This window comes from Schistocerca serialis, chromosome 4 (genome assembly GCF_023864345.2).
Source record: "Schistocerca serialis cubense isolate TAMUIC-IGC-003099 chromosome 4, iqSchSeri2.2, whole genome shotgun sequence".
NCBI classification, from domain to species: Eukaryota; Metazoa; Arthropoda; class Insecta; order Orthoptera; family Acrididae; genus Schistocerca; species Schistocerca serialis.
Window position 1 is genome coordinate 256,883,981 of NC_064641.1, and position 72,089 is coordinate 256,956,069.

General features: G+C 43.9%; 1 protein-coding gene across 1 annotated transcript; it reads right to left on the minus strand.

The window, feature by feature from the left end:
- Positions 1-13,695: 13,695 nt before the first annotated feature.
- On the minus strand, positions 13,696-47,162 carry LOC126474033 (protein hairy). The gene is made up of 4 exons (XM_050101440.1): positions 46,608-47,162; positions 29,744-29,839; positions 18,975-19,280; positions 13,696-17,085 (listed from the first exon to the last, which is right to left on the minus strand). Exons 1-4 carry the CDS (start codon positions 46,785-46,787, stop codon positions 16,315-16,317), a joined length of 1,353 nt encoding a protein of 450 aa, XP_049957397.1. The 5' UTR covers positions 46,788-47,162; the 3' UTR covers positions 13,696-16,314.
- Between the last annotated feature and the right edge of the window lie 24,927 nt (positions 47,163-72,089).

A 72,089-nucleotide genomic window follows, 5' to 3' on the forward strand; every position in this document is an offset into this window, starting at 1 on the left:
CGTTCAGCTGTTCTGAGCGCTTTTACAACCACAATTTCCTGATTGCATCACGGTAAACATTACATGTAGATGTTATTTCTCTTTCCTTGGTGTATAGCCTTTAATAAAAGGGTAATGAGCAGTAGTAAGATTAAGTAAGGCTATGCAGAGGGTATTAGGAAATGAGACGATGATAGTCGTAGGCGTGGTTTCCCATGTGGACAGCAAAATAACTGCTGCGGCAGAAGTAAGAAGGCTATGAAATGTTGTCTGCAAATAGAAATAATAGCTTTATTGAAAAAGAAAACCTGCTACATCTGAAAATTAATTCAAATATCAAGGCGTCTACTCATAAGTATTTCTCTCTTTTCCTGCTGTTATTTGATGATGTAGGTAACAGTCGGTAAGCATGAACAGGGGTAATATATGGGCTTTAACCATGATACGAGTCACAGACGTGGGAATATTACTCAATGGGTTAACAATTAGGTTTTCTGCTCTTTTTAGACATATAGGCATACAGCCATATCTGTCATTCGGATTGCATTGTATCCCCATTAGATCGTGAAGAATTCCTGTTAAGAAAATGGAATCTTGTTGCCACTAACGTAGTCAAAGACTCACAACGTCTTACGCCTTATTTGGCAACTGTGTTGGTATGAGAATGATTTGCGGCTGCGAGACTGTGTTTTATGTGCTATAGCCGTTTAATATTTTCTTGTCATCTCGATAAAATATTGTGAAAAATTACCACAGAAGGAGTAGTTTTGAGTTAGGAAACGTATTTCAGTTCGAAATGGTCGCTTCAGGCAAGAGGTGGCCGTACTCTCACGTTTCACGTAGCGAGCTGCATACGTCAGCTACGATTATGGTATGGGCAGCAAACAAGGCACTGCTGCAGTAAAGTCCTCAATTTATATAACCATAGCCGTTTTTTTCATTAGTTCCAGTTTATCTGCAAAAGCTTTACCTTATCAATTCCTTCCGCTACTGCTCTTCTTAAAGTTCTAATGCCTAAGGGACCACACTGCTAGGGTTATCAGTCCCTAGACGTAGAAACTACTTACACTAACTAACGTATTCTAAGGATAACACACACATCCATGCCCGTGGAAGGACTAGAACCTCCTGCGGAAGCGGCCGCGAAATCTGTGACACAGCGCCTCAGCCCGCGCGGCCACCCCGCGCTGCAACTGCGATTCTAAAGATCACAACTAAGAGACTATTCTTAACCCTCGGTTTCACATGTGTTCTGGAAACCTCGGTGTCAAACAAGAAGGTAACATTTACTGAAGCAATAAACGAGGTTATTATTGATGTATTAACTATGGCAGCTATAAAGATAAACACGTATGAAAATCCATATCAACGCATTTTCCCATGTTTCCTTTCTTCTTCAGTAGTCTCACTTTACATTTTTCTGTGTGAATCCACCAAATGAGTTCCATAATAACACCTGATATTCTAGTCATGTATAACAAATTTCACTGAAGCTGATCAGTATAAGTACACAATTCATTCGTAGATTTCAGTGGTGTAATGTGCTATAGGGTTGGATTCTGGCAGCTCAGATCCACTAGGGCTGACACAAACAGGCTGTAGATAGCAGTGAAGCCTTTCTGATCTGTCCAATGTTTCCTTCATATTGCTACTGTCTTTCGTACTTGGCAGACCTTTTGAAAATGTTTAGCACGCCTGTGGTCATTCACTCTCTTTCAGCACTGGTGCCTTGGGACAATGCTTAATTCCCATAAAATTGTCTTTTTATATTGACGAGTAATCTGGATAGTCGTCACGTTCATGTGCCATCTACATCGCAAATTTAATATTAACATCCTAGGAACTAACCTGCAATACGTTTTTATTTCATAATCGGAACTATCTGCATTAACCATCATCAGAACAATATCAGGGAACAGATGCAGCAGTGACCCGGTAGCTACTTGGGGACCTGCTTGGGTCGTGTTCTAAAGAAAGGGTAGTTGCTGGTTCACATTATATTACACTAAAATAAGTACCGAATTTACTTTTACCTCTGCAAACATCCAGAACTAAATTCAGTAACAAAATGCTAAGAAGATATTTGCATTGTGCCAACTCATTGATCAACCTATTTTCATAGATTTTTATTTTCACAGCCATTCTAGTTTTGCATTGCAATAAAGTTCACTCATTATTTGCTTGTTCTTGTTACGATTATTATTGTCATTCTCTCATTCGCAAGAGTTTTCACATCCCTATTTGGTATCGATGCACATCAAGAGTGGCTGCGAAAGAAGGGAATACTGAATGTTACGTCATGGAAAATAAACCATTTACTTCGGCAACTCGTGATCAAAGCTACAGGAGAAGTGGGATACATAAAGTTGACAATGGGAGGACTGATATGCTGGCACAACTCTGCAACTACTCCTGTTGATTTAACACAGTGTTACCAGATAAACTGGTACTGCGGGATCGAAAATGTAGTACAGACTTTGCCACAGTAGCAGAGAGCTGCTAATTTCGGACCGTGACCGTGAATTACCCTTGGGTCAGCTGCTGTTTAGAGTGTTGCAACTGTAAATGAAAGGCTTTGTTTGATAGTCTTGTGCTGATTCTGTCTGAATAAATTATGCCAGTGGATAAAAAACGGTTTAGTTTTGTGACCTAACCCTCGATGGGGGGGGAAGCACAGCGGTCTGCTTCATGAATTCCAAGAAAAATAGAAAAAAAAACGAAAAACTATGCAGGAAGTCAGAGACATGCATTTGGAATCTATTCATCGTTTAGGAGCCAAACAAGAGGTTAACATTACGGAAACTATGATCAGGAAACTTAGTATATAATAGACTACACCGATTTCATGGAGGAAACTTATGAAGACGCAGACTTCCTCGTTATAGTTATGTGCGGCGTAAGAAAGCTGAGAATTGGCAGCGTCGTAGTAAGTATTTGTCAACACTGCGATAGTGCATTTATTTCCGGGTGTAGCCCGGCATTACCTCGCTAAAATCACTTGGCATTCGTTTTTCACATCGAAGACTCATACGATATAATCCACTGTAAGATGAGACAGAAAGTATATTTAATTTCTGGACTCTAAGAACGACGTTCTTCACATAAATAACACCGGTTTGTGTGTTTAATGTTTTGAGGATCAGGCAATATCGCATTGACTATAGTCCGTCTGTTGCCGCGAGTGTGTCGTTAGCTCAGCGGTTCCCTTTTGCATTGGGATGCTAGTGCTATATGAGATGGCAGTTCCAATCTCGGAGAAAGTCACTGAATGCAACGTTTTGTTTTCCATTTTAATTAATGGAGTTGCCAACTGCTGGTAAAAATTCCTTATACGAAATCGGAAGAATGCCTTCACGCATAAATCTTCGTGCAATTTCGACTTAGTAAATTGTGTTAATATCACGGATGTCTGCTTTGCAAATGCCAAGGGCTTCACTGTAAACTAGTTTCTCAAAAGATTCAAACCGACCGTCGACGTTGCGAATTTGAGCTTTGTTCGTCATATAGGTCTAACATGTCAGGAGGCTGTTTATGAAGTGAACATGTTGATTAATATAGTTCCTCTCCTCTAAATTTTTACAATAGCATTTAACTGTATAGGTTTTCTGACATCGGCGTTAGCAATTCCTTTCCGTTCTCTGAAACCTCAAAAACGATATTTTTTTTTGTGGTTTAAATCTGATGACTTTAACTATCACTTCCGATCAACGTTAAATACTTCCTGAATCCACACATCTAACTCCGAATGTTCAGTGTTCCTCCACTGCTACAGAGCATGCATTGCAAGGTATTCACACAGTTTATCGCATAGACTTATCATAAGGAATGAAACAAAAGCTGTAATACACTTTACACCACAGACGCTCACTCTGCCTTGACGAAAACATCCGAATATTGGCCAAAAGTTGCACAAATAATTGACTTTGAAAGAAAAATAAACGAAGTATGAAGCATTTATAAATTCATCGAATGTAGTGAGGTGGTTTAATTTCGTCCCAATCTATAAAATTAATTTCGGGCCATAGTCAGCTCTTGCCGATTAATGTAATACACTAATCTCCGTTGCATTCGAGCGTGAATGGAAATCGTAGAAATTTTCTGTGGAGCAACATTTAATAATAATAAAGCGTTTTAAATTATCAAAAGCGATGAGTGGTAGCAGGCGCTTTCGATAAAGAACGGGGGAGTGCAGCGCCGCTGCTGTCGCCACGGACGCTGCCGGTAGCTAGCAAGTGGATCCCGGAGCTTGCCGCATACGGCGTCCAGAGGAGGACAGTCTGCGAGAAATCTGCCGTAAAATGGTTACTGGATAAAATTTTTTTATTGGTGTGTCAGAAAGTGAAATAGATTGAATCTGTGCTACCCTTAAACTCACGTCTTCAGCATTCCGACAGAAGAGGCTATAAAATTCTTTTTCGTCAGCTGGTCTCGATTCACAGACGTTATACCCAGAACCAACGCATGCTACCGCTAGACCACGGGCATAAACAGTCTACGATTTCTCTAACATGGGACAAGACTTCCTCCAGGAAGTGCCGCAGTCTACAGCGTTGCCAGATTGTGCAGATAGCCGGACTTGGAGAATTAGCGAGTTGGTCAGTTTTCTTGTCCCATGTCGCGGTCGCCGCGAACTTAAGCTCTACAGCGGCAGACCGCCGCTCAAGTTTTATGTCAAAGAGTGTACATGTGCGTCAGTGAAAAAGACCAATAAAAAGGTGTTAGCATGTGGACGTAATGTGCTGTTGCACTCTCTTCTGTACCCAAGGTCCAACACCGTTCCCTTTGGATCCCTACGTAATTCAGTGCTCTCCTATACACACGATCTAACAGTGGAGGAGTGGTTCTCAAGCGTCAACTTTAGGTTACAATATCTCCGGATGTAATTAACATTTTACAATGCAACAAACGGCACTGATTACGTATTTGTTTATATGTTCAGATGTGCTAACAAAAGTAACGGGGTTCCATTAAAAAAAACTTAGGTTTGTGTTAAAAAAAAATACTTCCGTGCGTTTTTTATGGTTTGTATTAACCAATTACACCAGCCCCTCTCCTCACGTTCGGTCTGTGGAATCGGTTCGTCAGTATTTGATGTGGTTTACGAAATATATCCAGCGGTAATATTAGATGACTCGCCCTGTATAGCGACCAGGTTTCGCAACCATAGAGCAGGGTATCAGTTCGATATAACATCAGTTTAATGCACAGCGTCAGATGTGATGTGTGAGACGTCAAAAAGCAACATGTCCAGCATGTATTCCGTTCTCCACGTCCTTTTCTGATAAGTAATTAATTTATAATGTCCTTCCTAGGTAGTGGAAGTGATTTAGTTGTCCCACAGGTGCTCCGGAAACAGAAATACTGGAATCTGGGTAGGCAGTTCTAGGAGCTGGATGCGCGTAAATGTTTTGGAGATGTTGACGGTTAGGACAAACCGTTCATGTGCGCTACTCAACTTACAGCTCTACAGATGTAAGAACTCGAGAACAATGTCGTTTCCTCTAGTACCTTCCGCCGCGGAAGTCGAACACGCGCCAGAACAAATGGACGTGGTCAGCCCATAGAGGGCTCCGCCTCCGCGGCGGCTATTCCGCGCAGCGGCTCTCGCGCAGCGAGGGCGCCACCGCTACGCCACGTGCAGACAGCGGCCAATAGCCGCTCCCTCCGGTTTCGTCTATAGGGACCCGCTCTGCCCTAATCCATCCAAACCTACGCCCTTCCTATCAACTACATCCGTCTAATGGCCTCCTTCCTCTCCCATCGCCACTCCTATGTTACCATCCATAATGCCAATTCCCACACCTTCTACCCCTCTGCAGGTGTGCCCCAGGGCTCTGTCCTCTCCTCTACCTCCTGTACACGGCAGATATGCCCCAACCCCTCCAGTACACCTCTTGCAATATGCTGATGACACCGCATTCCTTGCCCTCACTCCTAGCCTCCAACGGTCCCAACGCCTTCTCCAGAATCACCTTGACCTTTTTGCTGCATGGTGTAACCAGTGGCTCCTGAAAATCAATCCTTCCAAGACCCAGGCAATCATCGTAGGTCGTACCACTTGTTCCTTCTGGCTCCTGGATTTCTCCCTTACTGTCTGCACCTGTCCTGTCCGCCTCACCCCCAACCTCACCTACCTTGGCCTCACCATTGACCGTCACCTCACTTGGATCCCTCATCTCTGCTCCATCCAATCCAAAGCCCACAACCACCTCCGACTCCTCAAACTCCTCTCTGGCCGGACATGGGGGTTGCACCCCTCTACCATCCTCCACACCTACAAATCCTTAATCCATCCCATCCTCTGTTATGCCAGTCCTGCCTGGATATCTGCCCCCCCCCCCAAATTCTATAAGTCCCTCCAGATCCTTGAGCGTCATGCACTCTGCCTCGCCTTCCGTATACACCTCCCGTTTCCCATGCGGATCCTCTATGATCTTATTCCTTTCCCCCATCTGCTCCTATTCCTCGAACATATCCGCATCCTCTACACCTCACGCCGCCTTGAACCCCCTCACCTCCTGGATGCTCCTCTCCATTCCCGACCCCTGCCATGTCTTCACTGTTGTGTCTCCCCTACCCCCCATCTCTACATTCTACATCTCCTTTCCCAAGGTGGCATCCATCAACTCCCCCTCCCAGATGCTGCCCTCTCTCCCTCCATTTATCCCTCCTATCAACTCTGATCCTCACTCCCCCTCCTTTCCTCCATCCTTTTCCCGGCTCCCTCTCTCCCCCCTTCCATCCTCTTTCTTCCCCACCTCCCCTCTCTTTGCCCCCTTCTCTCCCCCAAGTCCTTTTACATTTCCCTCCTCTGCCTCCTCTCATTCCCTCTCGCGTCTGCCCTTCTCCCCCTTTATTAGTCCTCTCCCTCCTTGGTTCCCCCCCCCCTTTTTCGTTTTTTTCCTTCCTCCCTCCTTGTTCTTCCCCCTCCTCCAGGTCCCCCCCCCCCATCTGCCTTTGGCCACGGAGTGTCATCTTTGTGCCGCCACTTTCGTGCAGTGTTCTACATTGAGTGTTCTACAGTGAGTGTTTTCCAGTGGGTGTTCAAAAAAATGGCTCTGAGCACTATGAGACTTAACATCTATGGTCATCAGTCCCCTAGAACTTAGAACTACTTAAACCTAACTAACCTAAGGAGATCACACAACACCCAGTGATCACGAGGCAGAGAAAATCCCTGACCCCACCGGGAATCGAACCCGGGAACCCGGGCGTGGGAAGCGAGAACGCTACCGCACGACCACGAGCTGCGGACAGTGGGTGTTCCGTGTTGTGTTTTTTGGGAAGTGTTGCGAACGGCCATCATACTGTCGCTGAGTGTGCCTTTTATCTCTTGCGAACAGAAACCAGACTGTCACCGTGTTTTTTAATTGTGTGTGTGCTATGTTACTTATCTGATTCCTGTGTCTTTCATTAACGTTGCCAACCCCTTTTGCTTTCCGTTTTAACTTTCCGCATTTTCCGCCATTTTACACTTGACGTCACCGTTTTCTCGACTGTTATTCTTGTTTCTTTTCTTCTCCCGTTTTTTAAAATAAAGGTCTGTAGGGTGTAGAGCAGCGTACTAAGCTGCTGCCAGCTCGCCCCCTTGGGGGGGTGGGGGGGGGGGGGAATTGAAAAAAAAAAACTCGTCCAGTCAGTCAGATACTCGCTCAGGATTTCGTTTCTATCTCGGCGGTACTGCGTTCTGGTCGTTGCTCGTTGTTGACATTTGCCTGGCTCTGGTTCCGAGTGGATTTACGTTTGGTGTTGTGGTTTCCAAAGCCTCCGTTGTTTATCTCTTCCTTGTTGTGTCGCTCATAGTCGGTCGTGGTCGGTTGTCGTCAGTTGTCGTTGGTCTGTCGTCCGACTCGTCTTGTGTTTACCCGGTGGCGCGTGCTCCACCGCCGGCGGCTTCCCCGCCTGGCGGCACCGATCCGCAGCCCAAGGCGTTCCCGCAGTTGGTTTTGGTTACTACATTTGCACATTGCAGTTCAATTATTTGAGACTTGTGATAGTTTCAGAATGGAGTCTGGACTGATTAAATAGCCTCCCGTAAATCCGTGTTTAAGTTCTGTACCTGTATTGTTTACAGGCGATTTTCCATAAAGCATGGTTGCGAGGCACAGGGACACAATATAGGTAATAGGGAATTCGCAGATGTTTCATTCTGATACAGCATTTGCCTAGAATTGTCATCATGGAGAGTTTTAATCAGTCCAACAAAGTGTTCAGAGCACCTGCAGCTCTTTCAGACCTTCCACGCAGCTCCTCTGGGCGCCATACCAAACGCCTTATCTAGAAAACAGAACACCGATAGTTTAGGCTTATGTTGTTCTCTGTACATCCGATTCTGTCGAGCACAGAAGATTATATCTGTATTTCTAGAGGAGGGTAGAAATCCGCTTTAAGATTCGGTAAGCACAAGCCTCGGAAAGAATCGGGAGGCGATTCAACAAAATTCCAGCGAAAATTTTTCCAGACACAGAGGGCAAGGATATGCCACAGTAGTTACCACAGACAGCCTTTTCTAAAAGACGGTGATAGCTGTGGAGTACCCTACATGTTTCCCACATCAGAACGGGGAGAAGAGTCTGGTTTTCAGACGCAAGCCACCGGTGTGAATGATCTCCAAGGAAATGTTGTCAGGTCCGGATGCCGGATGCTGTTCTCGGTTTCGTGTTGCCATCCAAGTTTGTGCTAGGTGTTATGGGACATGTTTGAGGACATCTTCAACAGCGGTAGTACTACGGCTCGAGAGTGAACTGAAGTGCTCTTTCCAGTAACTCAAAATGTCCTGACTGTCAGTGAGGATAGTCGTACTGTCGGGGGGGGGCTTCAAGTGTTCCTGACAAGGAACGACAAATCCATATATCTCTTTTATTCCAATGTAAAAATGCTCCGCAAGTCGCTGTCATTTGAAAGTTTTCGCAACCCTTCGCTTTTTGTTGCCACTAGTTCTTTTTATTTCAATTGGACTTTTTTGTTTGAGCTCTTGAAAACGTATTTTCATCTCAGCATAGGATGTATCTTAAGCAATATGTAGTAAACATCTCGCTTGACACTTATGACGTTCTTAATAATTTCGTTACTGTCATCAACCTGTGAGCTTTTCTTTACTCATTATTACCAAATTAAGACGTGCACGGTAGTCAGAAACTGTCTGAAAAGCTTACAAGGATGTTTCAAGGGAGGTTGTGCTAAAAAATAGTTGTTGCGCCGTTTCTGATTTATTCAGCATTGAAGTTAACCAACTAGGGAGTTTTGCGCGCAAATTCAAGTACTTTTACGATCTAAAACGCGGTAACGCACAGACATCAATGGATTCGTGAGTTACCACTTATTGAAATGATCGTTATCTGTTGAAATGTACCTTTTTCGAAAGTGATAAAGTAGGTGAGCGAAAGCGACGTTTCTCCGACTTTAGAAAACCAAACGAACATCACGTTTGGCGATACCGCCCCTGGCAAACTGCTTGAATTTGCTCGCGCGACGAACTGATTGGGTTACTTTAGTGCTAAAAAACTCTGAAAAGTTGCTACATATTGAATGTTTTGGTTAACAATTATTTTTCAGCCCTACCTCCCCAGCAACAGGCTTACAAGCTTTACAGACTGGTTCTGACCATTTTGCATATTGAAATAAGCCAAAATTTTGCCTCCGGATTTTGTGTGTGCGCCTGAGGCGAGAGAGAGACAGATAGTACTTACGTTATGCTCTCTGTACAGGAGTACTTTTGTGCTAGTTTAATTTGAAGGCAACACCTTTGAAACTATAACCTTCGCAGATCACCAAAATGATGGCGACCGTCAGAATAGTTTCTTGATTTGTAGACGGACGCTAGGAGTGTAGGGATACATTCATGCCATGTACTTGTACAGACATCCCTCGGAACTCGCTGGAAGGACACATAGTTTTTTGAAGGAATGAACATTAGAGAGGCACTAGCAAATAGACCAGCAATCTGCTGGCTCCCAGCTGGGGGCGATTTTTTAAAAAGTACTCAGCGGGATCCCCGAGCCTCCCTTTTGTCGGTGTCCTAGAATATCCTTACATGCAGAGCACTGGTCCACTACAGAGAATTTCAGGAACGAGCGCCAGCCACCGTCGGTGCAACACGGCCTGCAGACTAGGTAACAATACATCGTGCTCCACTGTCGCTTCTAATTGCCAGCACTTCCCCCTCTCTCTCGTCTCAACCTTGTAGGTGCTTTACAGATTACAGTTACGTAACTTTGGTTTTAAGTGATACTAGATAAACTGTGAGATTGATACTGAATACCTCTTCTTGATATTGAACACTCTTGCCTCCCGATTTCAGTAATTAACATTCGTTTTGTATTACCTCGTAAGCCTGAAACGCAAAATAAATCTCAATTATGAAGTCGTATTTGGGTTCATCCCAGTGTTATTATCTTGGTACTGCTCTCCTTGTTTACATACACTCCAAGACAAAATTAAAAAGAAAAAAAAGACGCACAACGAAGGAGTTATGAAAACTGGTCACAAATTGATATTTATATTAATATCGTCGGAAAAATTGTTAACTTTGGCGGCCGATGGATGAATGTGTGACGCAGCAACGCAGTTTCACCGCGCAGCTGACAAGGATAGTAAACGGGAGATATGTCGATATCATAGCATAAAGTCTTCGCGAATTTCGTTCCGTGTACTCCGTTGGACAACAACTATGCCTCGCAGACAGGCACTCAATGTCTGCATTTGAGAGAGGACGCGTAATTTGGTTCAAAGAAGCCGGTTGGAGTAATAAGCGAATCGCTAAACATTTTAATGGAGGCAGTGCCACTGTTCGACGATGTTGGCGGGAGTGAGTGAACCATGCTCGAACACAGCGTCAAGAAGGAAACGATGGACTAAGAGCGACGGCAGAATGTGAGGACCGACCAATCGTCAGATAGCCACTCAGAGCCCGAATTCATCATTATCATCGGCTGGGCGTGCAACTGGTGCTTCAGTAACCACAAAAACCACCGGCTCACAAGAAGGGGGCTGAGCTCACGGCACCCTGACCTCTGTACACCAACAAGCCTGTTTGCAGCGGTGTCGGGCACATTTGGCCTGGAATTTCCATTGACTGGAGTAGAATTGTCTTCACTGATGAGTCTCGCTCCGAAACTGAGTCCTGTCGACCAGCGAAGACGTGTCTGGAGATGCCCCAGGCAACAGTGGGTCTGACACCTGACTATGGCCCGCCATAAGGCCCGACAACAAGGAGGGAAGGTCTGGAGTGCCATTTCACTTCATAGCAAGACCACTTTGTTTTTCAACCGCGGCACTCTCACAAACCACAAGTAGGTCTACGATATTCTTCTTCCTGTTTTGTGGCCTTTCAAGACATTCCATCTTGGGCTTACATTTCAGCTAGATAACGATCGCCTGCACGCGGCGAGAGTTTCTACTGATTTTCTTCACGCCTCCCAAACCCTACCTTGGCCAGCATGGTCTCTCCCCAATTGAGAACGTTTGAAGCATTATAAACAGGGCCCTGCAACCAGCTCGCGATTTTGCCTATCTAACACACCAGTTGAACACAATCTGGCACGCCGGCCGCGGTGGTCTCGCGGTTCTAGGCGCGCAGTCCGGAACCGCGCGACTGCTACGGTCGCAGGTTCGAATCCTGCCTCGGGCATGGATGTGTGTAATGTCCTTAGGTTAGTTAGGTTTAAGTAGTTCTAAGTTCTAGGGGACTGATGACCACAGCTGTTAAGTCCCATAGTGCTCAGAGCCATTTTGAACAATCTGGCACGATATTCCTCAGGACATCCAACAACTCTGTCAGTGGCTTGGCCTAATAACTGCTTGCATCAGTGCCAGACGTGGAGCAACGCTTTGTTGACTTGCTCAAGTTGTTACTGTTGGCGAGACATGGGTTATCCACTTAACACCAGAAATTAAATCACTATGAAGAAGTCAGGATCTAGCATGAAAAAAAGTGGATGCACATTTTCACAAGGACAAATTGTGGTCAGTATATTGTGAGATGCACAACAGTTTATTTTTATCAATTGCCTTGCAAAGGGGCAAACAATAGATATTTGTGACTTTCAGACGAACCATTGACTGCAGAAATAATAAAAAAAGTCTTATATTTCATCAATACAGCCGCCCTGCTACAAAGAAATGGCAACACAAAAAGTGAGACTGAAGTAAAACTTGTTGGAGCCCTTGACATTGTTCGCCAAATTTAGCACCCTCTGACTTCCAAATGTGTCCACATGTCAATAAATTTGAGTCCAGTGAAAATTCACAAATGGATATGTTTCAGATCTATTAGTCTCTCTCTGCTGCATTGTAATTTATCAATATGAAGACAGTGCACGAGAAATTTAGCTTTGCCCAACATACAATACACTGACTCCGAACCTTACATTGCCAGTTTGACACTTCATGTAATTATATCTGATAATATTGTATTACCTAAAGTCAACAATTGTCCCAAACAATCCTACTGGACAGTAAGTATTTATGTGATGGACCAGAACAACATGACATGACACTCACTTGACCATGCTGTCCCCTGTGGTTTCCAACTCCACTCAGGGTCTCCTCATTACTGTGAGAGAAATGTTTTTTTGAAGTAGAGCGGGTCTTAAATCAGATGACTAGACCAAACTAAGTTGTACTTCAGAAATATAAGAGATACAATATGGTTTTCAGTATTGTCTATCATGTGGTTCCTTTGTATAAGCTACACCACTTGTCAATATATGACATTATTCTTAATTTTTTTCATTGCATCACAGTTTAGTTTACAGCAGAAAGATAATAAAACAGTTAAGCACTGCTAGGAAGGAATGTGCCACTTGTGTTCCAAGTTTATTACTATTTGGAATCTTCAGCGATCCACAATAATGCAGGAAATTTAAATACTGTGCTACTATAGTGAAAATCTGAAACAATCTATTCAAATTACGAGTGAAAAGATCCACTAAAGCTATCATGTTCCTTCCAACATTGAAGATAATCAAGGAGGTACCCACCTGCATGTCTCAGTTCATTTTCCTTTAATTTGTAGATCTTCACAGAGTATACATTCCTCATTGATTTTGATAATTAATTCTTAATGATTTAAATGTACAGTTTTCGATAATCTATGTGGCACATTGATAATTTTCCAATTGCTTTCTTTTTGCAGAATCATTCTTTTTAGTAGCCAAGTAATTCCAAACAATAACAAGCATTTCTGTTGTGTACTAGAGTTGAGCACCATTCCTGATAGGAAATTTTGCACCAGAGAAATGGAATGAAGTCTGCAAGGAAACAAATCTACTATTGGTAATGTAGTCACCACATTATTACTGCCTTCGTGACAATCTGTGAAACTAAGCTAAGAATGTTACTGCAGAACCCCATGCCAAAACTCATGAACTCATTGAAATGTAAATTACACTGAAAGACTAATACCTTATTTGAGACACATGTTCCCTGCATGTGTATGGAAAATACATTTTCTGTGTTTGTTGTTAAATGTTCTGAAACAATAATTCAAAAAACAGGAGACATGAAAGCCAAAAGGAACACATTGGCAAAACTGTAAAACATGACCAGATTATTTAATTATACATCACAATATTGGAAATGAAGCACTCTTAAGAGAAGACATATGTCAAAAACTCGTACTTGGTGGGAAAATGATACCAATATATATCATTTTTTTAATATGAAACTTTTACATTGAAGGATGTGTGTGAATAAATAATTAAAAGTGAAGCAGGTTCATAGTAATTTGCATTTATTTCCATAAATTTAAACATGAATATATGCATAAATAGTTTATCTTGCTATAGATTAACAAACTTTATACAACGTATGTGGAAGACCTTTGTGATTTTGTTGTATAAGGCACATGATGCAAAACATATATACTAACTATTCTACATACAAAATTATATACAACATTATCTACATAAAATTTGTGCAAAGGAATATTTACAGCAATGGAAGAAACAGGAATATTCAGTCAACTTTCTTCCTTTAATAGTTTAACAAGAGTAGAAAAATATTTACTTTATAAAATCTAACACAGACATATATACAACATTGAATCTATTTTATATATATGCCATCAATGTGCTCTCACATTTAATACTGAGCAAAAGGCCAACATGGATAATATTTGTTACAAGATGGCAGTCATCATTTTGAGCACACTTCCTCTCTTATAAGATAACTTTATTATAAAATATAAGTATCTGTTCATATGGCAGTTCAATACATATTTCAGTTTTTAGGAGAAGTGAAGAAGAAGTTGCAACAATGGAATTATTGGATATTTCTGTAAGTAATGACTGGAGTTATCACAAGGATGAAATATATTCACATCAAAGTTTGGCAGGAATAGTTTGATCATTGCAGTGTTAACAAAATTGTAGCTGTTTGTAAGCTGAAGAAATTAGGTTTTGGTCACATCTGTTTGTTTACTTCCTGAAAGTCATATTACAACTATATATAGCCTGGGCTCAGCCTTCTCCTCTTTTATGTGAATCTTAAGCATAGCATATTATTCTCAAAATTTATGAGAATTATATAAATTCAGGCTAATTTGGGTCTTCGCCTGTCATATTACTTTGACAATTTAGATTCCATTTGAGCAAAATTCCAGCACTTCGCTCCCACTAACAAAATAATTTGGAATTAGGACTCCCACAAGAGGTTTGTACCCACACACTAAAACTGAAAAGAGAGGCTAGTACTGGCAACAATGAAGTTGTAAACAGACAACAAATTAATGGTGTAATATCACTTATGGAGATCCAGAGCATGTAAATGTTAGGAATGCAATTTAATGGACGGTTCTGTGGTTCAAGAGGCAATGATGTTTCTTACAACATCAATTTATCACTTCTTGAACCTCCAATAAACATTTGTTATAAATTTATTTTACTCCACAAGGAAGTAACTTCACAACACTTCTGCATTTGTGAGAAATAACATTGTCAAAAAGGTAAAAAAATATCAACTTTACAACACTAAATTAACACAGTTCATGGGTTGTAATATTTGTTTATAATATTTCAGGTGCTATACCAAGAACAATTGCAGATAGCTAGTTTCAGTTTTAAGATATCAAAAAATAGTGTCAGGAACTGTAACCTAATTAAGGCACCTTTTTCATAATGCGGTGCTCACAACACACACAGGTTCAAATAGTAAAACGACTTTAGGAAGGGAGATACGTAAGTAAACACTTTGGTCACTGTCTGTTAAATGATACTGCCATTCTCCATGGAGAAAAAGAGACTCATAGAAGTCTGATCAAATATGCTGTGACAACCTCTCAAGAATTTGTGGAATACATCTCATAAAAACCAAATGTCAAACAAGTTTAGTCATTTACCAGGAAATTGGTTTCTGAGTGTGTTAAGGCATAACTTCTGATTCAGAAGTTCCATAAGGCCCTTAAATCACTACCGCGAAGTTTCAGAATAAAATATAATGTCCTTTGTCCATATTTTCTTTATAGACCCATCATCAGAAAACATCAGTACTGAGGAGCAGAATGAATATCACAAGAAATAAAGTAACACAGCTGCCATAAATATGTGTAACAGATATCATGTTAGCTGAACAGATCAAGTATGGCATAAAGAATTATCAAAGTGAATCAACCAAAATATCTTTACAAATCTCATAATTTAATTGAAATCCATAATTATGAAAACAGAACAAGGATAGTTTCAGGGACTGCTACTTCATTTGTGAATGGGAATGGGTATTCACAGTCCCTGACTCATTTTGACACAGTTTTTTTTCCAAAAATTTCCTTTCACATGTACAGTACTATACCTCATTGCGTTTCTCTTAAACCAAGTTTTGATACAAGTAATAAATGCACAATTCCTCACATGAACTGCCATTAAATGTCATTGTTGCTTTTTATTAAATAAGAACAGATTTGCAACAAGGTGTTTCTATGAATTGGTGTCACACAGAGCAGTAGAATAGTGTATAAAGTAACCTAAAAATCAGTCTGGACATTCTGGACATCGTTACTTTTCTTTCAGACACCAAAATCTCTTACGCAGGCCATACTGTAAAAAAAAGAAGAAGTGACAGATGACTGAATACTGGCTAAACAGTTCAGGGCCAACATACTGTTTGATGTATTGCACACCTCGAAAGAAACCACCAAAAACACATTTCATATATAAGAAACAAACTGCCACTCAAGTAAATTATATCACACACGATGTATCTCATGATAACAAAAATGTTTATTCAGATTGACAATTTTTCAGTATGAACTTCCATCGTGAATTCTTTAGTGATGGTCTATCCAGAATTGCGTATTTGTAACACCAGTTGTTTAATTTACACAGTTGAATAATTTCTACATCACCATGGTCTCCAGGGTTTCTCTTCCTCAACAGGCTGTGCCGTCTTCCGGACAACTAATGAGAGAGGTTTCTGCATCGGTGGGCTATAAGGCCTTGGCTGGTAATAAAGGTTAGCTGGTGATGTAGCCACATCCCGGCACAGAACGACAGGTGAGGTGGGTGCAGATGGCGTGGAAGGTACTGGCGATGAGACCATGGGAGGGGCAGCAACAACTACCGTCGGTGCAGGGGGACTGACTAACGGAGGTGCAGGAGGGCTACTATTGACTGCCAGCCTCTCAAAGGCCACCGGTGACACTGATGCAGATGAAGATCCCGAGGCACTTCCAGACGGAGAAGAGGATGCTGATGAGACAGAAGACATGCTCGATGTGGAAGAGGCTGCAGAAGCAGTGGAGGCAGTGCGTGTGGGTATTGGCACCAGTGTAGGCAGTACGGTGGGGGTGGATTGCTGTTGAGCCTGCTGCTGCTGCTGTTGTTGTTGTGACGGCTGCTGCTGCTGCTGCGGTTGAGGTAGTTGCGAGCGAGGCAGTACTAGTGCGATGTCTCCATTGGGCAGCCTGGTGGGCAGGAGCTGCAACCCACCGGCACTCACTGCACCCGCTGTCGTCAGCAGCAGTGGGCCAGTTGCATGCTCCCCAGAGGTGCCCACGGCAGGTACAATGTGGACCTGCACTGCCGTGGCTGTCGCTGTTGTCGGTGCTGCAGTCACAGGCATAGCTGTTACCTGCTGTGTGGGTGCTCCCGTCACTCCAGCAGTGTTTGGAGGCTGTAAACATAAAACACAACCTTAAGCACAATGAGGAATGGGGGTACACAGGCTGTAAAAGTGTTACAGAAATGAAATGCTTCGCAGCTGAGGAAAATCCTTCTAGGTGTGTACGCATGCATGTTGTCTAGCCAAAAATGGTGAATGGATTACTATTTCAGGAATTCTACAACAAATTACTACTTATATAGCCTCTGATTCACATGATGTAGTCACTCTCTGCCCTCTATTTATTATGTTGAATGGCTACTTGGTTACTCTTGTAGTAGTTGCAGGAAAGAATTGTGGTGAATAAATCTAAACCTCTTTACTGATGAGCCTTTGATTCTTACCTACCACTGAATCAGCACAGGCGTTATTGTCATTAGAGGATGTGATATGAACATAGTGGTACATGGAGGTGGAACAGTACACTGCTAGTGGTCATCTCTTGTAGTCAAAACATTAGTCTCTGTAGCAATACATAACGAGTTGGTAATATCGAGAACAACTTTACTGAATTGCATTTTCTTCATATACATGGTTTCTTTCATTAATAGACACTCATAGCAATGGCCATGATGCATAAATATTATCTTTATAGAATGATTGAAATAAAATGACTAAGTCTAATACTAGAAAATCTTAGATGTTATGTTCTAACTTCAGTGCAGAAAAGATATTGCATTAATGCCATCAAAGGCCAGCGTTTATTTTCCTTAAGATAGACAGCTTCACTACAAATCAGCAGTCTGTGGTGCAGGTCTACATGTGAATATGATGAGGTACAGTGTATCGACATTTTTGTTGTAAGGTAACACTGATTGCTGATACTCTTCACTTGATGCGGTACAATTTCATTCACCTTTAAAAACAAAATCACATATATAGATGGACTTGATTGGTCTTTGTTGTGTTTTGAGAGATATGTTTCACTAAAATAGCCATAAACTGGCTGACAGCCTACGAAATGGCAAGGTTTACATGGTGAGCAGTCAAAGTGTTAATGCATTTATCAAATGAGATACTGTTTTTCTAAGGGATGATGAAGTTCTTTATTGGCATAAAAAAGAACTTGACGAGTTCAGTGGTACATCGCTATTAATGCTGGCATTGATATATTTTGCTGAAGTATCAGAGAAATATGCTAAAATGGAAGGGAAGTAGTCCAGAATCGACTTATGTGGTGTAAGCAGTACCAACTGGGCTGTAGTGCCTGGCCCTAGATCACAAGACGTGTATGTATGATCCACTACGTCCAAGACACCTTTAAACTGATTGAAAAGGCAGCCTGATACTACTACCTCACAACACGCCTGTCACGAAGAGCAGGCTACGTATCTGGGGCTGAGAAACCGTGTTTTGCCTGTATCTCCACTGGTATGGGTGCTAGAAAGTTCTAACATGCACAGTCGTGATACTCGTGAAGTGTGGTGTTTGTGAGACGGAATTGGTTGAAATCTATCAAGTGGTTTGGGATGAGATACTGGACACACAGTAACATTCTGGTATTGGAACTTGCAAATGAGTGTATTAAAGAAAGGCTGTTAGAATGGAAAATTCATGAACTATGCAGATATAAGCTACCTTATGTGCAGCCCCTCGGGATTAGCCGAGCGGTCTAAGGTGCTGCAGTCACGGACTGTGCGGCCGGTACCGGCGGAGGTTCGAGTCCTCCCTCGGGCACGGGTGTGTGTGTTCGTCCTTAGGATAGTTTAGGTTAAGTAGTGTGTAAGCTTAGGGACTGATGACCTTAGCAGTTAAGTTTCGTAAGATTTCACCCACATTTGACCATAAAGTGCACACCTACCAGATTGACCTGAATATGAGGCTAGCGAAATGATTCATTGTTGCCATCCAGAAGGCGAGGCGAAGCCTCCAGAAGATGAGGCGAAGAGAGCAGTGTTTACCTGCTGCTGCTGCTGCTGGTCGTGGACGGAGGCGGCCTGCGCGGCTGCGGTGGCGGCCTGGGCGGCCATGGCGCTGCCGTTGAGGCAGCTGGCGAGGTGCGACAGCAGGCGGCGCCGCACGTTCGCCTCCAGGCCTGGGAAGCGGCCCACCTCCCCGGCGCACTCGCTGAAGCCGGCGCGGAACTTGTTCACCACCGAGGGGTCCGTCGCCGCCGCCATCGCCGACTGCTGCCGCTGCAGCGACTCCAGGTGCTTCACCGTCATCTCCAGGATGTCCGCCTTCTCCAGCTTCGAGTGGCGCGCCGGCTGTACACAACAAAGCGAAGGTCCCCTTATAGCCAACGACTACTCTCTACATCATACATTAGGTTACCGTGACACTGCCTCTTATTTATGTTCAACTCAAAAAATTTGTTTTTATTCACAGTTGTCTTCTATATCTACGTTAATACTCCGCAAGCCACCCAATGGTGTGTGGTGGAGGGCACTTTACGTGCCACTGCCATTACCTCCCTTTCCTGTTCCAGTCGCGTATAGTTCGCGGGAAGAACGACTGCCGGAAAGCCTCCGTGCGCACTCGAATCTCTCTAATTTTACATTCCTGATCTCCTAGGGAGGTATAAGTAGGGGGAAGCAATATGTTCGATACCTCATCCAGAAACGCACCGCCGGCCGGAGTAGCCGTGCGGTTCTAGGCGCTACAGTCTGGAGCCGAGCGACCGCTACGGTCGCAGGTTCGAATCCTGCCTCGGGCATGGATATGTGTGATGTCCTTAGGTTAGTTAGGTTTATTTATTTCTAAGTTCTAGGCGACTGATGACCTCAGAAGTTAAGTCGCATAGTGCTCAGAGCCATTTCAACCAACCAGAAACACACCGTCTCGAAACCTGGACAGCAAGCTACACCGCGATGCAGATCGTCTCTCTTGCAGAGTCTGCCACTTGAGTTTGTTAAACACCTCCGTAGCGCTATCACGCTTACCAAATAACCCTGTGACGAAACGCGCCGCTCTTCTTTGGATCTTCTCCAACTCCTATGTCAACCCGACCTGGTACGGATCCCACACTGATGAGCAATACTCAAGTACAGGTCGAACGAGTGTTTTGTAAGCCACCACCTTTGTTGATGGACTACATTTTCTGAGGACTCTCCGAATGAATCTCAACCTGGCACCCGCCTTACCAACAATTAATGTTATATGATCATTCCACTTCAAATGGTTCCGTACGCATACTCCCAGATATTTTACAGAAGTAACTGCTACCAGTTTTTGTTCCGCTATCATATAATCATACAATAAAGGTATTCGCAATACATTACATTTGTCTATGTTAAGGGTCAGTTGCCACTCCCTGCTCCAAGTGCCTATTCGCTGCAGATCTTCCTGCATTTCGCTGCAATTTTCTAATGCTGCAACTTCTCTGTGTACCACAGCATCATCCGCGAAAAGCCGCATGGAACTTCCGACACTATCTACTAGGTCATTTATATATATTGTGAAAAGCAATGGTCTTGATCGCATTTGCTGGATTTCGGACAGTTTTTGGTTTCGACTCTTATGAGTCATCATCAGAACCCACCAGCGTTGAGCACAGGTGATCTTCATGTGCGCTAGATGACTCCTTGAAATGCTGTTTTCGTAACAACGCACCAGCTCCGATTATCAATCGCAAGATTCGAAACCGGTGAACCGTGCTATGTCCACCACATGCATTAAGGACAATACTGAATAAACAAGTAAAACCAGATTAAGTGCTCCAGTCTGACAGTGTCAGGTTGTAACACTACTATCTGAAAAGCAAAGCAGTAATACTTGTTCTCTGCAAAGGAAGACCTTGTATATAGGAAAATATAAAAAAGCCAACTACTCAAAATTAAGTTCCCAAACATCTCAGAAATTAACTACTACCTTATTTCAAACGCCAGTTAATGCTCCGCTTTCTATCAGCCAATTAGGATGTGAGACGGTTAAACATAATAGTTTTTCGTGATTTAGAATTATAAGGCAACTGTCCATTCTCTTTGTAACCTCCTCAACCCAATCCTCCTAATCGCTCTCCTTCCCACGAAGATAGGAAATAGTTATATGGTGTACCATCAGTAACGAATAAAAGGCGTTTTCCCTCAACACATGGAGTTTTCACTCGTTGCTTTAACAGAATGTCATCAGTAGCCTACAATTTTTAGTTCAGCTTTGGAAAATCCTCATTTTACATGTGTAGACATACCTTAAGACAAGTGAGGGAACTTTAATATTACGTTGCGAGAAAAAAATACCTGAAACTGTAATAGGTGCCAACAATGCTCTTCGATTAAGCAGAAATAAACTATTAATATGGATGCAACAAAGGCTGCTACGTCCCTAACATATTCACTTACTCAAGCTTTGCTCAGTAGAGCAGCAAAGATTTTACACACTCCTCAGTGACATAGACGAAACGGGTATCCAATTTGTTAGAAACCGCCATAGTATTTTAACGTCTCGTCAACGTCGAAGACTGGAGCCAGCTGAAAATAGGCGGTTGAGGAAGTGATCTCGGAGTTTGCCTTTAAGTCGTGGGACGGTTACATCTGAATGGCTAGACTGAGATGCGAGCCGTGCTCCTTCCGATTAAGAGACCAGTGTCTCGATCATTGAGCTACGAAGTCGATGAGTATTTCTTAACTTGCACTGGGAAATTTTTGCTGTCAGTCAGCTGTCAGTCTGTGCAGAGGGTAAAGGACGCTGATACCAGCGGTGAAAGACCTTAATAAGCCCTCATTAGTGATACGTACGAAAGTCGGAAGGTTCTCGATCACTCCGTTACTTTATCGAGCGACGCTTAGTCTGATGCAAACACTGTGAACCGTTGCAGAATGCATGCTGGAAAAGAGCCTTGGCCTCGACGGATCAAGCCAAATGATTTACACAGGCGGACGTGACCATCGTATAACTGTTTCGTTCTGCGGCACAAAAAAAAAAAAAATAAAAAAAAGTGCTGGCAAACTCGGGGATCCTCGGAGAAGATCGGTGTTCGACTAACGCGCAAAAACTAGTGGTTGAAATCAAAGCAGTCCATCGTACGCCGCCACTTATCATTCGGAAAAACCCAAATCCCCCTAATCTCTCGTCCATAGCGTTAAACAGCAGTCCTGATGAGGATCAGCTCGTAATACCCCGTCTGGCTATAAGCCCGAAACACGCGAGATGCCGCATTCTCCACTGCGGTTATCTCTGCCGGCAGCGCGTTTGCTCTCCTTATCAGCTGAATATCGCGCGCGCGTAATCACTACCCACGTGGGCCGCATTTTTATTTAGAGGAGATTTACGAACTGGTTTGCCTAGCTACAAGCTCTGCCGCTGCAAATCCCAGGATTTGTTTCATAAGAGGTCTAAGGGTATTTACCCAACCACATACACCGCATACTACTATTCCTCTCGTACAGAGTTGGCAGTTTACAGTGTATCTTCTCGCACGAATCAGTTTTCCATCTGCCTTGTGCTTATTCATCATATTGAGCACCAAGTTTGCAATAACATACCGCCGAAAATCTCCTTTTCAGTGACTTATTATTTTACTGTTTGTTTTGATGGCATGTCGACAGGAATTGCAGTTGCGCTGATCTTAAAATTCCAATAGCGGTCACAAATTAACACAGTGAAACGACTGATAACATAATAACGGAGATGTGAAATAGAAAAAAATGGCTCTGAGCACTGTGGGACTTAACAGCTATGGTCATCAGTCCCCTAGAACTTAGAACTACTTCAACCTAACTAACCTAAGGACAGCACACAACACCCAGCCATCACGAGGCAGAGAAAATCCCTGACCCCGCCGGGAATCGAACCCGGGAACCCAAGCGTGGGAAGCGAGAACGCTACCGCACGACCACGAGATGCGGGCATGTGAAATAGATTTGAAACCATAACATAATGAAGGAGATGTGAACTAGATTTGAAACCACCCGCTTCCCGAATTCGTTCGTGCTGGTCATCACACTCTCCTCCCCTCCATAACCCCTTTACCTTTCTGGGACTGCCCGAGAGCTGATGCGGCAGTATCGTTCGCTATTCGGAGAGTAACGAACACGAGTTTAACGTCCTCCGGACGACGGAACCATTAGAGAGGACATTAACAGATTAATACTTGACGTATACGTGGTGTCCCAGGAGGAAAGGTCAACATTCAGGGATATGACAGGAACGATAATTCGAAGCAAAAAAGCCTAGTGAACACGGATTCTAAAATTTATACTTTAGGAGCTATGAGCACAAATCTTCGATACTGTGAAACAAATCTCTTCTACTGTAACCTCTTTGCTTTCCTTTGACAGGAGGTAGTACGTTTATTATGTATTATGTAGTATGTTTATTACATATGCTTCAGGCACTTCTTTACATACCGGAGCTGCCCTATCGAGGGAATTCTCGCAAATTCCAGAAAGAAAGTCACGATGCCTTACAGAAGACTACGTCTTTGTTCTAAACAGACAATTTACAAAACTATCGAGAACATCGAATTCTCTACATCTGCTGCAGACAAGAAGAAGAATACAGTGAAGAATACTGCTGCTACCGCACTTGTCGATGGACCATGTGTTTTCTGTGGGTGTAGACTTAATTTCAGCATTGACATTAACGATACATTTACCCATGGTAATGGTTGGCTTACTGTAGCCATAGTACGAGGTGGTACCGGAGTCCCTTCTGTCGGTGGCCTTGAAAGTTTCGTTGATAGAGACATTATTGCCTACCGTACCTATCACATTGGAGAACTTGCAAATAAAGACTTTGGTAAATCTGTATATATGTCACCTTCTGCAATGTCTTTGTATACTCGTAGTAAGAGAAAAAATTGTCTAGTAAACATGGGTTCCAAAACGCATGCCTTAAGAGCTTTGAGAACTTGTTCAGTAGAAGAGATGGGTTTCACATTAGGAATATGAATAAGTTCTCATAGCTCTTAAGATGTGCATTTTGAAGCCCATGTTTTGCAGACTTTTTTGCTTCGAGCGGGCTTCCCTGTCACACACGAGAATATTGATCCTTCCTTATGGAACACCCTCTACAGATTTGTAAGGCAAATTTTCGACGAAAAGTTGCCACATACTGCGTCTAAGGAACAGTACAGTGTCATACATCATCGGAGAGCTTGAAAAGTCGGCATTGTGACACCAAAAGGAAAGTTTACCCTCTTCCCAATTTTGGACAAATGGTCGAATTAGGAAATCTTCCTCCCAATCTCCCCATATTTTAGATCAGAAGTTAGCCTAAATTTGCCAAAAACGGTTATTACAACAAAAATGCATGATCTAGACAGTGCTTTGTTAATATACTCAACACTTGCGTTCATATTGAAGATTACAAAGCACGATTCTTTTAAAATATGGGCAGCACATGCTTGCGTGTGAAAATGAAACTTCGTAAATTCGGTTTTCAGTAAATAAAAAGTAGACTACAACACAGATTTAGTAGAGTCAATTAACGGAACACAACGCGAACAGGATGGACCGAAAGAGTAGCTGCCTACATTTGTATGTCTTGCTTCGTAGGTACTACAATCTGTGAATCTAAGTGGACTGACATTTCTCTTGCTGGGCCTCCGTACGGGAGGCAGGAATTCAATGATGGAGAGAACTATTCCAGAGAACGCATTACCACTTAAGCTGATTCGCAATTTTACCGCCGTATTATTCTTTTTTGGGTACGTGGTTCACGAAGGTAGGTTAAAATGACTCATCATCAACGAAATCATTGGAGACTAGTTTAAAGGCGAATGGGTGAATGAACAAGCGGTGAACTACTCAAGGAACCACATCGACACTTATCAGGGAAACACCGTAAGAGCAAGATCACCATGGCAGAACCGGGTCCGGCGTTGAACCCGTGCGCCGCGTAACTCGGTACCCTGCGAGGTAAACAAAGTGGACAAGAAGACACTTGCGGTATATCTAGAATCCGTAATAGAAAATTTATAGGTAGGTATGGCATCCCTCCAACTGTCTAAAGAAATCTTTCGCCGCATTAGAAAGTTAGAGGCAACGCTGGCCTTATATGAGACGCGTCAGATGATTGCTGCCACCTGCCACTAACAGAGTTGCCCACGGGCACACAGTGAGGATTGGGAATGTAATGAGTGTCAGGAAGAAAGACATCATCAGAAGCAGGTAGTCGAAACGAAGCCGTGCACAGAAATTAATGAGCTTCGGCTGCGCCACGGACGACGATAACTCCAAGATGGCGGCCAATACGCTGCCTTCCTCGTTACGGCACTAACGCAATGCTCCGGGGTCCGTAGATAATTAAAATTACCACTGGCTGTCCCACTTCTGCATTTATGCCCTGCCCCATGCTGGGGAGACATAAAAGATTCCGCTGCGGAGGCGCTGTTAGTTAGAGAAGGACGCATCGTTAATGCATGTCCTGTCACGCTGATTAGAGTTTCGGTGATTATTATTAACAAGGTGTCTGAATAATGCGAGCTACGTGCAATGTGCGCCCTGCTGAGGCATTCGTCGTTGCCCAAGGGGACACAGTGGTCGCGCGATGAGAATGAACAGCCGCAGCTTGCGAGTACCACTGAAACATCCCTCTGCCTCCTCACTAATACAACTCAGGACTCATTTTGAACGCATAATTTTCTGCTAACAGCGGAACTGAAACAAATCGGTTATTATTTCAAGTCGAAGAACCAATGAGTTGCCATCTGACTGAGGATCAGCGAGACGTTGCTCAGATAGCGTGTACACATTTATTAACACTTTCGGTAATAGTCTGGAAGGCTAAACTTCCTAGCAGACTAAAACTGTCTGCCGAACTGGGATTAGAACCTGTCTCCATGCTTTCTGCAGTCAGCTCTCTTACCGAATGAGCTATGCACGCGCAGCTCACAGTTTACTTTTACTAGTTCCTCTCTCCTACGTCATAAACTTCTCAGACGTTCTCCTGACTTTCTTTCTGGAATTTGCGAGAATTCCCTCGATGGGGCAGCTCCGGTATGTAAAGAAGTGCCTGAAGCATACCTAATAAACATCTTTCTCTGAGTTCACAATGTGACCAAACGCAAAAACTCTCTGGTACCACCCCCAACGGCGCCAGTAAGAAAATGCTGAAATCGGCAAACGTGGCTAAAACTCAAATGATGAACTAGGTTAAAATTAGACTCAGTTGTTCAATGTAAATCGATGTGTGTTTCCATGTTCCTGGCAGTTTAAGTGCATTCCCGCTATCTCCTTCAAATGTACGTGTCTCCAGGTGTATACAGTGTTGTCTGCACCTCGGAATTTGAGCCAGGTTTCGCCAGATTGTGGGGTACTGATCTAGAAATGACAGGAAAAAATTACATAATATATTTTTCAAGGTGCATGACCGCGTCATGATGTAGCAGGAAAATTGGTTGCTCGGCAGTCTTCTTCAGTCTGGCTACGTTGTCTCAGCGAGAACAATTTTACCCATACCGAAACTAATCTTTGGTCCGGTTACAATGTTAAAAATAATTTTTGAAAAGTCACTGAAAATAGGGCATTTGAATTGAAAGTTACCTGAAATTGTTCGTACGTTGGATACCATTTAGTACATCTGGATTTGAGTTTTAAAAGAACTTTAGACTAATCAAGTCTGGAAGAACGTGTAATTAAAATGCAACAATACTGCAATGAGTGGTACTGTGAATATTCCTCCAAAGTGGAATATGACAGAGAAACATTGCCAGTGGTCGATAGAGGAAGATTACGGAAACAATTGTTATTTAGTTCGAATGAATCTTGGTTTAAGTGCCATATTTACCCAGCTGTTGGTACAACGATGATTTTGGATTCTGGCAAGTAAAACATTGGTTCATCATACGTTAACTCATAAAATTATGGATTTTAGAAAAATATATATATTTCCATAAATACATTGCTGACTTCTCTAATATGGCAAAGATTATGTTAAAAGTTTTGAAACACGTCCCTTAAAGAGAAAAATAGCATTTTGAAATACTGGCACTTTGTAAGACGTGGACACCAGGTCCTGAATTTGGGATTTTGCATTTTAGGTATTTTCATATACAAGCTGGACCATTCGTCCAGACCCCAAGTGGAACCTCCAGTCTTTCTGTAACTGTTCCCTAGTGAAACACACTTTTACACATTGTTCAAGATTCTAGTTATACATAGTGTGGGGTTAGCAGCCACCAATGTTAGCTGTCGAAACTGTCCGTGTCCAAAAATTTTAGTAATCACTGACAGGCGACAGGTTTTCCTCATTGCGTTACACAGTGTCTGACGAGAAGGTTCAAATGGCTCTGAGCACTATTGGACTTAACTTCTGACGTCATCAGTTCCCTAGAACTTAGAACTACTTAAACCTAACTAACCTAAGGACATCACATCCATGCCCGAGGCAGGATTCGAACCTGCGACCGTAGCGGCCGCGCGGTTCCAGACTGTAGCGCCTAGAACCGCTCGGCCACCCGGGCTGGCGATGAGAAGGTCACAAGTACGTACACGGACGATCTGCCAGAAGATCACTTATAGACTTAGAGGTTCTCAGATGCAGGTCTGAAGATTGCAACATGGGCAACAAATATTATATCTGCTGCCACTATTTGCTAGGTTAAAAAGAAGAAAAGAAGAATTTGAAAAAAAAACCAACTTTTAGATCTGCCAAGAACTGCTGATGAAATAAACCTTTATTAACTACCAACTTTGATCATAAAATGTTTGTTAATCTAATGGTTTTATTACAGTTTACTGTCGTATTTCTCCTGTAGTAGCAGAGCAACCCGTTAGTTTTGTGTGCTGTGCACAACCTTCAAAAGTCACTAATTAGAACGTGACTTATGGAGGCTACGTGTAGTACATAAAATCGACGGTTACCCTGCTACCACAATGGATCTGAAGGTGCGGTTATCAGTGCAAACAAAAATGCGACAGGGAACGGTAGTAAGAAGTAATCTGCCGTCAATAGCAAAATGCAATATTCAGGCAAAAGAAAAATAAATGTAATAATAGCTTTGACCTTGTATTACATTTTACTATTAATGGCAGGTGACACTGTACAAACTGATGTAGGACAGTTTTTGTTTTATTTGATGCCACAGTAAGAACAGTGTCATAGAAGCTGCTTCACATAATTTTATGATACGTGTAGACTATCAGATAATCGAACTCGCAATTAATAATTATTTTTTTCGCCAGCGTATCTAGACGGTTTCCTAGAAATTTGGCATTTTAACATCTATGAGTTGTCGAGTACGACATTAAATCCCATAGTAAGATATTTTGGTTAATTGTTGAAACTTCGACAATTTGTCTTTATATAAGAGTAAGACGAGAATGTACAGTATTAGGTAGGCTGATTAGGTAAGAAATGAGAAAGTTCTACGCGGAATCGGAGAGGAGAAGAACATGTCGAAAACATTGACAAGAAGAAGACAGAGGATGATAGTACGTGTGTTAGGTCATCAAAAAATAACTGGATGGTACCTGAGCGAACCGGACATGGTAAAAGCTGTGGGGGGAAGCAGAGACAGAAATGCATCCCAGAAATAATTGAGGAGTTCTAGGTGCAAGAGCTTCTCTGTAAGAGGTTGGCCCAGGAGAGGAATTGGTGGCCGGCCGCATTAAACCAAAAGAAGATTGAAGGCAAAAAGTACCAGTGTAAATCGCAATTTGTTCTCTTACTTCCAGTGGTGAAAGGTTTCCATTATAATGACAATCATCAGACCAAAATTAATTTAGTCAGACCGCGTAAGGAATCCGTCCGCCTCCGTAGTGAGTGACCAGCGTAGTTGGCTGCCATGTGGGGGACCAGGGTTCGACTGCCAAGGATTTTTCATTCATGGGAGGACTGGCACGGTATGCATTCAGTCTAGTGATACCAACAGAAGAGCTACTTGACGGGGTAGTAGCGGAACCGTGTGTTGACCACGTGTCCCTCCAAACCGCATCCGCGTGACGCAGAGGACTACACGGCAGCTGGTCGACATCCAGTGGGCCCTCATGGCCTGGCAGAGAGAGAGAGAGAGAGAGAGAGAGAGAGAGAGAGAGAGAGAGAGAAGAGAAGAGAGAGAGGGGGAGAGAGCGAGCGCTCGAAGCCGCTGTGTGCTACCAACCGGGTAGCAGTCAACAACAGTATGGAGCGCACGTAAATTAATTTTCATCTGTTGCTGGTTATTATAACCGAAACCACTCACCACCAGTAGTGATGAAAATAAATTGCGATTTACACTGGTACGTTCTGTTGTTAAACGCCACCGTGTTTTGCCACACGATGGCACGTTTATCCTACGAATTTCGAAATATAACATGACGAGAGCATTTTTAGGACCGAATTCTTATTCTCTTTCGCACTGAACACCTGGCAAGTAAGGAGCATTCGTGAATGCCGAAATGGAGACTGGTGACATTTCCGACCGTTTTTCTGATCGCACTCTGCCTCCCCTCCCACCTGCCAAATCACTTAAAATTCCTCGGTGAGCAGGTAGCGCCAAAGTGATTGAATAAAGGCGAGGAATACTAACGTGAGAACACGGGCGCGCTGGCCGGGTCGCCACGTGATTGGCTGCACGTTATAATTAGAAGCCCTTCCCGGCCGTCGCTCTGCCGGTTCCCTATTAAACGCGCGGCACACCACACCTGTAATTTTCACCTGACACTTTACACGCCTAAATGACAGAGATGAGGGGCCGCCGTAATAGAGCCGCACGCACCCTCCATCACTACAAGGCAGTACGCGTATGTATTATAAATATCTATGCACACGCACACGTATGTACATATATAGAAGACATGATACTCACATCTTTCTTCATGGCGTCCAGGATGAGAGTCTTGAGCTCGTTGAGGCAGTTGTTAATCCGGGCACGTCGCCGCTTCTCCATGATGGGCTTGTTGCTCTGCAACACAAGAGAGCGCCAAGTCAGAAGCTTTATACATAAACACGCACATACATACGCATGCCGCCGTGTAGTGTATCGATCGAATGGCGCGATAACGCGTCGATGGATCGATCGAGCTGGCGGCGGGCCGAAGAGCGTTCTTTCGCGCCGCCCGTAATGTGATTTGGGTGCCGGTACCACGGCACGCTCGCCCGCGGCGGAAGATGGAAACGGGTGAATTATTCATCGAGACGCCTACTAATTCAATATTTGTGACGACGCGCCGCCGTGTTTCTCCTGACGTGACCGACTGCCTCGAATCAGTGGTGTGGGAGCGATGAGGCCTGAACACGGCTAGATGAGCTCTTCATCAAAGCCAGGCGACTGTCATACACCAACAGCCAATACAGTGGGCTACCTCGTGAGGACGTGTATGCATAAACAGAAGGAAGGTAGTGAAGGCAATGTAAAAGAGCAAAGGAACACAGCTGGCAAATGGCGGAAGGAAAAGGTAGAAAGAATCACTGTATAGAGCAAGTGAGGGAAAAGAGAGAAAATGGGAAGATATACAAGAGAGTAAGTGAGCACATAATAAAACTTCAGAGAAGGGCGGAATGACTGGCAGAGGCATAGTGGGAGACTACAATAAGGAAGAAGCAAGGAGGAGAGAGAGAGAGAGGACAGAATAAGAAAACTTGGGACAAATATCGTCATTAATTCCTTATGCTATTTCTTACATGACACAAACAGCACAGGCTATTGCAAGAGTTGTAGAAGTGAATGACAGTAGTGTCACCCTTCTTTTCAACGTTTGAGTACCTGATGCTCCGGAAACAGGCGCTCGTACTCGAATGCTTAACCCAGTCGAACGCTTAACCCCTGCAATTAACCAGAACGCAACCCGCTCGTCATATCACTGATCGCGTACGACACGCCAAGTGGGGACCAATTTCACAATATTTTTCTTTGTGAACCTTTACGCTATTCGATATACTCACTGCAAAAGGCTACACACTGGATTCCATTAGGAAATTGTAGCCGATTGGTACTGGAGAGGCAGCAATTTAAATTAATGTTCACTAGATTCTAGCTAACTATCTTATACTGACGAAAACGGAACGTAAGGCACTGAAACTATCCAACAGGAGAATTGTTTCCAAGCTCCGGTTAAGGTGATTCATAAGCCTCGACGAAATCTCAAATCATTTTCTGTTACTTTATGCATTAATTGCAACTTTGAGACAACTACTGCGTTAAGTAAATTCACGAAAACTATCTATTGTTTTCATCCAGGATTGTGGGAAACCCTACGAATATACTTTACGAGCATCATGAAATGCAGTTCGAAATATACAGCATTTATTCACTTCTTATGGCTGCAGCAGAAAAGCCTGTAAGGCCTCTGTATAATATGCTTGTTTAATGAATCCTTTAAAGCAAGTCTGATGTGGTCAGTGCATATTATTTGGTCTCAAGACCACGTTAGGCCTGCGTTCCCGCAACAGATGCGGTTAGCTATAATGAAAGTGAACAACCAGATTCTGGTCTAGGTCAAAGTTATAAGCATAAAATGGACTTGGTACGTGCACTGTAACACACTCCTCCGGATTTCACTACAAGGCAGTCATGTTCTGTCAATAAATTCCCTTGATGTGTCAATCACGTATCGGATTGACATAATAAATCTAAACCTACATGACGACTTCATAAAATTGTTACTTCATTTAGAAAATGTAAGTACCGATAGTCAACATCGACTCCTACAGGAAATATCTTTCTCATAGAGCACAGAAGCAGTACTGCTGACTGCGTGGATCGTAGAGGAATAAAGAGACAGCCCTATGAAGAATCAGAATACCCGCCTAATTAACGGCGCAAATAAAGAATTCGTTAGCTGAAATAATGTGCACATTTATTAATTAATTCTTCGTGAAATTATCAAATCGTTTTAAAAAACACTAAACAAGACAATATTTTTGTTTCCGACTTCGTGGAAACGTGCTCGACTTTGGTTTATTCGGAGAATTTCAGGAGAGGGTGGTTCACCTGTGAAGGAGACCACATGTACGTGACTGTGGTGCAACCTATTCTTGAATACTGATTGAGTGTTTGGGATCCGTACTACGTCGGACTGAAGGAAGGCATCGAAACAATTGAGCGAGCTGCTAGATTTGTTACCGGTAGCTTCTAACAACACCTAAGCGTTACGGAAATGCTTCCGGAACTCAAATGGGAATCTCGGAGAAAAAGCGACGATCTTTTCGAAAAACAGTGTTGAGAAAATTTGGAGCTGTCTGCCGAACGATTCTACTGCCGCCCCGCCAACATACAATGCGCGAAAGTACCACGAAGATAAGATCAGAGAAATTAGGGCTCACACGGAGGCGTACAGACAGTCTTTCTTCCCTCGCTCCATTTGCGAGTAGAAAAAGAAAGGAAATGACAAGTATTGGTACAAGGATACCCTCCACCACGCACCGTACGGTGCCTTCCGGAGTATCTATGTAGATGTAGACGTAGATTCAGAGGTTTCAGATATTATCTCTGTTTCCATCAGGAGAAATTAGCATTAAGTTTGCTGTATGCATCGATATGTACGTGACGATCGATACTCCTCTACGAAACTTCGAGAAAGGAAACTGAACACCGTAACCCGATACAAAGAATCTAAATCTTGTTCAGAAGATCCAGTGTTGTCAATCTTGTATATGATGATTGTGTTGTATGCATCAGTTACGAAAATCAGTTCGCGTTTTTTTGACGGTAGGTAGACATAAAGACGGTGACAAACATCCTGTACCTAATGAATTAAGGCGATCGAAGCTGATACTAATTAACAGGTTTGACAGAGCATCTGATGCAGATACCACATAAATTTCGATAAGTGCGACGGGCTATTAATACAACGATAAATGTAAAATACCTGCGCGATGGATAAATACCCGTGTAATTTAAGCACCTCCGCGCGAACTCGATAACAAAGATATACAGACTGTATTAAGCTACGGCAAAGAGATAATTGTTACATGTTGGACACTGGAAGAGAGATGTTCTATGTCGGATTGAGAGGAGATTGTTCGAAGCCGCCATTAAGGCAGTAATCCTTGTTTTATGGTACTGAAGAAAATAAATACGTACAAAAGCACAAAAGGAGTATCAGGTGTGTAGAGTTCATAACCCTTAATCATTTCAAAAGAAATATTCAGTGATTATAAAGATGCAAATCGTTCGGAAGTGTTGTGTGGTTTGATGGTGCGGACCTGCAGTTTTGCACGTTTTTGGGATTCGCCGAGAATGTTTCTCCGAAGACCTAAATAATTTCACGAACTCAAGTTGGACGCCACATTCCATATCCACGACAGAGCATAGCACTTGGCTGTACCGATCGATTTCCGTAGAGCGATAAATTATCTTTAGCGATCTCAGGTGGAGAAGTTCCAGCAAGGATACTCTACGAGATCTGCCGCTGCGAATGCATATGCTGTTATCGCGTTCTTTAACTTACGGAGAACAGTAAGCAATATAGACTTCATAACCACCGCAAATATAACTAAAAGAACTCAAAAGGAGCAAACAGTCAAAATGTATCAGTAACCAAACCAAAAATAAAAAATAAGTTAATAATAATACGCAATCACAGTAATAAAACGCTCATTAAATAATAGAGAGTATAAAAATAAGAACTTTAAACAACTCTGAATCATAGTGTACTCGTTAGGTAAACGAATTTTGACGACAAACTCGGTAAAAACCGCTGTGAAGTCAAAACACTCCCCCTGCTTAGATCCATTTATTAAAGCCATATGGTTGTGGTACTGACATGAAATTTAATTTAGACTCGAATTAAAAAGATCTGTAGGTGTGCTGCCTCTACTCTACCGTGTTAAGTGCAAAATTACTCTGAGCGGTTTCAGTAGCCAAATTAGTGGTCGGCTCCAACTCTGGCCACTGATATTTCTGCCACGGCTCCCAAAGAACCTCCTTTGGTAGGGACTATTTATAATAGCTTTTTGACTCCCGTTCTGCGGTTGGTCACGCGGTGCCACTAGAGTCCTTAAGAGGACCCCAGCAAAGGGTTCGAAACGTCGAGTATTCTAGAAATATTGAAGAGCAATAAATGTGATTTTTTGCCTCAAAGACGACGAAGATATCGCCAGTTGTACTTTACCCGCATGGCGAGATGTGACTCGCGGTCGGCAGAATAGGGCCAGCGGTGCCGTGGCACTGTAAGTCGATCTCTGTTTATCGCGGCAGTCATCACAGCCGGGCAATGGCACAGCGGAAACTAAGGCGAGGTAGAGACAGGCGCTGCAGAAGGGACCAGCGGCTGCACGAGTGCGCGACACGGGCGTCAACTGGCGGCGGTTTATCGCTGCCGATAGAGCGCGGGTCACGGAAGGAGGCGAAAAAACCGCCTCGGTCGCGTCGCTAGGCAAGCCGACCACGCCTTCCGGCGCGTGAGCCCGCCGGGGGTTATCCAGAGGGTCGCGGGCCGAATCCCGTCCCTGACCTCTTTCACCCGATACGCCCGAGAAACAAACGCCGGATGTTACTGCAGGTCTGGCGATTACGCTTATCGACACACTGCACGCTCATTTCCTCCTGGAACATCTGCTCGTCCAGGAACGATCGCATCAGCGCACACTCACACAGCACTCAGGCGCGTGCCAAACGGCGTAGTAATCACGAGGCTACGCATTCACGCAGTTATGCGAAATTCCGGCGTTGTTCCACGCACAAAACCGACGATCCCTCTCTATTGGCGTATTCTGCCAGTCTGAAAAAAAAAAAAATCGCTGCAATAAGACATCCCTAGTAACCCTGTGGCTGACGATTTGGATGACACAAAAGCACAACCCCGGGAACAACCAAAATTTGGTGTATGCGTGGCTCATTATTTGAGTAAAACTATCTCTTTCTACCCTGGACAGAACGATTGCGCGGGTTTGGTTTTCAATTTCACGCAGCTAAACTACATTATTCTTTTTGCATCACATTGGACTACAACGATTGTTCAAGTTCCCGGATTCCGTTTAGAAAACGTTTTGTTTAATATTGTAACCACCTGAACGCTACACATCATTTCAAACTTCAGCCAGAAGACAAAGCCATAAACCCATGAAGTAAATACATTTTCCAACGTTTCGTTAGTTTAAGGCTATTCCTGCATTATTTTAAAGTGGGAAAGCTCCATTTAACGCATATAAGGTGTCTAAACAAATGCATGATATGCCAGTTGGACTTTACACACGTTCGTATTTTGAGTGGTACAATGATGCTAGAGACTTTCAGAACAAACTGTCACCATGAGAATTTTTCCCGCCCGCCGTCAGCTTTCGTGACCGGAGCCGCTACTTCTCAATCAAGTAGCTCCTCTATGCCTTCACGAGGGCTGAAAGCACCCCGCTTACCAAAAGCGCTCTGCAGATCCAGTCAGTCTCCCATCCAAATACTAGCAGAGGCCGGCAACGCTTAACTTCGGTGATCTGACGGGAACCAGTGTTACCATTGCGGCAAGGCCGTTGAGGCATAGTAACTTAGTCTATTTTATGCCTTAGTCCCTCCGTTTCAAAACAGGCCACGTAAATTGTTTCACTGGTTATGGAATATCAAAAGCACGCCAAAGACATTAGACTCTCGAGTGTTTTATTTCAAGTCGGCATAAGGGAGATAAACACTACCGACAATGTTGGCTATAAATGCAAATGTAACTCAGTCTAAAAAAGAACACTGTATAAAACCAGTAAATAAGTTTAATTTTATCTACTAAGAAGATAAAAAAAATCCTGTTAGCGCAAGAAAAATAAATTGCAACCATTCAAACTGGGCAATCTTAGCTGCAAGTAGGTGTAAAATATTCCCCATCAATACAATTATGATGCTCATTGTGCTGAACCGTTTGACTACACGAATAAACACAAACTCGATAAACTGGCGGTATGAAGCAGGCCAGATTCGGATACTGTACGCTGCTCTCATGTTCTTTGTACAATGTTAAGGAGATAAACTCATTTTCTGAGGTAGTGTGGTCAATAGCTGGAAGAAAAGAGAAAGAATACGTTTATTCCCACTATGCAGTTTGTAAGCCAAAACATCATCTTTCTATTATAAATCCTAACACTAGCACCGCGATGTACAATTAAATATATTTTAAAAGTGTAGCATGGTTTGCATCGAAACTAAAACTCCGTTTCGTTACGCCATGCATGTTCCGACAACAGTGACTCCAATGTCTTGCTGACAAAGTCACTACATCACTTACTTGGATATGAGCTAACGTGCATATCTTTGTACAGCTACCCAGCCACCGCCCCTCCCCCCCCCCCCCACTATATATATATATATATATATATATATATATATATAAATTCAAAGCGCTATCAATTGCTAATGGAAAGATAACAAAACAAGAAATAATTTTCTAGCAACTTAAATTTGCTATGGTTGGAGGATAGACACTGAGATGAGAATGTCGTAATCACAGTAGCTTTACCGTGGATGCATCATCTACTTCACTAGAAGTTAACTAGACAGCATATTTTTGTAGACGCAATATATGCACAAAAATAGTGCTGAATTATGTAAGAAGAATTTTACGGAAGGTATCCGGATTAACATACAGTGGTAGTGGCACTGGCAATAACTGCAAATTTTGAATGCAGATTAAAAATGCACTGTGAAATCACTTACGTGATCAATGTAAGTTCACTCTGAAAGGAGTAGCAACACAAATGATTCAAATGAACATCAGGTAAAGGGTGTTATGACAGATAAATAGCTGGGATCTAAAAAGTTTGATGCTAACGCCAAAGTACATCAATCATTGGCCGCCGTCACCCATCAGAAACGTATCAGCCAAGTTCGTCGATTGTCAGCGACAGCGCCGCAGCGAGCCAATCATCGCTGCATCTAAACTGCTCGTTGCGAGAAAGGAACGGTGAAACTGCATTTCACTAAATGGCTACAACATTGCAGTCAAATGAAATAAAAGACGCGTCCTAAAATCTCTCCCTGACGTTCTGTTAAAACCATCGCTATGAAGCGATGGGCGTGAGATTCATATTAAATTGTAGCAAGACGTATGACTGAAAACTAGCAATACGGTGTTTTATAATAGTTCATCTACGAGCCTGCCAGCCAGTAAACGAGAGGCAGAGTTGTAGTAAAAGGTATTAAGATCGCAGCTACTAGATCTACAGTCTAGCTTTTCCCATGTTAAGCTAAACAGTAACTACATATGTACAGAGATATACTGTACTTCCGAAATATGTAAAAGCATATTCCCAGAGCTAAGTTTATCCGTTACCAAATCAACAAAACTTGCCTCAGATTCTGAGGCGCTAACGATACCACGCGGTTATACCAAGCGCACGATCTGTTCAAACGACCGCCTCTCCCACGAGCAGAGTTGCTGTAAGAAGGCGACAGATGTCGCTAGTGGCTGGGTCGAGCGGAGGTCCGTTGCCGATAGGGCTACTCGCTTCCATATAAAATACATATACTTTTCTTTATTTTTTCGATTGTAGTTCAAGAAATGCACAAAATACGACTAGAACAAGTTGCCCTGTGTTAAGAATATCCCAAGACCTCGCCATGCATACAGTACCATCTATTGGGCGTACACTTTCCCAGAGCGACGGGTGCTATACTACACCGTAAGGTAAACAGACTCCCGTATAGTGTAGATAGAGAGAATGATGCAAAACAAAAGAAGAAAGAAAGGATCGAGATTTCAAGCAACAAAAGGGAAATAGAGAATTTCTTTTCACTGCGAGGGAAGCAAGTCACTTAATCGATAGAGGCGGCACTCTGTGTTCACCTTCCTCTTGTACAATCCAGTAACATCACATTCATCGGCGAAAAATACACTTGCGTGACCTCATTCCATACATGATAAATTTTTCAAAAACATAATGAAGCGTCGTTACGTTCGCTGTATCTCAATTACGATTATATCTTCAACTTCAGAACTTAAAAAGTAAGATGGTAAGCGTCTGCCACACTCTAGTCAGTGGTTGCTCTCGCTCAACCATTCACAACAGCGTCACTACACATTTTAACACAAGATTTGAACCTCCTGTATCTTCGCTACGTACAAAAATCTCGCAGTTACAAAAACTGCGTACAATAGCTCACCATGCGATTTGGTATCGTTCCTAGTGAATACACTGCTACGAATTTTAGCTTCTGGAAATTGACCATGAATAGATATTTTTTTCTGTCCCTGCAGTCATATGACTGGTTTGGTGCCACTCTGCTCCTACCTCGGGCCAATATTCTCACCACCATGTCTCTATTACGCGATAATTTGTTTTACACTTTCCAACCTAGGCTACCTTTAAAATTTTTCCCTCTGATGTATCGACCCAAATAATCCGAAATTCCTTCAGCGTTTCTGCGTCTACATATATACTCTTCGACTCATTGTAAAACTAGTTGTTATTTCGTACCTAACATCTGCTTCCCTACAGCTCTTTTCGCGCATGGAGCGTGGAAATAATGGATTCATGTACACCTTTATTTGAGATGTGAAACCAATTTTATCTCAAAAATCTCTAGTCGAAAGAACATTATAAATTACTCCCTGAAACTAGAATTTTGAATTTTCTAGGATTGCCTGCTTGTCGTTTGTGAATTTCCATACTTTGTGGTACATGTCCGCAGTAGATATTGAAAGAAATTAGATTTTTTACCAACTGGTAAAAACGTGTCACTCGTTGGAAGTAAATGTTGTATGGCGAAAGTTTTATGATGATTATTGTGAGGCTCCATATTTTCACGGCGTATTACATGACCCATAAAAATTACTGAAAGTCAATCGTTAGTACACATCAGCAGCCAATATTTCGGCTGCGAAACGTTCAGCCATCTTCGGAGAGAACCTGAAACATGAAGGTAAAGCGCTCCCGTCTACCTCATTTACCCGTATGCATATGATACCATAATAAACCACACGGGCAGCAGAATCTGTAAAACAGCTTCACACAGTGATGGCTGTAGCACATATCTCTGCTGTCCATGCAGAGTTTCTTCCATAATTGTTTGTCATGTTCTCGTACGCCCTATCGGCGTGTATAAGGTGAACGGGAGCGCTTTGCCGCCATGCTTCAGGCTCGAAACATCAGCCGCTTACAAAGTTGCAAATTTTCACAACCTGTTATTAGCGTCCGTTAAAATGAGGCAACGTGACAATCTTCTCTCCTTGACAATACGGCGGATGGGGCCTCACCCGGACAGCGTAATTTCTGCCGCCGTTCTCCGACACCTCGCAACGCAATTATGCGGCCACGTAGCGGTCTGGGGCGAGGTTTTCGCGCCGGCTCACTAACGCTCTCATTAAAGCGCGGCGGCTCCGCCAGTTCACGTGGCGCGCCCAGCACGTCTCGCCAGCAGCGGCGATTAGTGCGACTCCTCTAACACCCGCTAAGCGGCGTTTCTCGGCGGCGGACAGGGGCCGTTTCCCCGGCACTGCTCATTATGCGGTTCACAACTCTCAGGTAATCGGTGAAGATCCGCACGATCGTACAATGGCCGGGCAGACACGAAACTCTACAACACAGAAATGAAATGGAATCGTCGTGCAGCATTGATGGCCGGGAGGCCCCAACCGTGGAAGTTCGGCCGCCGAGTTGCAAGTCTTATTTCAGGTGACGCCACATTTTGTCAACTTGTATGTCGGTGATGATGAGGACAACACAACACCCAGTACACGAGCGAAGAAAATCTCCAGCCCGGATGGGAATCGAACGCGGGCCCACTGCACGGTAGGCAAACACGTTACCACTCAGCTAAGCACGCGGACTTGCAACTCAGAAAAGAACGGGGTAAGATCCACTAATCCCCTCATTGTAAATCGGCAACTCGAAGTCATCTTTGTGCGTACATATATTTGGGCAGACGAGACCTCTACGCTTTGGGGACCGACAAATGCGTGCGAGAGTTTTGATACACAACACTTTGTTTGATACTTCTCACCCAGATATTTACACGTTTGTGAGTAATACACCGGGTGATCAAAAACTCAGTATAAATTTGTAAACTGAATAGATCATGGAATAATGTGAATAGAGAGGTACAAATTGACACACATGCTTGGAATGACATGGGGTTTTATTAGAACCGAAAAAATACAAACCTTCAAAAAATGTCCGACAGATAGCGCTTCATCTGATCAGAATAGCAATAATTAGCATAACAAAGTAAGACAAAGCAAAGATGAGGTTCTTTACAGGGAACGCTCAATATGTCCGCCATCATTCCTCAACAATAGCTGTAGTCAAGTAATAATGTTGTGAACAGCACTGTAAAGCATGTCCGGAGTTATGGTGAGGCATTGGTGTCGGATGTTGTCTTTCAGCATCCCTAGAGATGTTGGTCGATCACGATACACTTACGACTTCAGGCAACCCCAAAGCCAATAATCGCGCGGACTGAGGTCCGGGGACCTGGGAGGCCAAGCATGACGAAAGTGGCGGCTGAGCACACGATCATCACAAACGACGCGCGCAAGAGATCTTTCACGCGTCTAGCAATACTTTTTTCTTGTTTTGGTTCTAATAAAACCCCATGTCATTCCAAGCATGTGTGTCAATTTTTACATCTCTATCTACATTATTCCGTGGTTTATTAAGTTTTCAAATTTATACTGACTTTTTGATCACCCAGTACTTCGTGAAGAGTATCAAACAGACGTTCGGCTCAACAGTGTCGGCTCAGGTCACTTGCCAAAAACTGACAATAAAACCAAAGAAAGACAAGACATGAAACGCATTCGCAGTTGCGAATATGAACCGCCTCCATCTGCATAACTGAATGACGCTGATGAAAATTGCGACGAACCGCGACTAGACCTCGCATTTCCCGCTTCAGGCGAACGGTCGCTTTACTATCAAGCTCTCCAAACACCACTCACGACCACGCCCGAACTTCCATACATCATCGTCCACGTGCCATATCTGTACTCATGCATTCCTTTAGTGTTATTCCCGTACAGGAGAGACATTTTATTTTTAAGTCGCAGGCCCGATACCGGTTGATAAATACGAAATTGCAGTGCCCGTGTTGTGAAGTAGCGCTATGCAATGTTCCTTCGGAATAACATAAATGGGACGTGCGAGTACAAGTATGAGGACATCTAAGTTTGGCTGTCAGCGACCTGTGCACGGACAGCCGAAGCGAATAGTCGGCCCGGTAGCTCAGCGTGTACGCTCAGAGGCTTAGCTGTCCCCTCTAATAAAAACTAACGGATCAACGGTGAACTTGCACGAGCGTCATGGGACGTCCACCCTGAACAAATATAACGACCATTAACAAACAAAATGAGAGCACCAAAAAGTGTTAGCTGCTCTCTGTAGTAAAAAAAAAAAAAAAGAAAAAAACTGAGTGAATGAACAACGATTTAGTTCAACGGGTGTCATGAGACGTCCACCCTGAGCAAATGCAACGAACAATACGGAACATGCTGGCAGAATAGCTCAGCGTGTTCGGTCAGAGGGTTGGATACCCTCTGTAATAAATAAATAAATAAAATAATAAAAAACCTCAGTGAACGGATCAACGAAGAACCTGAACAGCTCCCATCGGACGTCCGCTCCGAACAAATTCAACGAACAATCTAGAACAAAATGAGATGAACAAAAAAAATTTAAAAAGTGGGTAAGGCGACCGCCCGCGTAAAGCGGGAAATCCGGGTCGATTCGCACTCCGGCAAAAATTTTCGTCATCGCCATTCCATTGTACAGCTGGAGGCGGTTCATATTCGCAACTGCGAATACATTCTATGTGTTTCATAGCAGCTGTAGTCAAAAAAATGGTTCAAATGACTCTGAGCACTATGGGACTTAACATCTATGGTCATCAGTCCCGTAGAACTTAGAACTACTTAACTAACCTAAGGACATCACACACATCCATGCCCGAGGCAGGATTCGACCCTGCGACCGTAGCAGTCGTGCGGTTCCGGACTGAAGCGCCTAGAACCACTCGGCCACCGCGGCCGGCAGCTGTAGTGAAGGAACATTGAATTGTACTTCGTAACAAGACTCGCGCTTCAGATTCGTAAAGAAAGATAAGTCTTTATCCAGAGCAAAACTCTGCAATGGCAGATAGGACAGACTGCATTTACTGAAGTATGTTTGTAACAAGCTTAGATGTTGGCTTAGCAAAACCTTCTGAATAAAAGCACTTGCATTTGAAACTCTCTATTATAAACTGTCCTTTATTTGTACACATTTTCATCCTCATTCTCTCAGACAGAGTATGTAAGAAATAACTTAGTTTCTTGTATATTTCACTACTCTTCAGCTTAACAATGCTACACTATTACAATATGGCTAATGATGTGTTGCAGTGAATGACCAACAGAATTTTACAGCTGCGCTGCTGATTGCGAAGCACTGGCGGTAAGGTCAGTTTTGGGGAAGTTGGCGGACTTTGTGTGTAGTGCAGATGGAAGTTACAGAGTTTGTGTGGTCAGCCTTAGAACTCAATCGCCCGCAGCAGGCCCTAACATAAGGCCACATTATAATAAAAATGGTATTTTATGTTGAAACACCTGTAGTCTCGCAATATCAGAATTTATCAAAACTGGACATACTTGTCGGTAGTGTGTTACCCGCGATCGTTTTTGTATAAAACAGTGCTATTTTCTGTCTTTCGATCGCTGTTTTTATTATTTCAAACTGACCTGTTTCGGGTACCGTCGCCCATCTTCAGATCATTTCTAGTCGTCTTAACTGAACTATTAGTTCCATTGCCATATGCCCGAATCCATATGACAGTATCCATATGTTACTAACCCACAGGTCTGCTGACCTTAACTAAAGAAACAATTAGTCATCTCGCGGTCAAATACAACAGCATGCCCAACTTCATCCTGTCAAGATTATTTAGTCGTTATTTCTTAATCGTTGCACCACAATCCGTTTCAGATTGATGGTGATTGCGACTGAGGCAACTGTTCAGATTACGAAACTCAACTGACACCACTTAGCGTCTGACGAATTTATTATAGCGATAATGCACAAGGAACTACTTAATTGATATACAAGCCAAAACTCTTCGCAATCATTATGAATAAATATGTGTTATTCCTTATTTTTAAGGTCTTAACACTGAAAGCGGTACTCAAATCTACGTTACGATATTGAGCGATAGAGCTTTCAGGTCACAGATCGCCACCCAGACCTTCCCATCGAATTTGATAGGGTCGTCTGTCAGTGATTGAATAAGGGTACATTCACCACAGATTCCAAACGGGATCAATATGAAGATCATAACATACTAAAAACCTAAGCAAAAGTAATAACACGATAGCAAAATCAAATAATGTTCCCAGAGAACTGTTAGCTTCAAACGAAGTGTTAAGCACCCAGTTAAAATGTTATCTGCGTCCAGCCAATCGGGAGGGTTACGAGACACTTGTTGCTGTGCCTTGCAACCCGCGTCGTGCGAGGCCACCAGATAGGGGGAGTTACACGCGCGACCAATATCCGCTCAAGTATGCAAAAATTCTCATTTTAATGGCTGCTGAATATGTTTCAGATTGCCGATAAGGGCAGCACTGGTACCTTCAGAATCCATAATTATGAGGCAGTAATACCAGGACAGAGTAGCATGGAGAGTTGCAGTAAACCAGTCTTCGGACTGAAGACCACAACAGCAATACCTGTATTGGCTGACGAAGGTGAATATGGAACTCATACGCTTAATCATTTACTACGCCTTTCAGCATAACGTAAACGCGACACAAAATAATGAAAACTATAGTGCACGTAAGTCTTTTTTCGGTTTTACATATTCCAATGGGAATATTCCCATGTCTAAATACAAAGGAACGATATCCTAAACAAGTCTGCTAGTGCGACTACTTGGTAAATAGCCCACATGCATTCAGAAAATCAGCCACATTGGTTGTAACGCAAAGGCGCCAGTTGAAAACGACCATAGAACTGACTCTTTTATCCATTAGAAAGGGTTGGTGACAGCCTTTGGCTGTAAAACTAATGGGTCTGCTTTTTTCTACTGCCTGTCACGATTTTCCTTTTATTTTCAAGCACGGCGCGTTTCGGGAAATGAATTCCATTTCCGTGTTTTTCGATTATTACGATATCAATACGTGCTATAGTTCACATATCGAAAATATCACGCATAAATAGCATAATACACGAATAACGCACTTGAAAATCGAAATCGTTTCTGCAGACGCGTCGTGCGTGAAATAAATAAAAAGGCAGATCGTTACTGGCGGCAGAAGTAGTTATTTTGTAAACTGTCAGCTGCATCTGTGACTTTTGAATGGGGGCTCTGGTAGTCGGCAAGCGTGTTTCATTGTCTCTGAATAGCTGTCTTTAGTCAAGCTGCTGTGAACTCCAACGAGAAAAGTAGCGATCCAAAGTAGTGATTATGAACCCGCGTAACACAACACCGCTTCTAAAAATAATGAAACATTTCCGAAGAATATACTCCCAGGCAGCATTCTATCAATATGCAAAAGTGATTTTAAAATAAGAACTTCCCTACTTCGCAGATCAATACAATAGAAAAAGTTCGAATTTGAGTTGTTCCCGTGGTACAAAAAAATAGAAAGAAACTGAGAAACGTAGCAATATATTACTACCAAAAATTTGCATATATCTTCTCTAGACTATAGCCAGAAATATGATATTGACGCAACTTATGACTTTTTGTACGTGCTGATTCGATAGGAATACATCGATCAAAACTGCGTTGTACGGCGATCGAAACGTACACCAGTGTAGTACGCGGTGCGGCGCGGCGGAAATATCTGCTCGCGTCCTAGCTTGATAACCAAAAGTGAAGTTTCGTTACTGGGGAAAGAGAGAGAGAGAGAGGGAGAGAGAGAGAGAGAGAGAGAGAGAGATTTGAGATCGTGAACACGTGCGATGCTAGTACGATTAACACGTACTTAATAAGATATTGCAGAACATTTTAGGAACTGTATACTCCAACGGAACACCTGTACGGGTTTTTTCACGATACTTGCCCTAGCGTGTAGGATCCTTCGTATGGTTGATCTGTAAGCGATATATCATATTGACGTTCTTGTTGGCTGTAGTTAAAATTCAAACTAGGAATCACTCTAAGAACGTCATTCAGTATCTCAGAGAAAACTATCGCCAATAACAGTAGTTTACGGAGCAAAAACATAGGCACTACTAACATCATACACGGAGGCACATTAAGTATACATTGTTTCCACGCTACGTTAGTGAACTGAACCAAAAACTACTACAACAAAATAAAAACCAGTACTACAAACTTCACTCGCTCAGTATTTACTCGGTAAGAAGAGAGGATAAAGGACGTTGCTAGCTTCGTTATAAAAGGCAACACGGACATCTTCGATAAATAAACTGTGTACAATGGGCGTAGTATTTTCCGAGTTGTCGTATTTCAAATTTTGAAGAGCAGTACATCTCGCGCAACTGTCGTAATTCTGATTCTACTAAACTTAGCTATGAAGCATAATTTTTAACTGGGATGAGCAGCATTACAGCATAGCGATACGGTATAGTTACCAAAAGCCGATTACATCCTAAGACAGTAGCCGGCCGTTGTGGCCGAGCGGTTCTATGCGCTTCAGTCTGGAACCGCGCGACCGCTACGTCGCAGGTTCGAATCCTGCCTCGGGCATGGATGTGTGTGATGTCCCTAGGTTAGTTAGGTTTAAGTAGTTCTAAGTTCTAGGGGACTTAACGACCTCAGCTGTTAAGTCCCATAGTGCTCGGAGCCATTTGAACCTAAGACAGTATCAGCTCGCGTGTGTATAAATACACAAATGAGACACACGCGCATCATCCCGTACACCTGAGCGGAAAACACAGTGCCAGACGCTCTGTTATGTCAATCTTACTGTGTCGTGACCATAAACTAGAATTAATGTCCTTTATGCGTTGGACATATCCGACTGTGGCTCTCTGAGCACGTGAGAATGTATTCGGGAGCGTTACAGGAAAGTCACTTTCCAATCCGCTTCCATTCACGTGCGACATAAAAACATTACGATTTTATGACGTGAAAGTGTCGGACTTCGTGAAACTGCACTTTTTATTAATGTTCATGATACGTACAACATACGCTGTCGAATTCGGAATAAACATTCCATCATCAAATGTGTCTATAAAATAAATCTCGTCTGTTCGGTTTGGGTGAGAATGCTTCACTGTCAGTTGGGAATGAGTTGTAAAATATATAAAAAAAGCACTGTTCTAAGTTTATGCGATTTTTCTACGTGGTGAAGTGGAAAGGTATGGTTCCACTGATTACTTGCGTGGACGTATTTTACTAAATCCATGCAGATATCATCGGTGTCTCATATGTAATTGCTGATAGATGTATACTCCGGAATCAATCATTTTTATTGTATGAATAATCAGTATCGAGAAAGATCAGCCTGAGCAAGTCACACAGTAAAATATCATTGCAGCAGCGTTCCCTCGGCATGTCATCGTCACCAACGACTGGGAGATTAAAAAACAAAGTAAGACTTCCGTAGCCGTTGTCATTGATGATAGAAATGTCTAGGTTGTCAGGCGTCGTCACGTACATGTTCTGTTTCTTCTTACACAAACGACATTTCGATTTGTCTGCTGGAATCTTCTGATGTCCCCGGTGTTCGGTTAACCGGAGGCAGCAGAAGACCCCGATGACGGTCCAACAAGACGGGTCGAAACGACGATCGTGTAAGTAAAAACTGAAGAACAACCCAGAAGATGCTAGCTACTGAGCTTCTAGATAAATGAGTATCGCTCGCAGCGAGACTCACCCGCCGCGTTTCGCTGGCACTCCGCCGCTGCACGGCTATCGGTCCGCCGCCGACATCGGGCGCCGGGGACGTGGAGGCTGCGGCTGCGGCGGCGGCCGCAGAGCCCGGCGGGGGCGTGGGGGCGGGCGTCACGACGCACGGCGCCGGCCCCGGCCCTGCAGTCGGCCCTCCGGTCACCATCACTGCGCTGCCATGCAACACCACCTCCACTGCCGCACGCACTCCGCGCTTCCTCGCTCAGCCGGTCACCCGCACACGGGGGTGGGAAAGCACGCCGCGGAAGTGAACTGTCCTTTGCAAAACGGTAGCAACGGCGGTGGTCAGAACACACACACAAGAAAATAACAAAAAAAATTCCCCGGTTTGTGGTTTTGTCACGGTCGCGAGCAGCAGTAATCGCCTCGCTCCGTTCCACCCGTGCGGTTTATCGGTGCGCGTAACAAGTGGTTGCCACGGCAGCTGCGTGTCGTTCCTCTTTTTGCCGCTCGGCGCGTCTTCGACCGCGTTAAGTTAGCGCAGGCGCTGTACCGAACTCAACTGTCTGCGGCGCACGAGCTTCGGTCGTGGACTGAAGAAAAAGTGGCGGCGCTGAGGCCTGCCACGCTCCCGGCCCCCCACCACCGGCGGCGGCGGCTGCCCCCTCCGCGGGCAGACGCGCGCGTCCGGGCGCTTCCCCCACCACCGCGCGTGCCTGGGGCACCGCGGCGGCAGGCCCGCTCACAGACGCGCGCGAGCGTAGCTCTGTGGGAATGAATACCTGCCGCCCGGCTACCTGCGCCGCCCGGCATTCCACAGCCCTACCAACTTCCAACTGACCGCGGCGGAACCCACACACTACCGTACCAAAAGATTCACTACACCCACAAAGACAGTTCACCGTCTACGTGTAACTCGTCATCGAGCTGTGCTCGCGCACAGCGGGAGAATTCTCTTGCTCTGATAAACCATTAGATCGCTCCCCAATCTAGCGACATGTTGATCAATCTCATAGAGAAAAAGCTTCACACAAACAGTACCTGAGCTAATGCAACAGAGAAAGCTTACTTTTTGTTGATTCTTACAGAGAAGATAACGGCGACCAGACACTTTTCATAACGCCGTTTATTTACATAAATAGTGCCTTTACCAGTTTCGATCCGACAGGTTCATCATTAGGGAGCTTGTTCACGTTAAGATACATTTTGATCGTAGTTTCTATTAGTTTCCACTACTTATTCGTCCGTATGATGAAAATTCCTTGGAGGGGTGGTGGCCTATAACCAAAACAAGATGTGGGAAACTGTCTGCTTAACTCAGAATGAGATTTTCACTCTGCAGCGGAGTGTGCGCTGATATGAAACTTCCTGACGGATTAAAACTGTGCGCCCGACCGCGACTCGAACTCGGGACCTTTGCCTTTCACGGGCAAGTGCTCTACCATCTGAGCTCCCTAAGCACGACTCACGCTCCGTCCTCACAGCTTTATTTCTGCCAGTACCTCGTCTCCTACCCTCCTAACTTTACAGAAGCTCTCCTGCCTCCTAGAGCACTTGCCCGCGAAAGGCAAAGGTCCCGAGTTCGAGTCTCGTTCCGGCACACAGTTTTAACCTGCCAGGAAGTTTCATGTCTGCTTAACTGTAATTGTAGACAGTTTCTCATAGCATGTTTTGATTATAGGGCACCAAAACACCAAGGAATTTACGTAATATCGGGGAATAACAAGTGAAAATTAATGTAAACTACAATAAACATCTATGTAAACGTGAACAAGGCGTCTCATGATGATACTACGGGTTCGAAACTGGCTACGGCGCTATCTATGTACATAAATAGCATTACAAACAAATGGTTCAAATGGCTCTGAGCACTATGGCACTTAACTTCTGAGGTCATCAGTCCCCTAGAACTTAGAACTAATTAAACCTAACTAACCTAAGGACATCACACACATCCATGCCCGAGGCAGAATTCGAACCTGTGACCGTATCGGTCTCGCGGTTCCAGACTGTAGCGCCTAGAACCGCTCTGCCACCCAGGCCGGCCATTACAAACAGTGGCTGATTGCTGTTACCTTCTCTCCAAGAGTCAACTTGTATTTTGTACGCAGCCACAGGCTCAAAATGTCAGTTTTCGACAAAGCAGCATTGGTTTTTTGGTTGTGAGAAGTGGGCGGGACAGGGCGGTTATCACTCTTTTGTCTGGTTTGATGCAGTTCGCCACGTATTCCTCTCCCGTACCAGCCGCCTCGTCTCAGCGTAACACCCGCACGCAAGTTCCTCAGTTACGAGGACCGTATTTGTTGGATATACTCCAAGCTCTGTCTTCCCCTACACTATCTCCCTCTACAGCTCCCTCTGCTACCACGGCAATTACTCCTTGATACCTTAACACATTTCTTAAGATCCTCTCCCTTCTTGTTGTCATAAGCGTCGTCGTATCAGAGCAATATCGAAACAGGGTCCCCACTTCCTTTTTCTCTGTCACTTGCCCGTAGAGCCCTTAACGAACAACAGAAAGGTACCGGTCCAACACGCTAGCGCGGAATGCTTTGTCAATTCTCGGGACGTTCTTCTCTAGAATAGCGGAACAGGGTGCAAAGCTCGAAATGAGGCCCTCTCCGGGATTTGCTGTCTTTCCGATCTCAACCCACCGCTACATGCATTTTCCTATCTTCTAGCGAAGGAAATGACATTTTCTCTTTTACAATGCAGATAAAGCGTAGGCGAACACATTTAAATATTGTCCCATTAATAGGAAGTGTTATTAATAGTATAATTAACATCAACTAAGAATTGACAGATCAACAACATTCAGAGTAAAAAGATGTACTCATCTTCTGGTAGTTAAATACGTTTACGTTCTAGATATCAATATATTGCACTTTCAAAGAAGTATGGACTCGGTAACCATCAATCCTTCGCTATACAGTACGATTTATGTAATACCTGTCGGATTTAGTTATTGCCCCCTCCTGGGTAAATTTCTGCGGACGCCCATGCTTCTTATCATCATCGATTCTGTGGAAAACCTCCTCATGTCTTATCTTATCCATCCACAAAACTTCCATCCTTCTGCAGTTCCACATCTTAAACGCTTCAATTCTCTTATTTTTCGGTTTTCTCTCGGTTTATGATTCAGTTACACATAATGCTGTGCTCCTAACGTACATTCCCAGAAATTTCTTCCTCAAATGAAATTCTGTGACCGCTACGGTCGCAGGTTCGATTCCTGCCTCGGGCATCGATGTGTGTGATGTCCTTAGGTTAGTTAGGTTTAAGTAGTTCTGAGTTCTAGGGGACTGATGACCACAGATGTTAAGTCCCATAGTGCTCAGAGCCATTTTTTAAAATTCTGTGTTCGATACTAGCAGAGTTCTTTTTGTATGTGCTAGCCAGCATGTTATACTCCCGTTGCCTCGTCCTTCGTGTAGTCTATAAATTTGCTTCCCAGGTAGCTTCACTGCGTCTACTTAGTTGCCCTCAATTTTGACAGTAAGTTTATCGCTAATTTCATTTCTGCCATTCCTTCTGGAAATCGGCAAAAGGTTTTGCATGAGGAAGCAACATTCAAAACTTGCGAGTTTTTTTAATAAACCATACGTTAACTTTGAAAGTATGTCGTGTCCCAAGGAATAAATTTAGCAGGAAGTACACAAAATTCATTTTATGTCTATGGTTTGAAAGCTATGTTCTGAGAACTTTTGAAGTAAATTACTTTGGCTCCTAAACGGTAAGCATATTTCAATATAATAAGCAAAGTACATCTTTTCATGTTGTTAACGTGAATATGGATGCAACCTCTTTGATACAACAACCTAGAATTTCACCCTCATATGATTACATTCCGGATGTCCAATAATTATGAAATGAAGAAAGAAAACATTCACAAACATAATTTTTTCATGCTTCCAAAATCTTATATTGTAACTGAAAATCGTAATCTGAAAAATGAAAAAAAAATGAGAATGATTAAAAAGCTTCTGCTGAATAAGAACAAAAATGTCACGCTAATACTCCTCAATGTGAAGAATCAGGGAATAAATTTTGAAAAATGTTATTCAACTGACGCCATCTATAAGAGATTGTTTTCTTATAAAACACCACGTTCTTTCGTAAACTGTAAGCAAGCCACATTTTACTGTGCTGTTATTTTAGCTCTTCTGTTGTTTATTTATGTTTTCATCCCAGATTTAGCACTTTTCACCCTTCCTCTGTTGTCTCAATGGCGTGAGAGTTGGAGTGACTGTGTGTGTCATGACTTCCTTTATAGTCCTTTTATTTACATTTGATTCTTTTAATACCGTAAGGACGCTGAAAACCTCGCCGATGAGCACCCATAAACTCCAAACACACACAAACACACTCTCACTCTATCTCTCTCACACACACGCACACACACACACACACACACACACACACACACACACACACACACACACACACACGCACACGCACACGCTATAAAACTTCACATCTGTTCACATTAGTGGATTACTAGCATTACATCGAACATTTATAACTTTTTAGCGTCGAGACACGAACTGAACTATTCTGCTACATTTTTTGGGTATGTTAGGAAAAGTTTAAGTCAGTGCCAGAATGCGACTAAACTAATGGGGGAGACCTCCCAAAAGCATCCTCAAATTGACTGGTAGAGTAAGATTTCAGAAGCTGGGATTGTACCAAGGTAATCGTAGTCCCTCCAGTTTGTTACATTGTTGTTGTTGTTGTGGTCTTCAGTCATGAGACTGGTTTGATGCAGCTCTCCATGCTACTCTATCCTGTGCTAGCTTCTTCATCTCCCAGTACCTACTGCAACCTACATCCTTCTGAATCTGCTTAGTGTATTCATCTCTTGGTCTCCCTCTACGATTTTAACCCTCCACGCTGCCCTCCAATGTTAAATTGGTGCTCCCTTGATGCCTCAGAACATGTCCCAGCAATCGATCCCTTCTTCTAGTCAAGTTGTGCCACAAACTTCTCTTCTCCCCAATCCTATTCAATACCTCCTCATTAGTTATGTGATCTACCTATCTAATCATCAGCACTCTTCTGTAGCACCACATTTCGAAAGCTTCTATTCTCATCTTGTCTAAACTATTTATCGTCCATGTTTCACTTCCATACATGGCTACATTCCCTACAAATACTTTCAGAAACGACTTCCTGACACTTAAATCTATACTCGATGTTAACAAATTTCTCTTCTTCAGAAACGCTCTCCTTGCCATTGCCAGTCTACATTTTATATCTTCTCTACTTCGACCATCATCAGTTATTTTGCTCCCTAAATAGCAAAACTCCTTTACTACTTTAAGTGTCTCATTTCCTAATCTAATACCCACAGCATCACCTGACTTAATTCGACTACATTCCACTATCCTCGTTTTGCTTTCGTTGATGTTCATCTTATATCCTCCTTTCAAGACACTATCCATTCCGTTCAACTGCTCTTCCAAGTCCTTTGCTGTCTCTGACAGAATTACAATGTCATCGGCGAACCTCAAAGTTTTAATTTCTTCTCCATGGATTTTAATACCTACTCCGAATTTTTCTTTTGTTTCCTTCACTGCTTGCTTAATATACAGATCGAATAACATCTGGGATAGGCTACAACCCTGTCTCACTCCCTTCCCAACCACTGCTTCCCTTTCGTGCCCCTCGACTCTTATAACTGCCACCTGGTTTCTGTACGAATTGTAATTAGCCTTTCGCTCCCTGTATTTTACCCCTGCCACCTTCAGAATTTGAAAGAGAGTATTCCAGTCAACATTGTCAAAAGCTTTCTCTAAGTCTACAAATGCTAGAAACGTAGGTTTGCCTTTCCTTAATCTAGCTTCTTGTTACATTATCGTGCAGCATGCCAACTGGAATACAAAATTCGTAGCCCTGTGACTGTGCATGATACCCTGTTGTACCCATAGAATTTGAGAAGTTCCTAATCCTGGAGCGCACCTTTTGTCGACCTCCAAATTTCAGTTTTCCCTCTCTTCCAGCTCGGAAAAACTGTGTCTTCTTTTTTTCATTCATGTATTTCAAACACGTGGTTATTTTCTTCGAAGAGTACTGCAACAGCTCTGTGTTGTAAAACTGACTGCAGAATGAGCGAGTCATTATGGATTTTCTTTTTACACATAGAAATGATAAACCGCTGTTGTGTTTCCGTTGAGCATCGAGGGGAGGTGGCGTCCTTATGGGACTCGGGGACGAATGTTTGACATGTAACTGCTGCCGTATTTGTTGTCTTGGGAATCGACGACAGATCCCGTGCTCCAGGGTGCTGAACGAGCCCTATCTGCAGATCTGCTTCCTTGAACAGATTGACAATTAAGAAAACCCACGATGTACGGTGATTGTTAAAGTTCCAGTATTTCTCGCCACGCTTGGCAATGCTACATTGGCAGTGCAGTAGAGTTTCAGGCAATGATTACTGGAAATTCGAGGGAATTCTGTAGTGAAAAAAAAAGGGGTGTGCGCAGATACCAGGAGGCAGGAAGTTTCACCTCCTGCCCCCTTGTGAATCCCTATGCACGCTTCATTACTTTCGGCTTTCTTCGGTTTACAGGTTGTACTCATCAGATTGTACATTAAGTTCAGAAGGCCTTGCAATTCTTCCTCCCTTTAACTCAGAATACCAATGTCATCAGCAAGTTTCTACGTAGAGCGTGTAACAGAGGAGAATTTCCGTGTGCGTAAAGCAGAAATACAAGGCTAGAAAGTTTTCAACTAATGCAGAACATTATACAACGAAACTCTATTTATGCTGCTAAATAAATAACACGAAGACAATCTCTGACACAAGATCTCGTATAAAGACATCTGATTTTACCCAAAACAAAAATGCTTCGAAACCTCCTCTCTCGCTCTCCATTACGGAGATGATATTAACGAACTGTCCATGAATGCCTCATGATTTTTTATTTTTATTTATTTTACAACATGCTCCATTACATTAATTGTAAATTGGAAACTTGTGGTAAGAGCTCTTGTGGGACCGAACTGCTGAGGCCATCGGTCCCTAGGCTTACACACTATTAATCTAACTTAAACGAACTTACGCGAAGGACAACACACACACCCATGCCCGAAGGAGGACTCGAACCTCCGACGGGGGGAGCCGCGTGGACCGTAACAAGACGCCTAAGACCACGCGGCTACCCGCGCTGCTTACATTAATTGTAATACCACACGTATGCATTGTGTATGCGCGCCCATGTGTGTGTGTGTGTGTGTGTGTGTGTGTGTGTGTGTCTTTGTCCTCACTGGATGTTGTGGAATGCGTTCAGAACCTTCCCAATCCAAGAATTCCGAAATGTTTAACAGAAAACGATCCCGAGACCTCTGTGTCTACAATCAACGACGCTAATCAAGGAAGTAACCCTTAAATAGTGTGAAAATTTTTTTGTTAGAAACTATAAGTACTTCTGGATGAAGCTTTACGTTCGGTATCCTGCAGTTTTATTTGCTAAGCTTCCTCCAGCAAGGTCGTCAGCACTTTTCCGCAGCAAATATGAGTGTTCCAAAGAAATTTTATAATGAAAATTATCAGATTCCTCCAAGTTTTATACAAAGTGTCAGACAGGAATTTGTATGATACGGAAGACCCTGATTGCTACGACCGAGAAGTGTGGGGTCAGTGGTGTACGGTACGGGAGACCACAATTAGTGTTTGCGCCGTTTAACGTCTGTGTTATTATAGATGAGTTTGGGGCCAATTGAAGCGAGGAATCGAGACATGCCCTGCTCATCATCAAAGGGGTCGCATTATTTAATAATCTCGAACGGAGGAACCGTATAGGTGCTCGGCGTTGGTAACACTGGCGCCCAGTCTCGTGTTAAGAAAATGTACGCGGTCACTTCTCTCTGCCGTTGTGAGATGGTTATCTCGTGGAGACACGGCCGCAGGCAGTTACGGCTTTTGCACGGCGGCCGCAGGCTGAGCCCCGACGCCGAATACCTGCTAATGGTCGGGACCGCTGGGGTTTTCCGGGAGGTGGACATGCTCTTTGTCTCGCTGTCCCTGCCTCGAGAACACCCGCTGCGCTATGGCGCCGGAGAGCTGTTGCCAACAACGTGGTGGCCCTGTTCTCGGCTTTCCTACAACGACACATCCCGATTCGTAGTTCACAAAGCTATATCCTCTTCATGGAACAGAGATCTGCTTCATGAAACAGAGGCTTTATGTGGTTGATCTAAGAACTATAACAGGAACAAAATTTCACAGCTTTGAAAAATTCGTGATTCATACGGGGTAAAATCGGAGTATGCATTCACCATTATCAGTATTTCACTTGGTTCTAAGATTGTTAGCACAGAACTTTGCGAGCTTACAAACTGGGGAATGCTGTATCGTCCTGTCGTTTCCACTTACGCCCGGAAAAGTCAGTCTTTCCACTGTTTTCCTTATTGGAGCATCTTTCTCCTTTTGTTCTGCCTTCCCTGGACTTCATATGGTTTGTCGGTTCCAACTGTGGACTCATGAACTGTGTTCGAACGTTACGAATTATCTCGAAAATACGACTTACTGACAAATAGCCAACATAGAGTCATAAAATATCGTTCTTGTCGAACAAAACTGGCTCTTTACTACAATATTGTAATTCCTTTCTGGCCACTTGTTGACAAACTACGTGTTAGTTTCTGTCTCAGGTTCTTCTACTGACGTTTGTTTGATGATATTTCTGATGTTTCGCCAGAACGAGTGGGTGGCATTGTCAAAGCTTCAGCCTCTACAGACAGCAATGTGGGGTAAAGCTTTGACCATACAGCAAAGCGTCAGAAAAATCATCATGCTTGTCCACTCTGTAAAGTAGGACAGATGGTGATCTGTAGTATCTCTGCCGAAACAGCACACGTTAATCGTACATTGTTGAAAATGGAGCTCCGCAGCAGACTGCTCCTACGAGTTCACATGTTGACTTCGCTAGTTTCGACTGCAGTCAGTTCAGGACCATAGGGATTTGATAGTCTATAAATTTCTATTCAACTAAATACTTAGGAATGACAATTACAAATAACCTAAATTGGAACTGTCACATAGATAATGTTGTGGGTAGAGAAAACCAAAGACTACGATTCACTGGCAAAACACTTAGAAAGTGCAACAGGTCTACTAAAGAGACAGCATACACCACGCTTCTCCGCCCTGTTGTGGAGTATTGCTGTGCGGTGTGGGATCCTCATCAGGTGGGACTGACAGATGACACCGAAAAAGTACAAAGAAGGGCAGCTTGTTTTGTATTATCGCGAAATAGGGGAGATAGCGCCACAGACATGATACGTGAATTGGAGTGGCGATCATTAAAACAAAGGCGTTTTTCGTTGCGACGGGATCTTCGCATGAAATTTCAATCACCAATTTTCTCCTCTGACTGTGAAAACACTCTGTTAGCACCCACCTACATAGGGAGAAATGATCATCATACTAAAAGAAGAGCAATCAAGCCTCGTACAGTAAAATTTAAGTGCTTGTTTTTCCTGCGCACCGTTCGAGAGTGGAAAAGTAGGGAGACAACTTGAAGGTGGTTCATTGAACCCTCTGCCAGGCACTTAATTGTGAATAGCAGAGTAATCACACAGATGTGGATGATATAGATGTAGATGGAAACGTTTCGGCTCTTCGGGTGAATCACACTTTGCTACACTAGCTTGATGGTCATCTCCACAAACGCCGTCATCGAAGTGAACGTCGGCTCGAAACGTGCAGCGCGCTATGGACGCAGGCTGGTGGGAGCAGTATTATGCTATAGGAGACATTCTTCTGCAGTAGTAATCGAACCACGTGCATCCCTTCATGCAACGGCGATGTCATCTTTCAACAGTATAATTGTCTGTGTCACAGCCAGAACCGTGCTAAAATAGTTTGAGGAACGTTATAGTGAACTCACGTTGATGTCTCGGCGATCAAATTCGCCTGATGTAAATCCTATTGAAGTTATCTGGGTCGCTCTCAGGCGCCATCATCGCGTACCAAATCAGCGGTTATGCGAATTACATGACCTATACCAAGACATCTAATGTCACATGCCTCCAAAAACGTACCTACAAATTATCGGGTCTTTGGTACGCACAATCAAATATGCACGTCTGTCCAAAGACGGACGAAAAAGCTATGAAGCAGGTGGTCATAACGTTTTGAGTCCAAGCCACATTGAGTTCCTGCACTAATGCCAAATTAAAATAGGCCCGACACAATATTAGGAGGTATCCCATGATCTTTGTCACGTCACGGTAAAGCAAATAACAATGGTTGTAAAAAAAAGCTAGTACTTTTTATTTAATTTCTTTCTATGGCGACAGGAAATGAACAATTTTTCTGTCGAGTTTAGTCCGCTTGCCGCCTGCTGACTATGGGAACAGGAAGGACAGCAGTGGAAGAACGGCAAGCGCCTCATAGAAGTGTTACGCTGAAAGTCAGGGCCGGTGGCAGGAATGCTGTGGGCTGCGCCCGCTGTTTTGAGCCTGCGTTAGGCACCACGGCGTCGCGGACAGGGGGGTTTAAGGGGGGTAAAGTAAGTCTGCCGGCTGCAAACCTGCTCTCAGGAAACCAACTGACGGGACGCTTTTCCAAAGATAAGATCTGCTAAGGGATGAGGCGACACGCCGTCACACTCCGAGATGCTCACTCTTTGCACCAACGTCCCTCTAGTCATTTAATTGATGCCTATTGTAAGAGAAGATGTGACTGGGAGAACGAGAACCATATATGCCTTCGAGGTAGTAATTTTCTTGCTGCTTCTCAGCTCCATCAGTCACTTGGTTAACGATAAATAAACGTAAGGAAGAGAGGATTCTGGCTAACTACGAGAAATCCAGTTGGTTTGCGGTCGCACCATAAGCTGATATTTGATAATCTAAAGCATACTCAAGCAAACAGAGAAAGTAAGAGAAAAGATGAAAGCTAAATGAAAGCTAACCAAAAGTGACAAGAGGAAGGACTCCTTCTTAATTCTGGGAAAGTTCAATCAGTTCCAGGTCCGTGGCTTCTTGCTCACAAATTATGAGCCAGACGCAGATTTTTAATTAATACACAGTCTTTCTCTGCCTGCGATTGTACAAAGTACGGTAAACACGTGCAGCTAGCGAACGACATTCCGAAGGGGCCGTGAAGTCCTTTGTTTCGAGTTAGGTTCTGGTATTACAAACACATCCGTGCACTCAATAAGTTTAACTCAATATCCACTCAGGCAAGGGAAAGCATGGACATACGAGTATATTAATAAAATTTTCTCGGGTTTCCATCTGCGTCAGGTGGTTAAAATCGCACGAGCTTTCGGCCGAGCTCTCCCCGGTCATTGTCAAGTAGTAAGGCTGACTGCTGTGTCGCCGTGGCCGCGTCGTTATACAGCCGCACTGCTGCCTGTGACGTCACTGGTGCTCTATTCCTCGCCATATACGGTAATGTTTTCATGAAGCGTCCATCGCGCCTGTTTCAACATCGCGATAGCTGGGTCCCAGGCTGTGCTGAGCTGCAAACCGCCGTCCTTGTTGAAGGTGTTTTCAGAGGTTTTATTTCGATAGCTTCTTTTATGACGCTATCCCAAAATCGCTACGTCTTCGTAACGACAGATGTTTCGTCGAATAGAATTCGGTGTCCATTTTCTAAGGTTTGTTCTACCACTGCCGATTTTTCTGGATAGCGTAGGCGTAAGCACCTCTCGTGTTCTGTCCGGCGTTGCTCCACAGAGCGTACTGTCTGGCCGACATAGGAAAACCAATGGGCACCTCACCCACAGTGTCTACAGGAAACCAACACACACAGATCGGTATCTACACGCTCTCAGCCACCATCATCCAGCACAAAAACGTGGCGTTCTAAATACCCTCGTCCATCGTGCTAAAGTTGTAGATTTAGAGAAAGCTTTTGACAATGTTGACTGGAATACTCTCTTTCAAATTCTGAAGGTGGCAGGGGTAAAATACAGGGGGAGAAAGGCTATTTACAATTTGTACAGAAACCAGATGGCAGTTATAGGAGTCGAGGGGCACGGAAGGGAAGCAGTGGTTGGGAAGGGAGTGAGACAGGGTTGTAGCCTATCCCCGATGTTATTCAATCTCTATATTGAGCAAGCAGTAAAGGAAACAAAAGAAAAAGTCGGAGTTGGAATTAAAATCCATTGAGAAGAAATAGAAACTTTGAGGTTCGCCGATGACATTGTAATTCTGGCAGAGACAGCAAAGGACTTGGAAGAGCAGTTGAACGGAATGGACCGTGTCTTGAAAGAAGGATATAAGATGAACATCAACAAAAGCTAAACGAGAATAATGGAATGTAGTCGAATTAAATCGGGTGATGCTGCAGGAATTGGATTAGGAAATGAGATGCTTAAAGTAGCATATGAGTTTTGCTATTTAGGGAGCAAAATAACTGATGATGGTCGAAGTAGAGAGGATATAGAATGTAGATTGGCAGTGGCAAGGAGAGCGTCTCTGAAGAAGAGAGATTTAGTAACATCGAGTATAGATTTAAGTGTCAGGAAGTCGATTCTGAAAGTATTTGTATGGAGTGGAGCCATGTATGGAAGTGAAACATGGACGATAAATAGTTTAGACAAGAAGAGAATAAAAGCTTTCGAAATGTGGTGCTACAGAAGAATGCTGAAGATTAGATGGGTACATTACATAACTAATGAGGAGGTACTGAACAGAATTGGGGAGAAGAGGAGTTTGTGGCACAACCTGACTAGAAGAAGGGATCGGTTGGTAGAGTTTATTCCGAGGCATCAAGGGATCACCAATTTGGTATTGGAGGGCAGCGTGGAGGGTAAAAATCGTAGAGGGAGACCAAGAGAGGAATGCACTAAACAGATTCAGAAGGATGTAGGTTGCATTAGGTACTGGGAGATGAAGAACCTTGCACAGGATAGAGTAGCACGGAGAGCTGCATCAAACCAGTCTCTGGACTGAAGACCACTACAACAATATCCAGAATCAACCGAATCTTTCATTCCAACTTCTTCCACCTTTGTCGAGTTATTAGTGTTTACGTTGAATTAGTTATTTGTAACCTCATGAACGTAATAGTTACGCATTTTACACACTCTATGTTTAAAAGCGAAGTGCATGAATTTTAACAATAAACAGGACTTTATCGTGACCTCTTGTTTCATTCCATAAATAGACTAAAACGTACTCATTATATCTTTGTGAGGCATCGTGTCTATATTTCATGTGTGCCTGGACCACCCCTGTTTAAATTCAGATGCCTCACATAATTATCCGTTGTGGAACTATTGTTTAATAATTCACATGATCTTATGGGGAGTTCAAATGGTTCAAATGGCTCTTAGCACTATGGGACATAACTGCTGAGGTCATCAGTCCCCTAGAACTTAGAACTACTTAAACCTAACTAACCTAAGAACATCACACACATCCATGTCCGAGGCAGGATTCGAACCTGCGACCGTAGCGGTCGCGCGGTTCCAGACTGTAGCGCCTAGAACCGCTCGGCCACCCCGGCCGGCGTGTGGGGAGTCACCCGGTCACCTGTTTCGGATCTTAACAAGGTTACAGAAGTGCGCTTAAAGCTCAACCGTAACCTCCCATAAACTTTTGTCAAAATCAAAAAGTTATTCACATCCACTATAGACTTGTTTCGATTTTTAAGCCATTGTGAGGTGGTAGCCTGTTTGCACGTGGATTGTCGCCGTCTTCTGATTTTAGAGAGAAATTAAAAATATGTTTCTTGTATGTTTAAACAATGGAAAATCCAGGACGGAATGTGACAATATAACGAAAAGGGAACTTGTTACTCACCATATAGCGGAGATACTGAGTCCCTGACAGGTACAACAAAAAGACCGTGTCAATGCTAACTTCATCGTGGTGTGTTCGTTACTATGTGGAGCTTATCGATCTTTTTTACCCTGCACGTGCTTATACAGTTTGACAACAGTTGAATTTTGGATAACCGTTAAGTAAAATCAGTTCAAAATGAAACAAGCCAATCTTTTAATCCAACTTGGTTATTTAATTATTTCGGATTGAGTATCGAAATATCGCCCGGTCCATTTCATCTCCGTTCTTCCGACCAGATGGGGGTCAAGTTGTGGAAAAGACGCACGAGAGAGAGCAAAGGGCCGCATCCCAGGCTGGGTTAACAAAGTCGTGACCCGGAGGTCGTGCTGCTCTGCTGGCCATAGCGTGAGAACAAGCGAGCCAGGCCATCGGAAGTCGGCGCTTGCGCCGTGGCGGCGCTCCCAGATAATGAGGCACCTTTTGTGAAAAAATTTGCCACCCATAAAGCTACTGTTCCAGTGGCCATTCTTAACTTCCTCGTGATAAGACAATGTATAAATGTATGCTGATGATATTATTTATAAGACTCTTGAAACATTCAACTTCAATTAGCCCTTAGATGACGATGACAGGAGAGAAATTCGTGGCTGGACACATCGGATATATTAGAAGAGCAATGGGTGTTAGCTTCGAGAGCCCAACATCTCGTTTATTTGCACCCATACCAAACCGTTCCAAGGCACAAAACTGTTAAGGTTTTCGTGGCCACTTGTTGACAAATTGCGTGTTGCCTTCTGACTCGGGTTTTCCGGGCGACGTTCGTTTGATAATTTTGCTGATGTTTCTTCCTTACGAGTGGCTGTCAGAGATTCACCCTCCATTGCTAGTTGTATACTGGAGTCGAGCGCGCCAACGTCGAAGGGCTTTTCCGTGGTAATTACCGCCGCGGTTCTTCCCTCGCTACCTGCAACGGGAATCCAGGATCCGTTCACTCTAATGCTTTCTGCTTTCTTGTTGAAATTATTGTCATATTCATATATTTCTACAGCTTTCTGAACCAGCGGGTGTAATAGTTCTCTACAGCAACAACTTCCATGTCGGCAAATTTCACAGTGTGGGCGGTCTCACACAGCGTGTGCTTCGCCACGACCGGTTTCTCTGCCTTCCCCAACCTGCAATTCCGCTTATGTTCGCTGATCCTGGTGTTGACTGATCGTCCAGACATTCCAACATAGACTTTTCCACAAGTACATGGTATTCAGCATATTCCCGCCATTGCAAGCGCGTCCCTTTTCCCCTTTGACGATCAGAGACACCCTCTGATCTTCTTTGTCGGTTTATAAATAGTTTTTACGCCGTGGTTGGGCAATATGCCACCGATTCTGTCCGTCACTCTGGGAATGTATGGCAGAAATTCTATTTCCCTTGTATCACTTCGCCGAGTGTTTGATTCCGTGATACTTCTTATGTAACTGGCGTAGTACTCATTGCTACTCAAAACGCTTTGCAGGTGTTACATCTCTTGTCTGATGTGCTGCGGCTCACATAACCGTCTGTCTCGCATTACGAGCGTGTGAATCATGCATGTTTTCTGCCTCGGGCGGTGATTTGATAGTCTGTGCACTTATCGGTTCGTGTGTGACGGATTTCAATGCACGCTGGGTCCCAGGTTTACGCCATCCCTCGTGACCAGCACGTCCAGAAGGGGTATCTGTTCGTCCTTTTCTATCTCCATGGTAAATTTCAAATTGGCATTGATCGGAGTTGTCTTAGGACGTCACCGAGCCGTTCCTCACGATGGTTCCACACAACGAAAGTAACGTCGACGCTTCTGTATCACATCTTACGTTTACAAGGTGCCAAGTCCGGTGTCTATGCTTCGAAATGTTCCATAAAGGAATTGGTCACCACTGGACTAAGTGGGCTACCCATGGCGTCGTCTTCCAGCTGTTCGTAAAAGTTGCCATTTCACATGAAACAGCTCATGGTGAGACAAGCATGAAAGATCTTGGTGATGTCCTGAGGGTAAAATGGAACCAATATACTCCAGTAATTCAATGAGTGACACTTTGGTGAAAAAGAAACACCACCAAAGCTCTCCATCATGTCATTTGATCTGAGTTTTAGTTTCTTTAGCTTCTCAGTCAAATGTCCCGAGTCCTGTACGTATGCGTTGGTCTTTCCCATGTGCAGCTGAAACACAGAGGCCAAGTGTTTCGAAGTTCATATTTTGGTGGGCCAGCAACGCCTGCGATCGGTCTTAGTCGAGCATTATCCTTATGGACCTTTGATAATCCATACAGCCAAGGTGGTAGGGCTTCTGTGGTGCTCAGGTTCCTATGTATGTCCGTCGAGAGAGAAGACGCCTTGATTAACCGTATTCCATGTGATCCGCTGAGTCGGATCAACGCTTAGTTTTCGGAACATCGTCAGATCTGGTAGATCCCGAATCTTTCGCTCATAATCTTCTGTGTTCATTTCGATGGCTACGTTTCTCTTACCGGCATGAAGTACCAATTCACTCTTGTCGCCGTTAAGACTCTTGATAGCTTGTTTCAAAATACACTCCTGGAAATGGAAAAAAGAACACATTGATACCGGTGTGTCAGACCCACCATACTTGCTCCGGACACTGCGAGAGGGCTGTACAAGCAATGATCACACGCACGGCACAGCGGACACACCAGGAACCGCGGTGTTGGCCGTCGAATGGCGCTAGCTGCGCAGCATTTGTGCACCGCCGCCGTCAGTGTCAGCCAGTTTGCCGTGGCATACGGAGCTCCATCGCAGTCTTTAACAATGGTAGCATGCCGCGACAGCGTGGACGTGAACCGTATGTGCAGTTGACGGACTTTGAGCGAGGGCGTATAGTGGGCATGCGGGAGGCCGGGTGGACGTACCGCCGAATTGCTCAACACGTGGGGCGTGAGGTCTCCACAGTACATCGATGTTGTCGCCAGTGGTCGGCGGAAGGTGCACGTGCCCGTCGACCTGGGACCGGACCGCAGCGACGCACGGATGCACGCCAAGACCGTAGGATCCTACGCAGTGCCGTAGGGGACCGCACCGCCACTTCCCAGCAAATTAGGGACACTGTTGCTCCTGGGGTATCGGCGAGGACCATTCGCAACCGTTTCCATGAAGCTGGGCTACGGTCCCGCACACCGTTAGGCCGTCTTCCGCTCACGCCCCAACATCGTGCAGCCCGCCTCCAGTGGTGTCGCGACAGGCGTGAATGGAGGGACGAATGGAGACGTGTCGTCTTCAGCGATGAGAATCGCTTCTGCCTTGGTACCAATGATGGTCGTATGCGTGTTTAGCGCCGTGCAGGTGAGCGCCACAATCAGGACTGCATACGACCGAGGCACACAGGGCCAACACCCGGCATCATGGTGTGGGGAGCGATCTCCTACACTGGCCGTACACCACTGGTGATCGTCGAGGGGACACTGAATAGTGCACGGTACATCCAAACCGTCATAGAACCCATCGTTCTACCATTCCTAGACCGGCAAGGTAACATGCTGTTCCAACAGGACAATGCACGTCCGCATGTATCCCGTGCCACCCAACGTGCTCTAGAAGGTGTAAGTCAACTACCCTGGCCAGCAAGATCTCCGGATCTGTCCCCCATTGAGCATGTTTGGGACTGGATGAAGCGTCGTCTCACGCGGTCTGCACGTCCAGCACGAACGCTGGTCCAACTGAGGCGCCAGGTGGAAATGGCATGGCAAGCCGTTCCACAGGACTACATCCAGCATCTCTACGATCGTCTCCATGGGAGAATAGCAGCCTGCATTGCTGCGAAAGGTGGATATACACTGTACTAGTGCAGACATTGTGCATGCTCTGTTGCCTGTGTCTATGTGCCTGTGGTTCTGTCAGTGTGATCATGTGATGTATCTGACCCCAGGAATGTGTCAATAAAGTTTCCCCTTCCTGGGACAATGAATTCACGGTGTTCTTATTTCAATTTCCAGGAGTGTAAGTGAATAACACATTTAAAACTAAGGAGGTTTCGTTGTAAAGCTCATTCAGACACTCCCATTTATTCTCACATTTACGCTTACAGCCTGCAGAAAAAAACCTGGTGAAAAAGTCAGGCCTGGGTAGAGAGCGTAGAATCGATCAAAATTACATGAAAAGGAGATGCTGTATGGTAGTTTCTGGCAGCCACCCAGTGCTGCGCTGATGCTCGACGGCTTCCTGTTTATATCAGTCGTGTTCGTTCAATACTCCGCTATCAAATAACCTGCGTTGCTTAACACTCAAAAATTTTCCTTCGATGAGTGAAGTCTAGCAAAATATTCCCTAATTACGTAACAGTAAACCATCTAGAATCAGAACAGCCAAATACCTGCTCCCAATAATATACTTACGTTAGTGACACTTCTTCCCAGCAACCGCCGTAAAATTTCTCACAAAATTTAAACTACACAATACGTTAATAGACTAATTTCATTGATATTCAAACCAGTAAACTCCTTCACCTATTTCTTTTAAGGCAAGTGCATAGTGAATGTTAAGACAGCGTATTCGCTTGACATCATAAAATTTGTTGAAACCTTCTAGATCCCAGGATTACCGCGACAACTTTGGCGCCCACTCTTTGGTTTAGAAACTAATGAAAATACGTTTGGCATACGCTAAGCACAAACGCCACGGAAACATAACGCAGGATAACAGCCACATGCGCAAGATGAGTAGAATCTATTGCTGTTACTATCCATTCACATTGCCAAACATTGTTAAATTAAGAATATTAATTAAAATTTCCTGATTTCTAGCAGGTCAGTAGAGTCTTTGAGGATAATAAGTAAGTAGGATACATCAAAAGCAAAGAATCTAGCAGTTCCTTGCAGCGTATCAACATAGCTGTTTTATTTATGTTTTGAATATGAAACTGTAATACAGTCACTTTGTGAAGCACATAACATAACGCACTTCGTGAGAACATAGCGTCTGTCCAGATCACTCTCCATCACAGAGGAGGAGAGAGTAATAAAATTAATCCTTTAATTCTGACCACAGATTCGATCTCCCAATAAAATTACGAGTAAATTGATACCATAATCATGCCAGTCAGTTAATTAATTGACCAGTCGTCAATCTTAATTACACATGTAATGCTACTGATTTTCCCAGATCTGGAGACACTGTCGACGTATTATCTACATAGACGAACATCGGCTGGAGGGGCCAGGATGATTTTTGCATTCCCAGTTTATTTAATATAGAAAATACCCAGGACGGTGAAATCCAGTTTGGTTTTCTGACCGTTATTTCGAAATGTCGTTGAAGCGATGCGGTGATGGAAACATACACAATTGCCCCGCGTTCTGAAAATACGCACCAATTTGGGCCACCCAAACTGAAGGCAGGAGCTTGGCAGCTCCTGTCGGCCAGAACAGCAGGAACAGTTACAGTTCCAGCCTCTGTTAGGTTGACTAAAAGGACCTTCCCGTTGACCGCGGCACTACAGTTGATCGACTGCATCTTTAAGTAGCCCGCAGAGCAGCACTCCGCTCCCATTCCGTTGGATTTTCTAAAGTGGTCGACATTGCGAGGTACATTGTGCTGCAGTTAACGTCATTTTACAGCAAGTGTTGCTTCCCATTACGTATCTTACAGTCACGAATTAGCCATCCGCGAGTTACTCGTGATGTTTAGAATTAAGAAGCACGCTGCAAAGCCACGCGGAGTGTACCGGCGCTGTAAATCGACATGTAGCGAGGTAAGTTCACTTGTGCGACCCTGTTACTGTGTACGTATTCTTCTTTCGTCGTAAAGATGTATATTAAGTCATTTCTCTCTCTCTCTCCCTCTCTCTTTCTCTTTCTCTCTCTCTCTCTCTCTCTCTCTCTCTCTCTTTCTCTCTCTGTCTAGGGACGGTAGACATTATTGTGTGATTTTTGTGTTCGTCTGTAGCTTCCCTGACGTTTTTTAAACAGTTCCTTACTAGGCGACGTAGCACCGGCTGTAAGAAAAGATATCCGATGTCTGGGACAGAAGATCAGCAGGCGAACAATCTTCCAGGGAACAATGGTAATTCGAATATCTACAAAGGCCAATTCTTCCACCTTTCGGTTATCTGTATTAATTCAGACTCTTAATAGGTCAGATAACAGAGACCCCAGCCATATCTACAGCCATTCATCCAACTACACCTGCTACAAAGTGAAGAAAGTGAAAAAATAAAACTCTAAGAATGTTAGATAATAACGCTAGAGTCTACAGTTAACACTGACCTTCTCGCCGAGAATGAAGCAGCTCTGTGAGTACAATATGCGTCACATGGAATGATAAAAATTGAAAAACAGAAACAAAAGAAGTAAATAGTAACAGAAATAAGGCATCTTGCACAAACAGGTTGACAGCGGTGTTGAATAAATGCCACCTTCACTCGTAAAATAAACAGTGGGTTTCAAACTCTTCCCTGGTACACTTACCTGACATAGTGAGTCTTGTACGAGGCAATCTATACTTGTAAATGTTGGAGTCTTCTTACACGAACACTTTATTTGCCAAGATCGCATTTGTTTACTCCTTTCGTTCTCTCTTTTCAATTTCTTCAACGTCTTCTTTTTTTGTTTAATACGAATATTTCAACCCAAGAAAGACAGTCTGGTTTTGATGATTATGTTGCAGCGTCTTAGTTTTGTGTATTTTAAGATGCTTGTTTTGCTATTTTTGTTATATTTCTGCTTATTTCAGATCCTCTTTTACCGTACAAATCCCCATACCGCACCAAACCAATTCATTCCACAAACTGTCCAGAAATAGCTCCCAGATACATATAAATTTGGGACCATTGTTCCTTTTTCGACAGTAACCCTTTCCCATGGCTCCATAAAGCAACGTACGGATAGAACACAAGAAGTCTTAGACATAGTGGTGGTAGAAGACAATCACAAACTGAAAGAACGTAAGAAACTCGAACGGTTAATAATAGCCTCCAGTCACTAACTGAAAACGACTGGTGGCATAAGACTAACGAATGCTACTGACCCACAAGGTAGAGAGTACGGTAGACTGAAAATAAAAGGGGAGGGGGGGGGGGGGGGGGAGAGGACGTACACACAAACTGTTAGGTTTATTTTTCTGTCTGATGTCACATATCACTGATCTGCTGTCTTCCGCCGCATATTCATCTGAGATGTTGGGGCTCTTACCGTGTAGTACAGGAAGCTCCGACGATGAGCAACATGTTTTGTCTCTGGATTGTTTAGTCGGCATGAATGCGTTGCAGAGATTACGATGATCTGTAGCGTAGACTGAAAACGGTCGTCGGTAATAAAAAGCTGTGACGCAGACGGTGTTTTGTTTACTTATTATAACAAAAGAGATCACGGTTCCTTGAAATGGTGTCAATTATGTGATACTCAACGAACTTCAGCGCCAGTTGAACAAGAGAGGCGTTGTGTATCACGAAGAGGACGACTGTTAAGATTCCGATAGCATAAGTTCGCAGTAGAATTGGGCAAGGAACGGGACTATTGAGAAGTACCTCCGGTGTTTCTGAAGACGACTGTGATAAAATAGAGCAATTCTTCAAGTTCTTTTCACCGTTTGTGACGCAGTAAACGTCACTGAAGTCGCTGGCACGAACGACGCGGGAAGGGGCGACTGCAACCCGCATAGCAAATCTGTTCATGGAGTTGCCTAACAGCAGGCTCGGTGTAAATCGGTGCGACGGTACAGCACAGATAATTTATCTACACATTCTGATATCCATAGGCCTAGTGCAACTGTGCCACCTCACGTATTACGAGTCAAAATTAAGAGAAATGCTCTGTCAACTAATATGTATCATTGTTCTATATATCTTGTAGTTTTCAAACGTCTTCTCAGTAACAATACAGACGGTCCAGTCGCTTTAATGTGTTCGCCGTCTAAGTGCTACGTCAACGTACAATAACCACCCAAAGTCGACAGGTGGCAGCACTAGCAGTGGAGGGTATATAAAGCATCTCCAGGGAGGGCGGGGGGCGGAGCATGATTATTGTCTTTTGGGCCAACGGTGGAAGCCTTCCGAAAGGGTTAAGTTTGTAAACTGTCCGCGTGACGTCATGGTTAAATTATACCGTGCATGGGAAAATGGCGCTATCCAGAACTGGCACCGTGTAACTGTTGAGCTACTGATCGACCAGACGAACCAATTGTGTATCCTCAATGACCATTCATGTAACATTGCTGAGTATGGACCTCCACTGCAGGCGCTTTGTTCGTGCAACCATGCTGACTTTTGTTCATCGGCGACGAAGACTGGAATTTGCACGCCTGTGCCGCAACTGGACACCTACTGACTGACGACAAACTGGTTCAAATGGCTCTGAGCACCATGCGACTTAACATCTGAGGTCATCAGTCCCCTACAACTTAGAACTACTTAAATCTAACTAACCTCAGGACATCACCGGGGCAGGATTCGAACCTGCGACCGTAGCGGTCGCGCGGTTCCAGACTGAAGCGCCTAGAACCGCTCGGCTACTCCGGCCGGCTGACTGGCGACAGGTGGCCTTTCCAGATGGATCACGTTTTATTCTGCATCGGACAGGTGGACGGTGTCGAGTATGGCGTGCAACGTGTGAAAGCGCAGCTGAGGGAGTCTTTCCGTGGCACTACATGAGTGATCTCATCAGTCTCGAATGTACTATGGATCAACACAAGTATGCGTCTTATACTTGTGGGCCACGTTCACCTCTAGATGTAGTTTGTTTTTGTTTGGAACAGTGGCATCTAGCAACAGCACAACGCAACGTGTTACACAGGTCGCAACGTACGAGCGTTGTTCTAAGACCACATGATGACTATAAAATACTCCGCTGGCAACAAATCTCCTCGGATTTAAACCCAATCGAGAATATACGGGACCACCTCGATCAGACTGCTCGTGGAATGGATTCTCAACCGAGAAACCTAGTGCATAGGCCACGGAACCGGAGTCGGCATGACTTCACATCCCTGTCGCTACCTTCCAGAACGTCACTGACACTCTCAAAGGGATCAGCACTACAAAACGTGATTAATCGGGCTTTTGACAAGTAGTTGCATTAATGTAACTGGACAAAGTTTCCTTTGGATTGCCCCACTAAGCCTTTGCCTACGTGTGGTTGCATTAATGTGACTGGACAAAGTTTCCTTTGGATTGCCCCACTAAACCCTTGCCTATATGTGGTTGCATTAATGTGACTGGACAAAGTTTCTTTTTGATTGCCCCACTAACCCCATGCCTACATGTCGATGCTTATATACCTGCATCGGAGCTGCGATGGGTTACAAATAAGATGTAACATCGAGTTGATACTGAAACTTTGTGAACGCCCCTTATATTACAGAGTCCTACAGAAGTTTATAGGCAATTATTCTTCCCACGCATCATTCAGAGGTGGAACAAGAAACAAGGAAAATGATAGCGCTACGACAGGAAACCTCGGACACACAGTTGGGATGCTTTCTGACTATGCATCTTCACCCACTGATTACTGATGTCTTTCACTACCTGATTAGCTTCACTCATTCACCAGATGATTAGGGTCGTACTCCAGAAACACCAACTCATTCTAATTGGCAGAGTAATAATAGCTTTGTGAGTTCAATGGCCGAGTGGAAACCTTTCAATCGGAGACCACTTCGACGACTTGCGTGTCCCTACTCTTTCCCAGTTACCCAACTGCGGAAAGGGGATACGCAGTTCGATGTGGAATCCTAACCACATGTCATTCCTTGCCACTTTTCATACCGTTGAGGGGTGGAAGCTAAATTAAAGGCAGAGTGAAAAACTTCCGTGGTCCCGCTGGTATTCGATTACCCGACTTCGCGGTTCGCATGTTTTCTTTCTCTTCGTTCTTTCGATCTACTTTTTCGTCGGTTTTTCCTCAGTGGTTCTGTGCGGCTGTCGCTTAACGTACTTCAGATTCTATCGCTGAGAAACTTAGTTCTTTAGGGTTCTATACGTCAGTCGTCAAAAACACAACCCTTATAGAATCATTTTCTTGCCTGGCTGCCTATCTGTGTGTCCTTCCGACCGTTAAGACTCCTTTTCCTCAAGAACGGGTAGACGTATTAAGTTGAATTCTATGTCTCATGCTAAGGTCTACGGTCCCTTGGCGGTGTAAGAATTTGAGCTTCGAGCTCAATGCAATCAAAAGATACGGCTTTCATGTCACATATTTTAATACTCGCAAACTCACTCTTGAAAACCCACGAGCATGGATTACTTCCCGTTGTCCAGAATCATGAAGTTTGACAAGAAGCAAGGTTTCGCAGTACAAGTAAAGAAAAAAGTCCGAAAATTGTTAATTTGTAATTATATCACACGAGAAAAATATTTTCTGTCATTTGTTATCCGACTGTCAGTCTGTCCTCTTAAGATATTTTTTCTCAGAAATGGATGGCGTATCAAGCTGAAATATATGTCACATGTCCCTTGGTGGTATAAAACACTAAGCATATAGGCCAATGTACTCAAGGGTGAAACCATTTACTCATATGTCACGTATTTTGACAGTAGCAAACTCAAACATCAAACCCTATACGTGGTTCCCGTTGACCTAGAATCATGAAAGTTCGAAAATTGTTAATTTGTAATTATATCACACGAAAAATACTTTTTTGTCATTGTCGAAAGTCGTGAAAATCCCGGGACCGGTATTGCGCCAGTATCGATATCGATAACAGACCAAAATAATCGAGATTCTCGATTCCCGGGATATGTGAATTATCTATATACGTAATCAAGTTTATAGGAAACATTCTGTATGCGAATCCTACTTGCAGTTATCTCGTTTTTTATTTATTTTAGAGGATAGCCAGACCCCTCACCGAGAGCTCCGAGGAGAGCTCCGACGTTCGATTTGTGAACAGTGGGCATTATTTGCGAGATCCATTTATATCGGTGAAGGCCTTCATTTTAGGTGTCCGTCTTTTCCTGCGAGCAATGTGTGTGCGCGGTAAGTAAACTGCTGCCTAATTTTCCATAATTCTGTTAGTAGACAGCCGTAGTGTTCCGCGTGCCACACCTCGTGCAGCCGGTTGGCAGCCGTGCCGATTTCGCCGACAGGCAGCGCGTCCTCGCCTCGGCTCCTTCCGGCAGCCGTCGTGTCGGGTCGTGCGAACGGCGCGCGCCGCGTGACGCCGCGATTGGCCGACAGCCGGCCTTGGCTGCACGTGCCGCGCTGTGGGAAAACTCCTCCCCTGGCATGCAGCGCGCCCGTCCCGAGATGCAGATACAAGGCGAGCTGGAACAGGCAGCGCTCCCGCTAGCAGCTCCCACATGCGGCCGCCTCTGCTAATGGAAACTGCAACCTGCTGGGAGCGCAGGTGTCAGTGTCGCGTGGGAAAACGACCGCGCGACCCTCCTCTTATAGACAGGCGGCATTCCACGACATCTGTTCGCGAGCCGCACCGGTAACCGGTACTGGAAGTCTCTGCCGAGGGCCTCTCCTAACGAGGGAGCACTTCCTTACGGAAACTGCGGTTGACAGTACACTACGAGCCAGAAGAACTGCGTGTAGCGACTGACAGCTGAAGGATTAACTCGAAGTTTCTTAAATTACTCGGGATACCATACACAGCGTAACTACGTGGTAGGAAAGATTTACCATTTACGTAGGTCATCGCGTCTGCTGTACATCGAGCCACTGGTTTGCTAAAGGCCCCTGTAAACGGCAAAGCCTGATCTTCAGATTTGTTTACTTTCTACTGGTTTTTCAAACAGAAGAGCAGACGAAGAAAAAGTTTCTGAAACTTAATTTCAATTTTT

What these genes read in the sequence shown, in the direction of transcription:
- LOC126474033 (XM_050101440.1), bottom strand. Translation starts at nt 46,787, where the DNA reads ATGGTGACCGGAGGGCCGACTGCAGGGCCGGGGCCGGCGCCGTGCGTC. An exon ending in TGGACGCCATGAAGAAAGAT is followed by an intron (nt 19,281 to 29,743) that starts GTGAGTATCATG and finishes TGTTGTGTACAG; the next exon opens with CCGGCGCGCCACTCGAAGCT. An exon ending in ACCAGCAGCAGCAGCAGCAG is followed by an intron (nt 17,086 to 18,974) that starts GTAAACACTGCT and finishes TTATGTTTACAG; the next exon opens with CCTCCAAACACTGCTGGAGT.